General features: G+C 37.5%; 5 protein-coding genes and 1 long non-coding RNA gene across 6 annotated transcripts; 1 reads left to right on the forward strand and 5 right to left on the reverse strand.

Annotated features, from left to right (window-relative positions):
• Positions 1-6,955: 6,955 nt before the first annotated feature.
• LOC130710080 (elongation factor G-2, chloroplastic) lies at positions 6,956-11,377 on the reverse strand. Its single transcript, XM_057559235.1, has 4 exons — positions 10,961-11,377; positions 9,017-10,431; positions 8,097-8,609; positions 6,956-7,446 (listed from the first exon to the last, which is right to left on the reverse strand). Exons 1-4 carry the CDS (start codon positions 11,211-11,213, stop codon positions 7,279-7,281), a joined length of 2,349 nt encoding a protein of 782 aa, XP_057415218.1. The 5' UTR covers positions 11,214-11,377; the 3' UTR covers positions 6,956-7,278.
• A 4,645-nt stretch (positions 11,378-16,022) lies between these two features.
• On the reverse strand, positions 16,023-19,303 carry LOC130715018 (prolycopene isomerase, chloroplastic). The gene is made up of 8 exons (XM_057565013.1): positions 18,902-19,303; positions 18,643-18,753; positions 18,512-18,565; positions 17,965-18,252; positions 17,550-17,741; positions 17,275-17,433; positions 16,906-17,142; positions 16,023-16,522 (listed from the first exon to the last, which is right to left on the reverse strand). The coding sequence occupies exons 1-8, from the start codon at positions 19,241-19,243 to the stop codon at positions 16,208-16,210; spliced, it is 1,698 nt and encodes a 565-aa protein (XP_057420996.1). The 5' UTR covers positions 19,244-19,303; the 3' UTR covers positions 16,023-16,207.
• A 15,778-nt stretch (positions 19,304-35,081) lies between these two features.
• LOC130716045 (uncharacterized) lies at positions 35,082-37,141 on the reverse strand. The gene is made up of 2 exons (XR_009011849.1): positions 37,062-37,141; positions 35,082-35,365 (listed from the first exon to the last, which is right to left on the reverse strand). It is a non-coding gene; the product is annotated as an uncharacterized LOC130716045 (long non-coding RNA).
• Positions 37,142-39,096: 1,955 nt separating this feature from the next.
• LOC130712874 (leucine-rich repeat extensin-like protein 2) lies at positions 39,097-40,011 on the reverse strand. Its single transcript, XM_057562689.1, has one exon. It carries the CDS (start codon positions 40,009-40,011, stop codon positions 39,097-39,099), a length of 915 nt encoding a protein of 304 aa, XP_057418672.1.
• Positions 40,012-51,088: 11,077 nt separating this feature from the next.
• On the reverse strand, positions 51,089-52,079 carry LOC130711953 (21 kDa protein-like). The gene has a single exon (XM_057561757.1). It carries the CDS (start codon positions 52,009-52,011, stop codon positions 51,412-51,414), a length of 600 nt encoding a protein of 199 aa, XP_057417740.1. The 5' UTR covers positions 52,012-52,079; the 3' UTR covers positions 51,089-51,411.
• Positions 52,080-70,143: 18,064 nt separating this feature from the next.
• Positions 70,144-71,076, forward strand: LOC130712875 (glucan 1,3-beta-glucosidase-like). The gene is made up of 4 exons (XM_057562690.1): positions 70,144-70,397; positions 70,487-70,656; positions 70,742-70,961; positions 71,071-71,076. Exons 1-4 carry the CDS (start codon positions 70,209-70,211, stop codon positions 71,074-71,076), a joined length of 585 nt encoding a protein of 194 aa, XP_057418673.1. The 5' UTR covers positions 70,144-70,208.
• Positions 71,077-72,089: the final 1,013 nt, after the last annotated feature.

Here is a 72,089-nt window from a genome sequence, read left to right on the forward strand (position 1 = left end):
TTGAAAGGATCCAATTCTTTCATAATCTATTGCACTTGAGGTTTACATTTTGTTTGATCATTTCTTCACCTGTCTCACATATGCATAATACACACACATAATTTCTCTTGTTAGAACATGAAAGTGTGCATAGTTTGACAAACGTTTATTTAATTCATAAGGTAGATGTTAGACATTTTAATCTCATCTACATGGTAAGATAAATTTGAGCACCATGTATCACATTTTAATCATTATAACAAATTCAAATTTTATAAAATATATATGTGGGACGGGTCGGGTGACCCGAGTGTCAACCCGAACCCGGCCCTACCCGAAGTCGGGTAACTCAAAGATCAACCCGAACCCGGTCTCTTTTAATGATCGGACCGGGTTCAACCCGGCCCTAAAGGCTTAGGCCGGGACGGGTTGACGGGTAGGGTCGGGTCTTGTACACCCCTAGTCCCCGTAGGATAACTCAAGTGGTAGGAGCTGCGGACATATGGGTTGAGTAGGGGAGGTCTAGATCAATTTCTGACAGGTGTAATTTATCTTTTCGATGTATTAAAAAAAATTTAAACAAGTATTTTATATTTTAATAAACTAATTATTATCTTTGTAAATTTAAGTGCACTTCTGATTCCTCTTTTCTCTTCCTCTTTTTCTATACATTGTTTATTTTTACATACTCGATAATGATAAACACTCATTACACCCACGTTTATAATGATTTTAGACCACCACAAAAACATGTTTTTGTTTTTTCTTCTTAATTTTTCACTATATGGAGTTTAAAAGCACATGAAAGTGAGTGTCTAGACACATGCAATAAATAATGTATGATGCTCTCGTTTAATATGAATATTTATAGTTTAAATATGTTTTTGATGATCTTTAAATTATTAAAAAATATTGATTTTAGTCACGCAAATATTTTTATTTAACTTCAAACAAAATATTTTCAAAATAGTCATACTTGAGTCTTTGATCGAGGACCAATACTGAAATAAAATTAAATTTGGACAACTATTTTTTTAGTAACTTTCACTATTTTTTGTTTTCTTCTGATAAGCCAAATTACCCAATACAAGAGAAAGAAACTAAAAGAAGGTTAAAAGGAAAAAATCAATACAAGATCCCACAGAATGCAAGTCTTTATAAAAAGTGCCTCATTAAAACCTTGACATTTTGAGTTGTTTTAGTTCTTTCGGAGTTGGTCTTTTTAGTGTTAAGAATATCATTCCTCTTTGGTGTTTTATTTTTGCGGGGACAGAGTTGTCATCGGCTTTACAGGTTTTTTTCACTTTAAAGAGGGTTTTGTAGCCAAAGCATTTCCCTCATCATTTTACTTTCCAAAAAAAATTGTATTTGAAATTATAGAAAACAAGTCCTAAACAAAACGAAAAAATTTAAGAAATTTTTTTTTGAAAAATAATGAATTGTATTATTATCCACAAAAAGACCTTGAGGACAGAACCCCCAAGGCCGGAAGATGAGCAAGGAAAAACACCATAAACAGGGTAAGCACGAACCGCTCGAAGGAAAAACCCAAAAAAAGAATGACCAACCCCCAAAGGGAACCCAAAAACAACCCCACGAGCTACCAGCAGAGCTATACAAACAATAACCAAAGCCAAAAACGAGAAACATCAAAGAGGCACAAAACCAGCCTAAGAGAACAGATCAAGGCATGAAATGTTCCTCAAGACCTTGTATAGCATCAATGTCGCTCCCTTCATACACCAAACCCACAACCTTGCCGAGAAGCCACACCTTCTTCGCTCGCGTGAAGAAACGCCCCCTGCTAACAGTTCCCAAATCCGGCACTGACGAAGAAGCCAAAGAATTGACCAAGGCAAAGGATAAATGAAGAAGACCCCCCAACTCAGTCGTTCCTGGGATAAATGAAGAAGACCCCCCAACCTCCAAAACTGTGTCTCTTGCTTTAATTTTCCTAGGCCTCCCACAGGAACGAGAGGAAGAACCACTAAGGCCGCAACCCCTGGCCTTCTTAGGACGACCCCGCCGCTTAGGAGCGCTAGAGCCCCCACCCTCATCAGCATCAGGTTCCACTTCTGGAAAATCATGAATTAAGACCCCAGAATGGCATCCTCCAGCAACAAGGGGGAGGGTCCAAACAACACTCATTCAACCCCTCTGAAGAACAAATAACACCACCATCCAAAACAGAACCAGTAAACACCTGAAATTGATCTTCCAGAGCAAAGGCCTCCAGCGTCCAAGCACTCCTCACGGCTCCTGAATTGAAATCGACCTTGGCTGAACGCAGCTGCTCAAGGCACACCACAAACGAACCTGTCCTATACACTACATCCACCCACAAAGGAGACAAGAAAGAGCCAGCAACAACCAAAAATATTATCAACCTACAAGAATAAAAAGGAAAATATTATTTGTGTTTACTTATAGTTTATCTTCCAATTAAATATTTAATGAAGGCACTTTGGAGACTCTTGTTTTACGCTTTAAAAGTGTAATCCGATGATGAATGAAAAGAGGGCGTCAAAAACACGTGAAGTTATATTATGTTTAATTACTAGTTATCATCCAACAATGCAACCAAGGTTTGGAAACTCCTACATATTTCACGTGTTAAAAGTTTTCACACCTTAAAAATGTGATTTGGTACGGGAAAAAAAAACTCACATGGAATGGAATGTGTCCACTATTATTTAAGGGAACAAAGAATACAAACATTACATGTATGCTTAATTACAAGTTATCTTTCAGTTCAATGCAACAAATGTTTGATAACTCTTGCACGTTTCACCCATCAAAAATGTGATTTGGCAACGAAAAAATACAAAAATCACGTGTGTGTTTAATTACAAGTTATTCTCCATTTGAAGGCATGTAATGAAGGTTTGAGACTCCTTCAAGTTTCACACTTTGAAAATGTGATTTGACTTAATTGAATAAAAACATAACTCACAAGGAATTTGTGAAATAAGCAAATAATACAAACATTATGGGTATGCTTAATTACAATGAATGTTTGGAAACTCCTTGACGTTTCACCCATTAAAAGTGAGATTTGGCGATAAAAAGTTACAAACATTACGTGTTTGTTTAGCTATCTTCTAGTTGAACGCATGTAATGAAGGTTTGGAGTCTCCTTCACGTTTCACGCCTTAATGTAATTTGACATGAATAAAACTAATTTCAAGAAATGCATGAAATATTATTGAAGAAAATACAATCAAGGGAGAAAAAAAGAATACAAACATTATATGTATGATCAATTACAAGATATTTTTACTAGTTACTTTTTCAGATGAATGCAATGAAAGTCACAAGATCATGTTTCACTCCTTAAAAAGTGTGATTTGAATTTTTCACAAAGCATTACTTGTGTGATTTGAATTTTTCACAAAGCATAACGACATACATCGAGTGACAAGTGAAGTACTATTTAAAAAAAAATGATTGTTCGAAATTCACTTTTTTTGAGACAGAATCAACACTTGCGATTTATGATAATTTTTACTGCCACAAATTAAAAATACAAACATGACTCTCGACATGTTCCTCTTTTATTTTAGGAATTTACTTGTTTAGTAATCAAGTGAAAAACGTGAGAATCCAGCGGAAACGTGACTTCTTCCTTCACCAACATGCATGATGACGGAAACTTTATATGACGGAAATGTTTAAATCTGTTACTTGAGTATTTTATTATTTTGGTGACATAAAATTAAGCACTTAAGTGGCTGATTTTGATTGGAAAACTAGATGTAATGGATTTAAGCAAGTTTAACCCAAACTATTTCTACTGTTATATTCTTTATGTTTGTCATCCACAGACCACAAACAAGTAAGTAAACGATTAATTTTTGGGACAAAGTTATAATTATTTATTAAATCAGTTGTTCATTTATACCAATCACTCGATATATCCTATTTGGCACAATTTTTTTATCAACGACATTGCACAACTCATTATGTGTCGTTGATTTCCACATTTTTTATTGTCTTCTCAATTAGAACCCTCCATGATTTCCGCCAAAAGTCTCACATTATGATTTATTCCAGTCGTGCACCAAAATTATCATGTTATATAGCATCGCTCATCTTTCATATCCCAGAGTTTAAATTATTTAAATGAGAATATAAAATCTAATTGTAGTTAAGGTTGTAGTTATGTAAATTAAACTAATATACCATGATAAATAATTTATGGGAATCTTTACATAACTGTTATTTTTAATTGTCTTCAGCCATTTATTAATACGAGGAAAATATTTTCCTCCTCATAATGAAACTCTTAACATACAAGCTTCCAAATCAATAAACTGACAGATAGAACATCTGATCTTGGTACCTTAATTTCAAAAAAAAAAAAAAAGATCATGGTACCTTTCTCGTGATCTTAAATTCTTAATAATCTTTTCCGGTGGAATTATTTTGCGGCCTGGCAATTTCGATTATATTTTCTTAAAAATTAATTAGGACCAATTTTTTTTTTAACGGAGGTTACAACCAAAATTTTATTCAACAATGCAAAACTTTTTTAAATCAAGATATTTTCATAAGTACACTCATTTGAATATTGATAGAATCTAAGAACAGTATTCCTATGCGGTTTTGTCCTAGGACTGAATTAAAATAAAATATCGCGTCTTGTCTTTCATGTTTGAACTAATGTCTTAGGGTGTGTTTGGATGCACGTTGGATCAGGCCTGATCCACGTTTAAAGACCTCAAACGTGATTTTCCCATCTCCATTGATGTTTGGATGCTAAATGCTGATCCAATTCTGGCCCCAGAATTGGATCCATCCTAACACAACAATTTGTTGCTTCAGCATCAATGCTGATCCAATTGTCCCCTCACCCTTTTACAGATCCAATTCAAGTCTATCAGATCCAATTCCTGATAAATGTATCCAAACATAAATCACGTCACTCAAACTCACGTTTACCAGATCCAATTCTTCCAGATTCAATTCTGGCCAGATCCAATTCTGCTAACGCTAATCCAAACACACACTTACACGCCACAATATTTGTTGCGTAAATCATGATTTGTTGTTCCAATTTGAGGCTGAATATGCGGTGTTGATTTATTTTCTACATGTGTGGCTCAAATTAATGTTAGGGACCCTTAATGTTATGTGGTTCTTGTGAATCTTACTTCTCATCCCTTGATAGATGTCAAAGGGACTAATTTTCTCTGAACTTAGTTGTTTTAGATGTTTTGTGTTTTTTTTTTTTTATCCTCTTGTAAAAAAATATTGTAGGCCCGATGACCAAATAAAAAATATAAGTTAGCTCTAGTCATAACTCATAACAAATGACATAGGATGGCCATAAAAAAAAATATTCCTAGGTCAAGTTTTTTTTTATTTTTAAAAAAACTAAATTTATTCAATGACAAATGAAGTTGAGGGCAACTCTGAAAAAGCAAAGCTTGATCAATAGTTGAAACAAGGCCCCAACACCAACAAAAAACAAACAAAAGAAACACTCTACAAAACCCAAAAAACAAAGAGTAGCACCAAAAGCACCAAGACAAAAACCGGAAAGCCCCAACAGTGCACAAACCACTAACCCCAAAAACAAAAATGAAAAGAACAAGAGCATCAACAGATCTCAAGAAGAATATGACTCCTTCGTCTCCTCCTCAAGTTTGAATAGCTTCCCCATAAGTATGGTCATATTCTAGGCCCAAAACTTTCTAAGTGGTTACTTCGCCCTCATAAAGTAACCACTTGTTGAGGAACATTCGGGAAAAGGAATAGAGTTAACCACCTCAGGTGGAATTGGTCCTCCTTCAACCACAACTGCCACCGCTCCTTCAACCATATCTGCAACCGGCGTGACATACCCTACACGTAGAACAATAGACGTCTCCCGAGATTTATGACCTCTTTTGATTTTCCTTAGATGGCCACGACCTCGGGAATTAGGGACCTAACCTTTAGATTTAAGAATATCCTGATTCCATTTGGCTTCCTTATCCATAAAAACATCTTGAACAACAACTTCCACTCCCCGTGAAGAGGAAGGTGAACACCCTTCCTCTACCTTAGAATCATGGATGGTCAAAAGGAGCGATGTCTGAGTCACCAGACAACACCAAAGAAGAGGAAACAATAAAAGAATACAAAGTTGAACACCCGTCTGAGTAACTTGCCCCATGCCTTGCTTCAAACGGTTGAGAAGGCCGGCCACAGGAAGCACATTGCAGAACCCAGAACGATGCACTTTGAGGTCCCCCTCTCTAACCTAGTTAGTGAACTAGACACCGGGCGGAATACTTGAACAGCTTGGTAATTAAAACACCATTGATACAAACCTTCAACATCTTCCCCTCCCATAAATCCAGTTGCAAATTCTGAGAAGCCAATCCAGCACCAGAAATAAAACCCCGAAAGTGATTATTAAATACCCCCTATTTCAGAAAGAATGAAAGAACCAACACCTTCTCCCCATCCATTTGCACCCCACCACCTTCCAACACCTGTTCTACATCAACATTTAACCCGCTAGCAACTCAGCAACGGGAACAATTTCTGGAGAAAAGAGCCTCGTCCAACAACCTTGAAGCCAATACACAGATCCTTGAAAACAGAGATCATTTGAAAACAGAGAGCATCATCTCAGTAAAGAATTGTTGATTAAGTCTTCAGTAATAAATTGTAACTAGTATGAAGTCAAATTACTGACGACGTACCATCAATTAGGTTGGTTGACTACTACTAGTAAAATGATACTACGAATTATATCATTATTTTAACCACGTCGTGATGATTTTCTTTCTTTGCATGTAAAATTACTCTTAGAAGATTTCCATTAAACAATGGAACATGCATTTAGCAAATGAGAGGCGCACAGAGTACAGAACTATAACAATCAGTAAGAACGCAAGTGATTGAATTTTTAATATCATTTCCCTTGTCTATTATAGTACACTCCGCACTAGAGGAACCAAATGGATGAATAAGCTCGGCAAAATCATTCAGAATGGACAGCACTCAACTTAAAGACATCAATATTACAAACTAAATTGGTTCTCTATGATTCTGCTAATCCAAGTGTTCACCTTGTTTTCCCAAAAATTAAATGCATTACAGCATTAATATTTGCCCAGTAACAGTTCATGTAAGAAAAATCGTTTTGATTCCTTTTTCCTCGGTGAAAATTTCTTGGCTAACCTTGTATTGGTGGTACAAGGAAATATACATTGAAGTATAAATAAAAAATTAGAACCAGCTATATTGGACAATGAACATAGTACAACTAACAAAGGGAACCTCATTAGGAGACAAGGAAACACATTAAGCAGCAACTTCTTGCTCTTTTGAGGCAAGTTGGTTCTGAATGTGCTGAGGCACCACATCAAACATGGCTAATTGCATTGTGTAGGATGCACGACCCTTTGTCATCCCTCTGAGTGTACTCACGTACTGAAACATCTCAGCGAGTGGTACTAGAGAATCAACCACCTGTGTTCACCAACACCAAAATGAAGAAACACTAAAATCAATATCCATGGGAAAAAAAAGAATAAAAGCCTTCATTCAGATTTCAACCCAGTCATTCATATACAAGTTCAAGACATTTGTGTCACAAGCCTCAATCAATATAGATGACCTACATCGAGCTCAAGGCCTTTGGTTTGGAAACTCGGAAGCTACTCGCAGAAGTTTCTCTCCGTAATTGATTCTTCCTTCGGAATATATTGTGGAAGGGGGTTTCCAAACATGCACTAAATCCATACTTTTTGAGCCAAACACGATTTACAAAAGTTATAAGTAAATGAACCTACATGATTAACAAGGGAACAGCCCCCTAAGTGGCATGCCCTTATGATTCCATTCGTTATATAATGCTTTTTCTGGACTTATCTTCAGAGAAGGTTCCGAGGGCCTATGCGAGATTATGTGGAATGGCATCGAGATTTATTTTTCATGTTTCATTTCCCCTTTCTTACATTTTCAGGTGTTGCCTCAAAAATTAGAATTGTGTCTAAAACATATCAGCGTGAAGCATTGTGCATTTTCAGACAAACAACACATCACAAGCACTATCAAGCCATTCCTTCAAAGTTCAAATTTAATAAAATAATCACAGAGAACCAAGTTATTTGACGTACCTTAAGGCCACCCGGCTTGTCACCAAAACTGTTGATTTGGCCTCTTCTTGAGTTGAGATCACCAATTACATCACCTAGATGTTCTTCAGGAGTAACAACCTCAACCTTCATTATAGGTTCAAGCATTCTTGGTCCAGCTTTTCTAACTCCTTCCCGAAAAGCTCCTCTAGCTGCCAACTGGAATGCCAGCACGCTTGAATCTACATCGTGGTAAGAACCATCCGTGAGTACAGCTCGTACATCAACAACTGGAAATCCCGCAAGGACACCATTGCTCATGCATTCTTCCAATCCTTTCATCACGCCAGGAATGTATTCCCTCGGTACAGCACCTCCTTTGATTTCACTCTTGAACTCATATCCACTACCTGGCTCCATGGGTTCAAACCGTACGGTGATATCTGCAAACTGACCCTGTCCACCTGATTGTTTCTTGTGCACATACTTCACTTCCGAGACTTTGGAAATGCTTTCCCTGTAGTTTACTTGGGGAGCGCCAACATTAGCTTCCACCTGCATTGACAAATATTGATAATGAGATCTTCACAGGGGGACAGTCATACAACTAGGAAAAAAAAATAGTACGAATTATCCAATAATAATGCTTAATCAGACGATAGACACAGATTTCCAAAAGCATCGCAACTTTTTAATGGTACATCACTCCTTCACTCTCCTTATCTTAACAATTTAAGGGTAACAAGTGATAATTAATAGTGCAAACAGGTTCCACCATTATAAAATGTGCTAAAGTCCAAGTCAATGTGCAATTCTGATTATTTGTAATTGCAACTACTCTATCCACAGCATCAGTGGTGGATACTGGATAGCCACATATTTGAAAGACAGGATAGACTAAACACACATAAACATGCAGACTGATAACTGAATATTCTCAAAAGTGGAATAAAAGATATCACCTTAAATTCTCTTTTCAATCTATCAACAATGATTTCAAGATGTAATTCTCCCATTCCTTCAATCACAGTCTGGTTTATCTCTTCATCACGGGAGAAGTGGAAAGAAGGATCTTCCTGTGCAAGCTTGACCAAACCAGCTGCCATCCTGTCAATATCAGCTTTAGTTTTGGGTTCAATTGCAACTTTAATCACAGGATCAGGGAAGTCCATCCGCTCAAGCACGATCGGACTATCAGGGTCACATAATGTTTCACCGGTAATAGTATCTTTTAAACCTGCAAGAGCAACAATATCCCCAGCTAAAGCAATTTTAACATCTTCTCTGCTGTTTGCATGCATTTCTAGAAGTCTACCAATTCTTTCCTTTTTCCCTTTGTTAGCATTGAGCACATAGGACCCTGCACTTAGCTTTCCAGCATACACCCTGACAAATGTAAGGGTGCCTACAAATGGATCACTCATGATCTTAAAAGCTAGTCCAGAAAATGGTTCATCATCACTTGCTGACCTCTCCATCGTCACTTCTGGGTTTTCAGGGTCAGTGCCCTTCATTGGTGGTAAGTCAAGTGGTGATGGCAGATAATCCACAACAGCATCAAGCAGTGGTTGGACCCCCTTGTTTTTGAAAGCTGAACCACACATCACTGGGACAAAACTTGCTGATATGGTTCCCTTCCTAATTAATTTTTTTATAGTTTCATCATCAGGTTCAATTCCTTCAAGATAGTTCTCCATAACCTGGTCATCGAACTCAACTATATTTTCCATCATCTGGGATCGATAATCCTGGGCCAGCTCTTGAAGATCTTCTGGAATATCTACATAATCAAACTTGGCACCCAGCTCTTCCCCAGACCAAACTATAGCTTTCATCCTAACAAGATCGATGACTCCCTTAAAGGTATCTTCTGCACCAATTGGCAACTGAAGTACGAGTGGTTTAGCACCTAAGTTTGTTACTATCATGTCTCTCGTTCGGAAAAAGTTTGCTCCAAGACGGTCCATTTTATTGACAAAACAAATTCGCGGCACCCCATACTTATCAGCTTGTCTCCACACAGTTTCTGATTGCGGTTCCACCCCAGCAACACTGTCAAACAAGCATATAGCTCCATCCAACACCCTAAGAGCACGCTCCACTTCTAAGGTAAAGTCGACATGACCAGGAGTATCAATGATGTTGATCCGGTGCTTATTCCAGAATGTGGTGGTTGCAGCAGAAGTAATGGTAATCCCTCTTTCTTGTTCCTGTTCCATCCAGTCCATTGTTGCTGTTCCCTCATGCACCTCTCCAATTTTGTAGTTCCTTCCGGTATAGAAGAGGATTCTTTCAGTTGTAGTTGTCTTTCCGGCATCTATGTGAGCCATGATGCCGATGTTGCGATAATCCTTCAAGGGAATAGCACGCTTCGTGTCTGGAAAGAAAGTAAAAAAGGGTCATCTCGCAAGTGTGAACGGATTGCACCCTCACGTGAGAACAAAATCATGTGAAAAAATTGTTGAAACTATCTCTATTTTCATAATTATTTACAAATTTTGATAAGGTTCTACCTATCTAATGCCTAAGAAGAGAGAGACACACAAAACTCAACTTCACATAGTCAAGTGAAAACCTCATAAAGTTGGACCAGAGGACAAACAGAGATAGAAAACCATTTCATTTTAAAGACCTCTCATTTCATAAGAGCCAATTGCTGATTTTAGAAGTTCAATAGAACTGAAAAACGATGTCTTTCCTCCTAATTCAATTCAAACACATTCTCCAAGACAAACATTTACTGAAATTCAATTATGCATGCAAATTCTAAGGAGTGATAAACAAATGGGCCGAACAAAAAACATGAAATTTGAAGAAGACTGTTACTTTTTTTCCATAAAAACATTCAAATTAACATTTTTAAGAAACCAACCAAACCAAACCAAGCCTATGTTCGTGAAAGTTACCATCAGTGGCCATGGCGAAAACAGAGAAGCTTCTTCTAGGACCATTTTTGGGTGAAGTGAAAGAATTGGAGTTGATTCGGGCACGGCCAAAGAACTGTGAAAGTGAAGATGAAGCGAAGGAGCGAGAGGGTCGAGGGCGAAAACCCTTTTCCATGCCGACGAAGCGAACTGGAGAGAGAGGGGTTGGCCTCCTCTGAGATCCATTGAGATTGCAAAGAGAAGAAGTAGCCACTCTCAGTGACTCTGCAGCCATAGTTTTGAGCTTTGTTGTTGTTGTTCTTCTTCTTCTCTTGCTCTCTGTTGTTGTTTGTTTTGTTTGAGATAAACAAAGCAACGCACACTCGACACTGGCCTCTAGTTTTCGGTAAGGACTTGGTTTCAGATTGTGTCACAACTCACAACTCAACCTGTTTCTGATATATCCAATATTGTATTGGATTGGATTTATATTATATTTTTATGTATGTATGTATTTGTATTGATTAATATGTGGATTTAGGCTTAGATGGGATTATATTTTTCTAATGCAAATAAAAAATAAAATGACTTAAGCTCCACAAGAATTTATACAACAAAATTCAATAATGGAAAAAAGGGAAATGATGTGTCATCATTGTGGCCTGCAGTTTTGAAATAAAATACATAATTCCCTCAAAAAATTTAAATTGAGTTTCGAGGTGCTCATTTTACATGGTTGGAAACAAAAGGCAACGTGGATAATAATTTCCCCTGTCCTTGGGGGCAGGATTGCTACTGCCTTCTGGGTTTTCAAGCCAAGTTGGATTTTATCAAAATGTCAGTTTTTTCATGGTTTTTCATTTCATGTGTTACTTAGTCTTAAACCACATTTACAAAATAAGATTAATGATTTTTAAAGGTATTTAAAGTGACTTGGGTTCTTTAAGGTTAGTAGCATGGTATCATCATTTTCAATCCAAACAAATTTATCAGGTACATCATACTTTCTGATATATTATATAACACACATTTGGGGCTCATTTGGTACACTGTATAGTATAAGGCCTGATAGTATAATACCTGATTGTATTAGGCCTGATAGGATAAGTCCTGATAAAATTTTAATACTATACAACGTTTGGTCATACACTGTATAATTTGGTGGAAACACTGGTGGTGTGGTAGTGGTGGTATTGGAAGGTGATGATGGTGGCAGTAGTGGTGGATGGTGGCGGCGGCGGCGGTAGTGGCAGTGACAGTGATATCGGTGGTGGATGGTGGTGTTGGTGGCGGTGGCGGCGGAGGGTGGGGCGGCGACAGTGGTGGTATGAAGGTATCAATGATGGTGGCAATGGTGGCGGCGGCGGCGACAGAGGTGGTGGTGGTGGATGGTGGTGTTGGTGTTGGTGGCGACGGTGGTGGTGGCGGAGGGTGGGGCGGCGACAGTGGTGGTATGAAGGTATCAATGATGGTGGCAATGGTGGAGCATGGTGGCAGCGGCGGCGACAGAGGTGGTGGTGGTGGCGGCAACAGTGATGATAGTGGTGGCAGTAGTGGCCGTGGTGATGGTGGAGGGTGGTGGTGATAGTGGCGATAACGATGACTAGAGCGTGGTGGAGGTGGTGGAGGGTGGTGTAGTGGCGGCGACGGTGGTGGTGGTGGTGGAGAGTGGTTGTGGTGGCAGCGACAGTGGTGGTGACGGTGGCGGCGACAGTGACGGTGGTGGTGGTGGTGCAGGCGATGGTGGTGGAGAGTTGTTGTGGTGGTGGAGGGTGGTTGTGGTGGCAGCGACGGTGGTGGTGGTGGTGGTGGTGGCGCCAGCGACGGTGATGGTGGTGGTGGTAGTGGTGGAGGCGGTGGTGGTAGAGGGTGATTGTGGTGGCAGTTGATTAAATATATTGAAGTAGTTTATACATTGCACTCAATGGCGGAACCAGAAATATTGGAAAGCCTGGGCAAATTTTAAAATCGCAAATCAATACACCACAATCTATAAAAAGTTATAAACCGAAAAAAAAATCGTCATTTTACCAACAAAAGTATACTGGTTTATGTTAAGTCTAAGTATGAGGTTTTTTACTTTCACCATTCTTTTAATTTTACCATGAAGCTTGAATTTTCTAAGTAGCACTAGTTAATGAAGAACAAAAGTTTGGTTACACTAGTACAATATGAAGTATTAACTTACCTAATTCTGCTAATTATGAAGATTGCTTTGATATTGTTACCTCTTTCATTGTTGTATCAAGAAAAAACCTTGGTAGCTAGATGCAATAAGTTAGTTGATAAAACTTTCTTCTAATGTTCGACACTTGGTATAACTTCTTATTACTAGAAGGATAAGATTTGGTTTTGTTGTTGTGCCTGTTCTAGTGTAACTACTTTCTTTTTATAATACAGTAGTTTGAGATTTGTCAAAAAACCATAGTTAGCTAATGCAAATGCTAAGAAAAAAACCTCATACTTTTAGAGTTAAATAAAAAAACACTAAAAGCCAACACTAATAAACAAATACAATAAGATCAATAATGCACATATGTTTTTAATGGGAAAAGAACCACATCCAGTCCTCCACCCACCCACTCACAATAAAGAGTAATTAAAGATAATCAAATTCCAATTTTCATAACTAATAGCCACATTTCCATAAAAATAAAAATAAAAACTAGTAGCCACATTCCAATTCAAGTTCAAGTCTCGAGCCTTTCCCCCATAAAGGCTATCCCCAATCCAATAAGCAATAGTTTAATTTCCATAGCCAGATAAGTGATACTGTGATAGCCACACATATTCCCATCTTAACCAATTTTTAAACCACATGTTACCAATTCCCTTCTCACTGTTCCCCTTTCCCAATTTCTCATCTCAATTTCACTTATGACTTACCAAACTGCCACCATCTTCTCGAGCAGCAATTCTGCAAGCCTCACTCTTTGTCTCACCCACTCTCTTCACTCACCCACGACCGCCCCCCTCACTCACTCAGCCATGAGCCACCGCCTCACTTCCTCACCTCACCCACAAGCCACAGTGACCTGTACAGCGGCGGAACCACTCGCATGTCTTCACTCACACATGACCCACCCACCACCGCTTCACCCACTGCCTCACCCACCGCCTCACACACTCACCCACCCACCGCTTCACACAACACAACCAATCAACAGAGTTGCAGTCTTACAGAGCCACAGAGGTGAACACTGAACAGCGATCAACAGAGTCAAATAGGTTTTACCTCAGAGAGAAGGGAGCAGAGCAGCAATCATCGATGGATCCTTTTTCCCCCTTTCTTTTTCTGAAGAGTATTGTATTTATGATTAAGTCCCTAAATGTTGACCTACCTTTTAAATTTTGCATCTTCTTCTTTTTTTGGCCCAAAAGCTGCCTGGTCCAAAGAAAATTTTTTATTTTTTTATTAGAGTCTGGGCATAGGCCCAGACACGCTAGGCGGTGGATCCGCCTCTGATTGCACTCTTATCATGCCGTATCCATCATATATAGGGGGATTAAATAATTCATCATTTTGATGTATAAGAGGAGATTGATGTATAAGCTTATACAATAAAATCTGAGCACCAAACAATGGATAAACTCATAATGTATTGTATAAGCTTATACTATTATGCCTAATACGGTGTACCAAATGAGCCCTTGTAGTATGATTTACCTTATTACAATAGAAGCACTTGAATTTATTCTTAGAAGTAGCTTTAGGAGGCAAGAAGAAAGATTTAGATTAGTCCTAGGTTGATTATCATGCAAATGACATAGTTCACTTCTATTTAGATCATGTGCATTTCTTTCCCTACTTAATATATCATTCAACTAATTGCTATCTTTTACAAAATCATCAACGATCTTATTCAACCCTTCTATTTTCAATTCATGAGTTTAACATTTATCATATATCAAACAACCATCTTAAAGAAATGAAGTTGTTGCTTGAGGTTGGAGCTTCATTCTTTTTCGTGAACATCTTGAATTAAGAAGACTTCTTAAAATGGTTCCTCTTATGAAACTTGGCAAATTTCCTCACTAGCAAGGTTAAATTCTCATCATCCAAATCAACTTGGGAGGAGTCATCACTTTGAGAGTTATCACAATCTTCCGCTTTAGCCTTGAGTGAAATTGCTCTTTTTTTTTTCTCAAGTTCCTCAAGCTCTTCCAATCGGCCCTATTTTTATTCATGCTCTTGCAACTTTCCAAATAGTGTGACCAATGTCATCTTTGATAAGCTTTTCTTTTCGAATATAACCATCAAATTTGGATGCCATGCTCTATTCAATGATCTAAGCACTGTTAGAGAAAAGTTTACTAAGAGCAATTAAATGATTTCATGAATATGTGAACCTCGTTTGAGCTCTCGGATACTCTTACTCGAATTCATTCTAAACTAGACTTATACCCGCGCGATGCGCGGAGGATACTATCACTTGACACTGTTGCAAATGTTGTTATTGGATAGGCCGGTGCAAACAGGTTGGTGAATATATGGTTCTTAAAATGTGAACGGTTTTACTGAAAAATGAGACAAGCTAGGATCCCTGTATCGCGAGACCCATTTGTCAGTGTTATAGTCGACTATGGTCCGATCGCATTCGAGGATCACCGTTGCTGCTACCATTTTTATCACTAACTACTCATCTACAACTCAGCCACCGGGTGGGTTTCAAGAGTTTTGAAATTTAGGTTGAAGAAGGAAAATATTTTCCAATTATTTAATTTAATAATTAATCTTTCACATTGTAGTATTAAATGATTCGTTTTTAAAATTGTTAATTGATACGTTTTTTTAATGTTATTAATTGATATGTTACTAATACAATATTGTGAGTAATATAGTTTAGTGTTGTGTGTTGTTACAAAAGTGTGAAAACAGAAATTGTTTCAGAAGATGCAAGGACATGGTTTAGATTGCCACCTAGGATTAAAAGCTGACATGGAAGATTTATATAAAAATAAAGAGATGATATGGCATCGCTAGAGCCCGCGCTTCAGAATTACTAGATTATAATAGATAGATAGATAGATGTTTCATATTCTTGGGATTGAGTGTTGAGTCTAGAGCTCTTAACCTAATTTGTTTAGTTACATAAAAAACGTGTTATATTAAATTTGTTAAATTCATTTAAATAATTTTATGAGAACAAGCTAATTAGGTTTCTAGTGTGAATAAACATACATGAATCTAGAATATAAAACATATACAGATACTTTAACTTCTTCTCTTCCTTCTTTCTGAATGAATGTCTTGTCCTTATCAAAACTTTCTTCATGTTTTTGTTGGTTTCATATTCCAATTGCTTCAAGCAGCTGAGAATGTTGAGAAACCGAAACTAATGAATTGGCAACAATTGCTCCACTGGCAGCAACTGCTGGGACTCCAATGCCAGGAAAGGTGGAATCTCCACAACAATACAGCTGAGGGATGGGAGTTGAATGTCCAGGAAATGTTTCTTTACCAGCTTGGACAGCAGGTCCATATGTTCCTCTGTTCCTCCGAAGAAACCTTTGATGTGTGAGTGGACTTCCAACTAACTTCACCTCACATTTCTCCCTGTTGAAACCCGGTCCTAGTGCTTTCTCCACAGCTCTCCACAATACCTGCTTTTACAAGGTCAGATTCTCTTTTTCCTCACAGGAATCAAATTCAAATAAAGATAAATAAATTGTCCTTAAATTGTGATCAGCTGTGAATGGCTTAGCTATCCACTAATTGTCACAATCAATTACTATCAGTGGTTGAGAAGTTTCGTTGATTGACCTGAAATATGCATAAATAATTCCTTATAAAGAGTAGTGCAATCCTCACCTCTAAGCTAGCTTTTGGGATAGAATTATGCCTAACTCAAATTCTAAGAAAGTTCACTATTTGCAAATTGCAACTAGCTTTGACAAAAGTTTTCAACTTACAAGTATGGTTTTCAGCATCAGCAGGATATAGGAAGCGCTTGAACAACACATGTTAATAATTATTATTCATGTACCTCTGATCTTTCCGCTTTGAGATTTCTGTATTCAGCACTCTTACGATCAAGTCCTTCCCACAACTCATATGGTTCAGTTCCTGGCAGATAAGCATGTAACACATGCTTCCCGGGAGGTGCTAAATTAGGACTGAGTACACTAGGTACAGATATCAACACAACATTCTGGTCGGCATCAACTCCTCTTTTCCAGTCATTTACAACTATGTGATGAATTCCTAAATCACTGGGAATATCCTGATCATTGAATTAATTGGGAAAATGTTATCAACTTCAGTTAAATACTTGAAACTTGAAGATGCAATGAGTAACATTGCTAGTGCCACTAAAACTTTGAGGACCTAAAAAGAAGTCACCAGAACAGCGAACCTCGGCATCGAATCCCAAATGGAGATGCATGAATGATTCACACTGAGGAGTTGTGTTAATCCTATCTGAGTAAGACTTGGGAACAGCTTCATTAGGTAGCAATTTTAAAGTGTCCCATGTTGATGCATTGCTGACAACAGCCTTTTTAGCACGAATGAACTGCAGACATAACACATAAACATTCAATTCTAGTCTAGAGAAGAAAAAAACTGATGTGAATCCAATTACATTTTGATTATCTGTGTGCCTTTTCTTATCAATCAACAAATACTCACCTGACCAGATCTCAGCTTGACTCCAATGGCTCTGTCATTTTCAACAACGATCTTCTCAGCGTGACTTTGAAGCGAAACCCGTCCGCCAAACTTCTCCAATCCTCGTACTAGAGCATCAACTATAGCTGCAGTTCCATCAAGAGGGTACTCAAGACAGCATCCAGGTTTGTACCATTCAGCAAACATGTAAATCTGAGAAGTTGGGGGAATATATTGTTTAGAGCTAGACATTATTGAGAACTCTCATATGCACTAGGGATATGACTAAATATTTATAAAACCCTCACCCCTGAGCTAGCTTTTGAGGTAGAATTAGGCCTAACCTGAATTCTAAGAGATGCGAATAGAAAAAACTACTAAGTAACACTAAATTTATATTCTAATGCTGCAATCAGCCAAAACTGTTTCATTTTACCATCTCTGCAGCGAGTATACCATCAGTTTTGACCCCGGCAAGCAAGAATGAGAGCAGGTCGATCCAATTTCGTAAAAAAGGGTCTTTGAGTTCCAAACCGTCAAGTATTTCCTTGAAAGGTCTGAGAAGTTTTGTAGCCCCAAGAGCACCCTGAGGCCCCATTTGAACAAAGGACTTAAAAAGAGAAGGGGCATATCTAGCTGCAGCAGTGTAAAGAACACCCAAATCTCCTCGAATAGATAGAGGGGGAAGAGCCATTGCAGCTGTAGACAATGGAAGCACAGCATCCTGCATACCAATTAACAAGTTACAATTTCCCATCCATGTTAGTGATCTATATGTTGGCAAGCAAACCAAGCAGAATATTGGGAGCACGGTTTGAAATTGCAGTATGCAACCGCAATTGGGTAGGCAATGTAACAGGTTTTGAAGTTCCTGCATAGCACAACCACAATTGCAGCTGCATCAATCTGCATTTGTCCACAATGCAGCAGCAAGCAGCAATCGTGACCGCAATTTAAAACCCTAATCAGGAGGGAGAACTGACTAAGAGTTTCCGCCATTCTTGGACTGCATTTGGACCCCCATACTTTTCAAGGTCCTGCAAAAGAAGAAGAAATTCAAATTAATCACATAAATAATGATTATGTAAGTTGAGTTGATTTTGATTCAACCAACCTTGGAAAATTCGGTAGGCCCTATGCGCGACAAGAATTCACCTTCAGGTAGATAAACCTTCCATGAATCATAAGTAGCGCATGGGAGTGACTCACCCAACGCATCCAGAACCTGAAATTAACAAATTAGTATCACTTTTAACTCACTCACTTCAAAACATCATTTCATAATTCTCAACTTTAATTCAATCTGTTTCAAAACATAAAACAAGTGCAGTAGCACTATAGCAGTATCTATCTCATTTCTAAATTCTTAGAACCTGTGCAAGAGGATTAGCCTGAGGACCCCTTGACTGCAACCCAGAGAACAAAGAGGGACCAGAATCAAACTTGTATCCTTTGATATCAAAAGAATGAGCAGCACCACCAGGCAGGTCGTGGCTTTCAAGAACTAGCACGTTTTGCTCGTATCTTGCCAACAATGCTGCACAACATAGTCCACCTAAACCACTACCAATAACAACTACATCAGCTTCTTCTCCGTTTTGCTTCAGATTGAGGTTGTTGGACTTTGAGTTTCGTGCCACCACGGATTTCCTGTTACTGTTATGGTGATATCGCAAAAGATTTGCATTTGTAAACACACCTACTACACTCGTCATGAGTGGAAATTGGATGGAATAATGAATGAATAGTTAGTTTGTTTTTGGTTTCTGCTTCAAACTTGAAACTCCTTTATCAGTTTCACTTCAGTTTGTTTGTTGATGTTAAATTAGCCACGTCACTCCCTGGTTACCTTTTTCAGAATATCTTTTCATTCACAAAATAGAGATAAAGCCCTTTGTTTTTTTTATAAGCATTAAAAAAAAAAATTCACATAGTTTAAGAAATGTAGTTAAACTAGATAAAATGCATTAAATTTGTCTTAAATCAAAATAAACTTCCAAAATTACCCTTTATTATTAGTGTTGGAAAGTGGGAAAGAGAGAATAATTAATGAGACACATTTTACAAGTTAGAATTAATAAGGGCATCATTGGAAAAAATTAATTAATATAGCTCAAACTTTCATTTGGTTCTTATAAAAAGGACCAAGATTTTTCTTCTCTTTCATACTTATAAATAGGACCGGAGGGAGTACTAATTTTAATAATAAGTAATTTTCATTTGAAATATGAAGTTGTGGATATTTTTCTATTCAATATTACCTTATATATTTAAAAATAATATTGTTAAATTCATAGCATTAATACTGATTGGACCACAATTAAATTACAGTAGAACCAATGAACCTTGAACCGGTACCCTCACCGAACCTTGAACCGGTACCCTCACCGATTTTATCACCAGTACGCCTCTGATAACCTTGCTAATAATAGAGCAAGAGATTAATTCATGACTATCGTCTGATGATATGTTTGATTAAACAATGTAAGGGAGCTACCCAGTTTTTATCAATAGCTAATAATTCCATTACATTGTTCAAAATATTTCATTGAATTTTTTCTTGAAATCTGACAAGGCTAGTTGGACAGTTATATTCCTTTTGATTTTCTTACTTTTTTTGGTCATTAATGAATAGTAATAGAAGTTGTTTTTAATATTTTTTTACTCAGTGTGCGGAAACCGAGGGACAAGTACTGTACATATTACGCAGAAAGTTTTTTTTGATTGGCAAAATAATACTACCTGGTTAAACCGCACAGTCACCGGTTTTACCGGTTCTGACCAGTTTTTGACCGATTTAACGGGTTTTGACCGGTTTTCTAGTAATCCGGTTTTAGCAGTGTACCGGACCGGTGAGGAGTCCGGTTCCCGATCAGACCGGTCAAACCGACCCGTCCGTCTAGTTTTAAGAACCATGATTATTAGCGTGCAGTAAGCGGTACCAAGACGGTTTTTTTTCTATTTCAAAGAGTTTGATATTTTGAATATTTTAACTTTAACTTTTTTCCGCATAATAATGTGTTTATGAATAAAGTTTTTTTTTTCATTTAAACTTTAAATTTTAAAACTATTTGATTTCTAAATTGCATGCACTTGGAACTAAGTTCATGAATACTCTATTGGACTGCGATTATAACCAAAGCATTATAAATACTCTTTTATCAATTATACTAGTGTTTTTTTACCAGTGCAATGCACGGAGAATATGTTTATTGTATTTGATACATCAATTAATACATTAATTATTAAAAATATATTAAACAACATATGAAATAGAAGAGTTTGAAATGCTAAGCAAAGTGGACAAAAAAACTTCTCTTCTAAGCCTGATTGAGATCAACAGGAACTCGTTTCACATTCTTACTTGTGTGTTGCACGGAGAATATGTATATTGTATTTGATACGTTAATCAAGACTGTGATTATTAAAAATATATTAAACAATAGCACAAATCATAGATATAAGGAATTACGAACATATTTATCGTAAAAAAAATGAATGTGATAGTAGCACAAATCAGGATTGTAAAAGATAAATCATAAAATATGACATCATTGTGTTTATATCAAGTCATCCAAGTCCGAGTCAATATTTGTATAGAAAATCTTGAATGAGCAGTTCTCCCTCCCGGTAACAGTAAAGAAGCTATTCCATTGGAGGCAATATTTAAAACAATTAAACCTTTAGATTGCACCGCAACAGACAATGTGTTCCATACTAAAGTTTTACCCGTTCCTCCAAAACCGTAAAGGAAAAAGAACTCTCCCTTATTAGACATGACTACATCCAACACCTGCTTATATACACCCTTTTGTTCTCTAGTAAATGAACCAACCAACTTTTCATGAGTTTTGTTCATCTATTCCTTATTGTAATTGAGCTCATCCGCAACAAACTTATTTTCAAAATTCATTATTTCAGAAAAATTAGGATATGGAGCTTCACATGCATAATGGAATGTGAGATAAACAATCCCTTTAATGGACCTTATGCTTTCAAAGCTATCACAACCTCTTTGAAGCGTCAACAGAACTCTCATGTAATACACCCCCTCCCCCCCGTGTCAGGAGCAATATATTGCACTCGTCCAAGCGAGAGAGCCCTTTTCTAGAAACCCGTTCATGTGCGTCTTCCTTGTATACAAATTTAGATGAGAATTATGCATAAGTGAGATTACTCCCCTCTTGGTAGGTTCATTTCCTCTAGCCCTAAAAAGACGGATATGTTTTGATTATTTCAAGTTGAATTTGATGAAGACAGGGAGCTTCGCATAGCGAATAACTTTTCTAAAGCCATGCCATGAAAATTATGTAGCAATGATTAAGAGATCCTACTTGAGGTTAGTTGGTTTTTAAACTAATTAAAGTTATGGCAAAACCAGGTTAATTAACAGGGGTGATGATCTTAATTTAGGCATAGATTTACTACCAATGAAAATATGTACCAAACACCCTGCATGGGGGCATCTTTCGTTGAAATAGATCCATGAATGGACCACAATTGTTGAATTTGTTCTTGAATAAGGCTATGATTTTATATGATTCCAGCTTTTCGTTTTAGGAAGAAATAAAAAAGTAAAATCAATAGCATGTTTGGTGTTCCATATGCTTCAGCAGGTGAATTTCATAGAACACAAAAACATGACTGAACTTTGTAACTGCATCAAAATCCCAAAAAAAAAAGTAACAAAAACATTAAACAATTATCTATCATGATAGGTGGTATTGAAGTATTGGAGAAAATAATTACCAAACCATAACAAATGAGGGAATGGCAAGCCTAAAGAACGTGGGGATGTTGTGCGGTGCCAAATGTACTCTTGGGTTCATAGCTACCGAGTAGGAATCCAAGAATTGCCATTAACACCTGAACAGAGCATTCAGTTGACGGAAGATGAAATCAAGTAGAATGATGGGGAAGAAGAGGAAATCAAGGCTTAAGGACAGTGGCGAGAGTGAGTAGGTCAAAGATGGAGGAGGAATAGAAGCTTTGACATAGGTTTAGCTGTAAGGAGAAATCATGGAACTGTTAATAGACAGCTATCTAATTCAGGGTTTTATGAGTTTTTATTGTAATTTGCTAGATTATAATTTTTTTACATACTTTAGGATAATTTGATTTTAAATCAAAATAGGTCAAGATTCATTTGATTATGAAATAAAATATGTCAAGATTTTATTTAGTAATTAAGGTGTGACATGTGTCAACAGAAGAAAAGCTCAAATGAGAATTAATCTGAGAATGACACTTCATCAAATTGGTCTGATAATTAATCTGGAAGTAACATCTCATCAAATTGGCCTGATAGAAGTTTTTATTTTCTAATATATATATTAATATTAATTGATTGATTTGGGTACAATGTAAATTATTTATTTTAAAAAACAACAACATTTTCTAACACGTGCACGAACTGGTTCACAGCGACCCCCATAGTACCCTATATTAGCACATTGAAAGCTACAATATTCGTCTCCATTGTTGCAAGGAGCAACACAAGGGCCCAACGGTGGATCAGCTCTTATTGTGGGACCTGCAACAAGAAGGAAATTCACAACTTTATGTATAAGATTCATTCTTTTCTAATGTGAAATATCTTTTATATTAATTACCTAAGTTACTACAATAATAAAAAATATTGATATGCTTAATATAAAAATTATCTCTTCAGAAGTAAAAAAAAAATTGCGTTGAAAACTTATAAATTAAAAAATGGGTACAAATCTTACTCGTGTAACACTATAGATTGACTATGAAATAAGAACACAAATTTTATTTTTCAATTTTCTTATTTCTTATATATATTCAAAATATAACATTTTTTGAAAATTCAAATATATATATATATATATATATATATATATATATATTTGATAAAAAGGGCCAAAACCCTGAGTAGCAATCCAGAACCATAAAACAGAATAACATAAAAAAACATAAAAGAAAACAACAAGATTACAGAAAACAACCGAAAGGAAGAAGCAATAGTAAAAAGATTAAAAATAGAACATAAAATGAAATTACTTCATTCTTCTTACATGGAGATAGAACCAAAGCAATCAAGAAAATTCCAAGAGCAAAGGGTTGATAGACGCAAAAAGCCATTTTACGAGTATTTCACTCTTACACTATTTTTCCTATGTAATAAAAAGGTCTAACAATGTTGCATTATATACTATTTATTTGAGAAAATGTCTAAAAAAACAAAATTATAAAAAAGGAAAAAAAATAAGGTGAGTGCATTCAATCTCTTATTTTTATACTCCCCACTATATTTCAGGTCAAACCATCATTGGTTTGACTAATATTTAATGGTATGGTTGAAATTGTGGGAGGTTTTGATATATTAATGAGACTTGATTTTTGTATTAAATACATATTGCATCACTAAATGATTTTTATTAATATTGCTATTTTCATATTTTTTTTTATAAAATAATGATATTATTGATGGCTAAAATTATCATAAAGTAATTAACTATTTAAAAATTATATTATTAAATTCTTATTAATGTTGTTATTTTCATATTTTTATTAAGTAATGATGTTATTGATGGTCAAAATTATCATGAAGTAATTTCCTATTTTAAAATTATATTGTTTAATATGATAATAAATAAATTAAATAAATTAAAAATTAAATTAAATAATTTTGGTGATAGTAATATTATATTATGTGTTTCATGTTAATTATAAAAAATCAATGAAATAATTTTACTTAATTTATAGTCAAAATAGTTTAATTTTGAAATTTTTGGTTGATTATAATTATAATTTAAATTATTATTTTTTGTAATAATACTTAATATGAGTTTTATATAAATATTACAGCGAATGGCACTGACCTCCCCTAAGTTTTATTGTTTTTTCACTAACTTACAATAGATTACAAATGTAATATACAATGAAGTGTTTAATGAACTTCTTAAATGCAATTACATTTGATATAGCTATAATTTTTCTTAATTGATAAAGAAAATTACAATTACCCATAACCAAATTTCACTTTTACACATTTTTACCACTTTAGTAAAATAGACGAGCTTATGTATTTTTTAACTAAATCTTTATTATTGTGTTAGTTTCTGTTTTTGTTTTAACCACATGGAGATCTATTAAGGGAACCGTGTTCTCTTGGAATGTAGTCAAAGTCAAATGTCTTTCAAAGAGTGCACCCTTAGGATTCTTACGGGTTCGAAAAATTAATTTTAACCATTATAATTGACATCTATCAAGTAGAACGATTTGTGTTGGTAGATTGCGCATTGTACTTATAATTTCACAATATTTTTATTACTGCCTACAAAAATATAGAGTTAATATTGACATATATCGTTTGAATGGAATATGGTGATCATTAATATAGATACATTAATAATCAACTATTTTAAAATATTGACTTAAATACTAGGTTTTTTTAAGTAGAAATATATTTATTTAATATAAAGCACAACATTAAAAAAGATTGTAAAGTACAACCAACAAGTCACAATTTACAACAGAGATTAAACAACAACAACAACAATACTGATGAAAGTCAAAACGCCCAAAAAACCACGCAAATACGAAACTCTCATGGATCCAACAAACCAAAAAATCTCAACCACTAAATTAATTTTTTATTAAATTAATCATTATAAGATTGCAATATAACCTTTCCATTATGTTCTGTAGTGTAACCTTTCCATTATGTTTTTACTGTTACTTTTGTTTGAGATTTAATTGTAATGTGCAACTATGTACTTTAGGCATCTCTGCCCACTATCCTTATGATATATATTTGGTTTTTTCCAAAAAAAAAAAAAAGATTGCAAAATTATTTTTATTTATTTGATATAATTTATGGAATTCAAAATTATTTATGAAGGTGTTTTTATTTTAGAAAAGTATCATGTTTATTGGAAAAATAAATTTAATGAAGCATTATCAAAGAATTAACTAAAGTGCTTCTCTCTTTAAAAAAATTCCCTCATCAACACTCTCTCGACCTAGATCATTGGTGCGGTTGGGTGGTCGCTATGCCGCCCCACTGTGAGGCGGCAACCCATTTCTCCCTTCTTCTCCATCTTCCTTGGGTCTCTTCTCCTTTTTCCTGTTCTTTTTCAAGACGTGGCAACCAGGCTTCGTTGCTCTCTAACCTCTCTTGTTGCAACGTTCGTCGGCGTATCACATTGTCTTCCCTCCGATGTCCGCGCACCGATGGGTCGCCGTCATCTGCAACTCTCCTTACCCCCAGATCTACTCGCTCTTCCCCTGCTTTAACCATCATTGTCAGTTTTGTCGTTCCTCTTTCTCGGTGTAGCTCTTCATCACGTTGGTGGCTTCTAGTCGTGGTAGGTGAGGACTTTGGCATAGCGTTTTATGAGCTTTTTCGGGTTGGGTATGCTCCGCTTCTCTTGCTTTGGCAAGATCTGCTCATATCTTTAGTTCTCTCTTGCCGTGGTAGGTGAGGAGGTTGGGGCCACGTTTGTTGAGCACCTTGGGTTTGGGGATGGTGCTTTGGGTTGATAGTGTTGTTGGGCACTCCTTCTAAGTCCGGCACAATGATTTCGGGTGTTATGGGTGTGGCTGTTCGGTTCTTGCAAGGTTGATCCTAGCGCTTCTTGAGTGTTTGTGGAGGTTGTTGAGGTAACAGTTGCCTTCCGGCTTCAGTGGCTTGCTCCCTACAAGTTTTTTGGTTATTGATCTCCTTGTGGATTGCGGCAGTGGGTTTTAACGTGTTTTGGAGGCTTCGATTGACGAAATTTGTTGTTGTCTGGGTGCTGATTGTCCATTTTTTTGTAGTTTTTTTTATAGTTTTTTCTATATCCTTTGCTTTTTTTTTTGGTTCTTTGTACCAGCTCTATGGCGGTACGCTTGGGGTGGGTGTTTGTTGCGGTACTTTTCGTGCGGTTGATAGGTATCTTGTTTCCTTCACTGTTCTTCGATTACAAATGAAGAACGTCCCAAGGTGGCGTTGACGATTGCTTGTTGGGTTTAAGAGCGTGTTGGTGGGGTTTGTGTTTGAGGTTTTGGTTGGGCTTTACTTTTTGGGGTTCTTTGCGAGGTTTTGGGTGGTTTACGCCGTAGTGGTTGGTTTTTTTACCGGCTTTTATTGGCTTGGTCATTGTACACATTATTGAGAATGGATATTTCTCAACTTCTTACTATATATATTTCGTTTTAAAAAATGAAAGATTTGACTATGAAAATAAATTGAGAAGAAGTCAGAAACAAAAATATAAAAAAGGAAAAAAAAAGTGAATTCACTAAAAATAATATAAAGTTTAATATTTTTAATATCTTATTTTTATCCTCCCAACTCTATTTTTGGTCAAATCATCATTGGTTTGACTGATGTTTTATGCCACATTTGAAATGGTGAGAGGATTAAATATATTGATGATAATTATGAATTTAATGTATATAGTTTGAAATGAATATAATTTTTTTTGGTACATCAGAAAGATAAATTGCACCCGCCAGGAATCGATCACTGGACCTCCCCCTACCCAACCCATATGTCCCTCAGCTCCCACGACTTGAGCTATCTTACGGGGACTGAAATGAATATAATAATCATCGATATAATGCATCATTGTTTATTTTAAAATATTGACTAAAATAATAGTTAAAAATTAAAATTATCAATAAGCAATTTAGGACATGAAAAATGTAGTTTTAGGCCCTGGGCATGTCACTTTCGAATTAAACTAAGTAATGAACATGCATGATAAATTTGTTGAGTTCTAGGCTATCTTGTGCATCAAAATTGATCTCTGAGATTTTCTGGAATATTTATAAGCCTTTCACGTTGCCTAAAGGTTCTCAGGGAAGGAGGAAAAGGATGGGGAGAAGAGAAACCAAGTTTCTTCTTCTCGTCCTCCATGGCCACCACCTCCATAATGGGAATCCTCTGTTACTCTGGCTCTGTATGTGCTGTGTAGGTACCGCATGCGACCTTAGTGCAATTATGGACCAGAAAGGAGGGAAGAGAACTAATGTTTTGAGTTGTTGTTGTAGTTAAGTGCTTGCTTGGAGCTTAACACCTTAATTCTGAACTCACGTGCTTCCCTCTCTCCTCATACCTCATTTCTCTCTCCAACTAGACGTCCACGTAAACCTCCTCCGTGAAGAAATAAAAGGTAGGACTAAGGTTGCACACGACCTACGACGTCGGGAACCATCCATGTAATTAAATTAGGTGGGGGACCAAAATCATGACATTGGTAAATGTTGGGGACAAAAGTTGCAATTAAGCCTATATTGAATTTAAATGGAGTCGAGATATAAGTTATTTCTTGATGGACTAAGTATAATTCAAACAATAAAAGCAAAGAATGATAAACAACTTACGCCAGGATATTAGTGGTCCTACCAAAGGAAACAACAAATGCAAAAAAAAAGCGAAAACACACCTAAAAATAAAGATCAAAACTTTCCAAAAACCCAAACGAAAAAACAAACAAGATCCAAAGATATAATATGTGAAGGTATGAAAAACGATAGAAAGGGGGGGGGGGTTTGAATAACGATTTCAGATAAATTCTTTCCCACTTGAGATTTTAACAAATCTCTCAAACAAAGAATGCAAAGTGCTAAGATAAGAGTTGAGGAAAGCACACAAGGATTTTATCCTGGTTCACTTGATAAATCCCTCAAGCCAATCCAGTCCACCCGTTAAGGTGATTTCTTCCTTCTTAGAATGAAGGCAATCCACTATTAAGAGTTTGTTACAACTGCACTAGCAACCTGCTCAGTGACTAACAATACAATGAACTAGTAAACACTAAGATTCATTATCTTAGTCTTCTCAAGGATCTGACCAACCTTGGTCCCTTAAGGAAAAACAAACTAACTGTTTGAATGTTTGGATTTACAATGAAATGCTTCTCAGAAAGCTAAGGTAAAATCAATAAGATCGGTTTGAAGAAAGATTGCTAAGAGAATATAAATATTGCTTGAGCTTGAACAAAGTTTCTTAGGCGACATCTTTCATCTTCAGCCTCTTTATATACTCCAGGGATTAGGGTTGTATCCGTTGCATGGATTGCTACCGTTGGAGGGCAAATCTGTAACTTCCAGATTCTGCTATGGCTGAATATCTTAGGTAAGGTCGTCAGGATAATACAATTGCTTTTGTACTTGGACAGCGACGTGACCTTTATCCCAGTTGACTTCTGATCAGAGCGATGCTTCATGTTGGAACTTGTGAAGCTTGGTGATCAGAGTCAGAGGGAAGCTTGGATCCTTTGACCTTCGTAACTTCTGCTTCTGGACCTCAGAGTAGAAAGTATTTGGTCTTCAGAGCCAGCTTACTCTTGGACTTCAGAGTCTTCACTTCTCAGCTTTTGGACCTTCAGAACTTCTGATCCTTCAGAGCTTCTGACCTTCAAAGCTTCTGACCTTCAGAACTTCTGGTCTGCAGAACTTCAAGTGATCTGAATCCATATCAGAGCTTGTAAACTTCAGAACTTCTGAAGCATATACTTCTGTTCAAAAGAACATAGTGAGTGCGAAAGCGTTGTATAGGTTACTCTTTGAGCATAGTGCTTCTGATAAGTGTGAGTATTGACCAGAGTTAGTGTGTGTCACATTAAGACTCAGAAAACAACGTTAGAGTACCATAATTGTTCATACATAATAGTTAACATGTAATCATCAAAACATAGAGTTGTACTACATGATCAAATCTTGATCTTACAATCTCCCCCTTTTTGATGATGACAATACCAAGTATTTTGATGAACAATTCTTAAACAATAAACTGAATTCACTCAGAGTTTAGAGAGTAGAGATAAACTTATCCTGAGATGAATGGTTTATGTTGCTCATTCTGAATCCAAGTCACAGCTTGATTCTGAGCTTAGCTCCCCCTGAGTCTAAGACTTAATGAAGGCATTAGTAATATCTACATTCTGAGCTAAATAATAAAAGATATCAGAGTGAGAGTTTATGACATAGATAATATGTGAATATCAGAGCGCATAAATATTCAGAGTCATGAGCAAGGTAAAGGTAACATAGTCAACCGATTGAGCATGCAATCACTTCAGAAGAAGTGAAAATGTATTCCTTGTATGTGCCCAGTGACAAATCTATGGTCATAAAGGTGGAACTCTTGAATTCTCCAAAAGAGAAAGAAATCACACTAACACAACTTACACATCAAAAATTGGGTTGTACTCCCCTTTTTTGTCATAAGCAAAAAGAATGGGGTGTGAAAAACTTAGCTTGAAGTACAAGGTACTCCCCCTTAGAGAAGGTCTAAGTTAAAAAGATGGAGAAAATAAAAAGATTAAAGAAAAAGTAGTTAATTAATGCATATGCAGAAAATTAAATGAGGGAGTGGAACGTTTACCACCGGCCAAGGAGTTAAAGGTAAGCATCGGTTTCCAATGAACAATCCTTGAGAAACTGCTTCAGCAATAACTTCTGAAGACTGAACTGAGCTTATAAATAGCTGTTAAAGCATAACAGTCTTCACATCTCATCTGCTTCTGAAATCAACAAAGCAATGACATCCTACATAGCTGTCATCGAAGAACTAAGGAAGAAGGCTTTTGATGAAGATCTCTTCATCAATGTGCGGCATCCAGAGGATCCGAGTGTCTATAGTCTGACAAACCAACTATTAGGCATGGGCCTAAGTCCAGAAATGGACAACATCCTCAGAGGTTACCTTGTGTTTGTTGAGGAGCTTCAAGATCTTTACCAGCGGGAGCTGGATAACTCTGCTAAGATAGAAGCGGTGGAGACTGCACTGGAGACTATGGAGGAGGGTCCTGAGAGGCAGGAAGTGCGCCAGAGCTTGGTCCAATTAGAGTATAGGCAGCATTGTATGGAGCTTGAGAAAGCAGCGATGCGTAGGCAGTGTAGATCTTTGAGGAAAAATCCTCCGTTTTGAATGTATGAATGCAAATGTATGACTGATTTTAATAAAAGAAGCTTATTTGTGGATTAATGCATATGTGTAAAAGCTACTCCCTCCGTTCCTTATTATAAGGCCATTTTTGAGTGTTTTTCTTGTTCCTAAATATAAGTCCATTTACAATATCAATGGAGCATTAATTATTTTTTCCCAAAACTATCCTCATATTTAATATGAAAGAGACAATGAGATTTTAAAATAATAACTTGGAGAGAGAAATTTATATGAAATTAAATAAGGGTAATCTAGGAAAGTGAATAAATTCTTTTATAAATTTATTGCTTGTAACTACTTTTCTTAATCTAAGAGAATTGGGTAAAATAGACTTATAAATAGGAACGGAGGGAGTAAGTAACAAAGAACAAGTAATTAGGCAAGCACATAAGAAAGAAAAGAAAATAGTCTGATAAAAGGTGTAAGACCTGGATTTACAGAACAAGTTAATTTCCGACTCACGCGTAGAATCAGTGTAAGCGTGACAGGAGTTTGCTGTTCGAGAAAGATTAATGAAGAAGAAAGTTCAGGAATGGCTTGAGGAATGTTTCATAGTTGTTTTAGGAGTTAGTGCGAGTCGTCAGCACACCTGCCTTATGGCGAGAGTGTCCAGAATAGGCTAATTTCGCTTTTGAAGCAACGTTTAAGTGAGATTTCAAATCCTTGGAAAAATTTAAAGGTTCTCTTTATTTTTCCTTCGACCAGTGTTTCATTTCGAAACCCTGGACTGTATGCACGATAGTATTCACTTCTCGGAAGTCCGACGACGCTAATTTCTTAGCTTCGAAACCCTAAATTCAATCACTGGATGAAGACTTTTTCTATTCAGGACTTTTAACGAAGTTTCCGTCCGCGTTGCCAGATTTGTTTCTTTGTTTCCAATCTTTCTCCAGAATAAAGTTTTGTCGTCTGACCATCACAGCAAAAAGTAGTTTTTCGGGACAGATTAACTTACACCGCTTTTGGGATTTTAGAGATCATTTTTCCCAAATGTTAGAGATTTGTTTTGAGTTCTGGAATTCTGTCGCCAGAATCTCTCTTAGAATTCATCGGTGAATGTGCTGCAAAAATCGGAATCGCGAAATTTTCATTTTCCCGCGATTTCACCTTCCTATAAATAGTAAAAAAAATCAAAATATCTCCATTTTCTTCCATTGTTGGCCGCGAGTTCAAGGAGAGGAGAGGAGAGAAAAATTTTCGCCGAAACTTGACCGATCTTCGCGCAGTTCGTTCCTACTTCAAGGTATCGAGGTAACTAGCTTGATTCTTACCTCTGATCACTGTTTCTACTGCGTTTCTTTAGCTGTTTCTGTGCTCAAAGTTTCGAGCTTTTTGTAAAACTGTCAATTTTTCCTTATTTCTCTGTTGGGGTATCTTCTTTACGTGCCCAAGAGCCTAGAACCTTCGTCGATATTCGCCGATATGGTTCGAGTTGTCAAGGATCTGAAAAACTGATTCAAAACCCTTTTTGGCGCACATTTCGAAACTTTAATGTCGAAAAGTCGTAATCTGACTTCGTGTCTTTAAGATTAGTTGTTACGAATGTCGTTAGGATCATTTCTGTCAAATTTGTTTTCCGAAGTGATGACTTTGAGGTTTTGAGCTTTTATTTTGGACCAAAACTCCCCTGAACAGCCGTATTTCGATCCGAACGTCCAAAAATTTTTCCGACAGTTTCTATGCCTTAGTTTTACCCTAAAAATACCTTGTAAACACATTAGATCGAAGAAAAAGAGCCGGAGCTCTTTTCTCTTTATGGCCGAGAGCGATTTCAAGGGGGTGGGGAGTTTTTCGTTTTCGAAAACTTGTCTTTTCGTACCTGATTGTTGTATTCTGAAGCTTCGATGCTTTGTCTATCGTTAATGTGTTGTATTGTGATCGAGCTAATAGATTTTGTTTGGATTCTGCTTTGTTTTCTCCGAGGTTCAGTTGAAGGAACTTTGGGTTTCTCAGAGCAATTGTGTGAAGGGAACTTAGACCACGAGGCTGGAGCAACTCGAGGTTAGGGCAACTTACTATTAGCTATGACTGCATGATAGGCGTCGATAAATTCGACTTATGTATGATTTTGATATTGTTTATGATGATGATTTATTGTTATGATTGTTTTCATAACTTATGATATTGATGTTGTATTGAATTGTGCGTTTTGACGCGACTTCAGAGCGAAGAATCACTGAACTGATTCCTTTTGATCTTTCGGATTGAATGAACAACCCTAGGCAAGTCCAAACTCAAGGTTTGAGACTTAGCTATCGTTTATATACTTAGACTTTCCCCGGGAAATTTCTTTTGGTGGGTTTTTGGAAAACTTAGAATGAATAGAATTTCGAAAACTAGAGACTTTAGAGAATTTAGTATTCGGGAAATAAATTCATAACCTGACTAATTAAATTCGAAACGTTTTCATTAACGAATGAACCATAGGGAACCTAAGGGGGAAAATGATTACGAAAGACGGGGAAAAGTCGACAAGTCTTGAAGTTACTGGGAATTGGGGAAAGCCACTGAGGTGAGCTACGGTGATGATTGAAAGTCACCGAGTACTCTAGTACTCTTGTTATTGGAGTTGTGTTGTATTGACCGACACTAACTCTTGGGTTTTGGGTTTGGGTTTTAAGCTAAACGCTTGTGTTGTGAGGACGATTCGATGTTTGGCTAACCATATTGCATCATGCATCATTTGGTGAAGAACGGGAATGCTTCACCAATGCATAATTCGATGAAGAACGGGAATGCTTCATCGATGGTGAAGAACGGGAATGCTTCACCAATGCATAATTCGATGAAGAACGGGAATGCTTCATCAAGGATGAAGAACGGGAATGCTTCATCTATAGTGAAGAACGGGAATGCTTCACTAGTGAAGAACGGGAATGCTTCACAATTATCCGGATCATATTGAATTGCATTTCACGCATACATTCATCCTGACTGGAATTGTGTGCTGTTTGCATTACTGAATTATTGTTAGAGCCGATAACATGCTAGGAATGTATATATATAATTCTATAAACATATATATATATACCCCCTTATCACATGTTGTTTGTATATCTACTCTATTCCGTGAGTTGACCCTAGCGCCTTGGCTTTGGTTTCATGTTTGTGTTTGGGCGGTCGGCCTGCTGCCAGACGTCGACGGTGGATTGGGTTTCGACGGTCTCTCCCTCGGGGGGGATCAGGTTTAAGCTGGTTGATCGACATTCCCCCACCGCTTGGGTGATCTATCTTGTGGGTCATCGAGCGACGTACTGGGAAGGGTCATGGAGGACCGGACTGACGAGCGTGGATGTCTGACGAAAGGAGTTTTACGACGCATGGAGCTGAGCTTCAACTTGCCAACTTCAGTTCACTGTGGACTCGGTACTGGGAGGGTAGGTTTAGGCAGGCGTCATATTTTGTGTAGAGCTCTGATTCGTTTTGCTTTTGGGACAGGGTAGGTTCCCGACGGATGGCTTTTTGTGTGGTTCTCTTACTGAGGAATCACAGTGAGTCAGTCGGACCATAGGGGTCTTTGCTTAGGCCATTTTGAGGCCGACTTTCTCCTAGTGGATTGTACTTATAATTTTCTCACTCACACTTCTGGATCTGCATATATTTGCCTACGGGCACACTACTTTGAAGTCACTGCGAGTGCGCGTGACGCGGGAGTGCAGCTGAGGCTGTTCATGTTTATATATGTTGTACATCGGTTAGTTTAGTTTGCTGGGTTATGTCTTTATCTTTTATCGCTTTAATTAAGAGGAATCAAACGAAAAAAAAATTACCTGTTTTCCGCGTAAAGTTTATTTTTAGTTACTAAAGTGACACCTGGAAATCGGGGTGTTACAAAAGGAACAGGGTTAAAGATAAGAAACGATAATAATAATAAAATAAAATCAGAAGAAAAGAGAGATCCTAAACTAAGGTTTAGTTGTCCTCTTCAGAATTTCTGCGCACATCTCTTGAAGACTCTGGAGAAGAGCTTCTTGAGAATCAAGTCTTCTTTCAATGAGGTCAAGTCTGGAGTCTGACTGAACTGGAGCAGACGGAGCAGCTTGATTAGAGTGAGGAGCTTGTGCAGAGGATGATGCGATGTTTGTAACCTGAACAGGAGCGAGCACTTGAGCTTTAAGGGCTGCGGCCTCAGCTTCTAGTCTTGCAGCTTGTTCTAGAGCATCAAGCCTAGCAGACTCACGTAGAGCTGCTTCAAGCCTTGCAGCAACTTCTGCTTCCTCTTGCTTCTTTCTTGTTTCTTCTATTTTAGTGTAGAGCTTTTCCCTTAAGCGTCTTTCATGTAGAGCTTGTCTTCTCCTGGTTCTGGCTTCAAATCTCTGTGTAGCAGCATTAATTCTGGCCTCTCTTTCTTCATTGTAGAGTAACATCATCTCATCAATCTGGTTATGCATCCAATTGCACAGACGACTCCAGTCTTCAGCAACCAAGTTGGGTTTCTCACTGTGGTCAGTCTGACCATACAGGTTGCGAATGCGTGTTGCTGCTTGATCATGAAATAGATTGAGGCAATCAAGCAGAGTGTGTAACACCCCGATTTCGGTGGTGTCACTTTAGTGACTTTAAATCAATAGTGCGGAAAATGCGTAAATATTTTTTTTCGTTTTCTTTTCAAATAGAAGACTTAACATAATGAAGACTCAACCCAAAGATAATAAACATAAAGTAATTGGGGATAGTGCCCGCAGGCGAATAAGTGCATCCCATGGTCAGAGCCATGAGTTTTATGAATACAGTTTTCAAGGAGATAAGTCAGCCCCAAAACGGGAAATGACAATCAGAGCTGTGAAAACAATCCCCCCATATAATACACTCCTAACATCGACCCTCATCCGATCATGCATGAAGTCCGGGTCCACGTCAAAGGCTCAGTAATAGTCATTGCGCTCCGGATCCTCCCCGAACGACGATCCATCTTGAATCAGCTGTTGGACGTCTGGCAGCAGGCCGACCGCCCAAACACAACCATACACACAAAGCCAAGGCGCTAGGGTCAACTCACAGAATATAATAGATAATACAAGCAACATGTGATGAATAAAGGGGTATATATATATATATATATATATATAGGTTGTATATATCCATATAAGTTCTGTATCGTCTACCCTAAGGTATATACATAACATGTTATCAGATTTCTAAATTCAATATTCAATATCTCAACAGTTCAATAAGTTATATCTCGAAAACTCGATAAGCAATATATCAACGAATATAGTTAAATGCATGGTATGCCAATGCAATGTCATGCTCAAAATATGATCCGGATAAAATGTCACCCTCACGATGACCCGAAGCATCTCGCTCCGCTAAAGCATCTCGCTTTTATGAAGCATCTCGCTCCTGTGAAGCAGCACACTCCTGTGAAGCATCTCGCTCCTATGAAGCTGCACGCTCCTGTGAAGCATCTCACTCCAATGAAGTCCGATCTGAGATCGTCCTTCGGAAAGCAGCACACTTTCCAAGAAATGTATGCATGAATGCAATATGGTTAGCCAAACAACGAATCGTCCTCACCAAGGTACGCGTGTCTAGCTAGAATACATTGTTTCTACCACACCCTAAGGTACACAAAGAAGTGCTAATCGCATTTGGTAACTTTCCTAGTTACTTGGGCTCACCGTCTCGATGGCCAACCAAACTGCTCAACGAGCAAAAGAATGCAGCTCGCACTCAGTGACCTTTCAACTTACCATGGCTCACCATCTCGATGGCCAAACAAACTGCTCAACGAGCAAAAGAGTATCAACATACTCATAACTGACTAGTTCCCCGGCTTATCCCTTGGATTGGCCAACCAATAAAATTTGCTCATCGAGCAAAGTGCCAACGCACAATGGTTTCCCCAGAAACCTGGATCCGACGACACTTCTCATTTTCAAAACTTAATGTTCAAGCCCTAAACTTTCGTCTGAGTCTTTTATCATTATATTAAGGGTTTGAGGTTGTTTAATACATTATGGAGGTTCATTATGAAATTGTTTAAGTTTCGTCTCTAATCCTATTAGTTTCAAAGATCCCATAATTCCAATGATTCCCTGGAGAAGGTCTCAAAACAAAAGGTCCATCATCACCCAAGTAATGGCCCGAGAAGTTCCCAGGTAAGCTGGCCGGGCACAATGCCTCATTAAAAGCCCTTCTTGCCTTAGACAGAACAACCCAAGTTCTTACGTGACTTCAAATGGGGTTTTTCCAATATCATTTTCAAACTCAATTTTCCTTTGAGGGTACGAACCTCAGTCCGTCCCATCAAACTTTATCCAAAAACTCGTCAGGAGTCTGGCATAGCTACCCGTTATCCACTATCTTGACGTTCCTCACTCATTCGCACAATTGCACGGTATATTCAATATAGTCAGCAATTCAAGTGCGTAATAAAAAGACACAATATAATCAATATAATCCAAATATCATGTGAACAAATAATCACATAGCCTATAGTTAACCATTTAACAATTAAGCATGCGAGTCAATTATCAACATATCAATGCGATAAATCCTAATCTCCCATGTCGGCCGAAGCCTTCAGAAAACATTTTCAATCCAGACAATTCATATGCATAAACAATAATTCAAGTCGAATTTATCGACGCCTACAAAGCATTAGCTAGCAAGTAAGTTGCCCTAACCTCGAACTCGTCCAGTGTGTTCAAGCAAGGCTCCTTCACAATCCTCTTTTCCTGCTCCAAGTGTTCCTCCAAACGAATCTTTGAGCAAACGAAGCGAAGGTCAATCAAAACAAGTCAATTTGGTCAATATAACACTAACTAGCGTTAGACAAAGCTTAAGAAGCTTCAGAGTACAATTTTTAAGCATGAATAGACGACATAACCTCGTTCGCTAAAACGAGCATAACTCGAGCTACAGAACTCGGAATGACACGAAACCAGCGCCAAAATTTCGACAATCGGAAGAGCTACGCAATGGCTCAGGTCATAGAGACCCAAAAATTATTTTTGGACACGGTACTCTAAGCAATAGGTTTCGGCCACTATGTAAAATAGGGTTTTCGAACTTTTTCTTCGATCTAAATCGATTCCTAGGTATTCTTAGGCGATATCTAGGCCAAGGAAACTCTCAGAAAAAATATCGAATCGAAAACTGTCGCAGGGGTATTTTGGTCATTATTTTCAGCTCAGAATTTCAAAATCAGAGTTTCGAAAAACAAATTAGATGGGGTTGATACTAACGACGATTATGACGACTAATCCTACTAGCACTAAGCTAAGGCGATAGTTTTCAGCCCAAAGGTTGAGACTTTGCTTAAAAATGGGTATTTTAAGCAGAAATTGATTCCGGCGGAGTTCCGGCGACATAACGGAAAAACTAATCCGACAGAAGTGCTCTTGGGCACGTAAGGAAGATGTTTAGAATCAAAAATGAAGTATTCAAGATAGTTTTGCAAAAACCTCAAAACTATGAGCACAGAAGGACATAGAGAAAAGCTATGGAAAAAGACGATCAGAGGTAAGGAAAAGCGACTATACCTCGAAACCTTGAAGTAGCAACTGTTTAATCGACGATCCAGCAAGAAATGAACAAAATCTCTTCTCCTCCTCCTCCTAGCAAACTCGCGGCTTCAAGAGAGAAAATGGGTGAGTTTTTGTGTTTTGTGAGGTTTTTGTTTCAAGCTTCAACATATATATATAGGGAATGAAATGGAAGATATTTTGTAAAGATTGGATAAGGATGGATAGATATTTATCAAAGATATTTTGAGAAGATATTTTGTGAAGATATTTTTGAGAAGATATTTTGTAAACCGGTACAGATTTGTTTAGATATCGGAGGATTTAGCTCATAGAGTTAAGATAAAAATATGAGAGTGATTTCCGATTCTTCCTACTGATTCCAAGGTATTCTAGACACGATATTCTCCCCGCTGAATCTTCTAATTCTTCAAAGAAATATCGGTATGATTTTTGGTTTTCGAGGCTTGTTTTTAATGCTATATATTGAGGTTGGCAAAACGCGGGAAAATGAAAGTTTCGCGAATCTGATTTTTCCGGCTTCATTCTCCATGAATTCTAAGATAGGTTTTGGCGACATAAATCCAAAACTAAGAAAAGGTTTCCTTGTATTTTTGGTAACTAATGCAAAGTCGGTGTAAAACTATTTTACCCGATAAGTTGCTTTTTGCATCGGATGTCGGAATAGAAAACTTCCTTCTGAAGAAAGATTGAAATCATCGAGAGAAATGGGTGTACGCGTGTAGAATCTTCATTTGAAGCTCTGAATAGAAAAAGTCTTCATCGTCGGGTGATTCTAGGGTTTTGAAATACCAGGGTTTTGGTTTCGGCAAACTTCCGATGATTGGAATCGGACGTTCGTAGATTCTAGAGTTTCGCCTCGAAACGATTGTGATATATGGAAAAAGAGAAGTTCTAACATTTCTCTGAAGATTTTTGGACTAAATTCCTACAGTGTTCCAAGGGTGGAACACAGTTTGATTTCCTAAGGTTCTTGTCCTAGGTTTTAAAACGAATATTAGTCGTGCTATAACTTAAATCGACTTCGATACAATCCTTTGACTTTTCCTGAACTTTCTCCTTCATAAATTTATTCCATTCGATAAACTCTTGTTCAGGTTTTCCGTTCACGATACGTCAAACCTAATCGTAAATGGAAATCTCTTCCACTTATTCTAAGCTTAAAACTTGGGTCTTACAGAGTGTCTGGTTTAGGGTAAGTGTATGGGATGATGGACATATTGGTTTCAGGTGAGGGAGGATGATTACTGCTAGTGGCTTCAGAGGTACCTTGAGGAGAGCCAATATTCAGAGTCTTAGGAGCAGTGGTATTGGTCTCAGGGTTTTGGTTTGAAGTGCCAGTGTCAACATTTGGAAACTCAAAATCAGCAGATTTGACTGAAGAGAGATTTGAAAGGGACCCTTTGGGGATATCCTTTTCCTTCTGAGGAGGAGGAGAAGAAGGAGGAGAGGGAGGAGGAGGTGATGCTGAGTTTAGAGGGACCGCATTGATTGTGAAATTAGGAGCAACCAGAGGTTCTGGTCTAGGTCCAGGATAGCGGTTTGGACTTGGAACTTGGATGAAATGCTCAGGAATCTCTGAGATCCTTTCACTTGCAATTTGAACGAATTGGCGATTGGATTCAGATTTGTTGGATGGTGAGGAAAATTGAGTGTTGGTAGGAAAGGAAACAGATGGAGCGGGAGAGAGATTTTCTCGATCAGAGTGATCAGGTGATTTTGGTTCGGAGTCTGGCTTTTCAGAGGTTTGTTTTTCAAAAGCTTGTGTTTCAGAGGTTTGTGGATTATATGAAAGTATAATAGGTGAGGTTGGTTCAGAGGGTTTGGGATTTTGAAGCATTTGCCAGAGGGGTTCTTCCTCAATGGAAGGTTGAAAGAATGAAGGCCTAGGTGGTGAGATGTGAGTGGTTGTTTGAACAACAGGTGTGGATTCAGGAATAGGAGAAGGTAAAGCTAAGGTTGGAGTGGGGTTAGACACAACATCAACAGCATCAGATTCATCTTCATCAGTAAGAATAATGAACTTACTTGAATTCCTGACTGAAGATTTGGTAACTCTGGAAGTAATTGCTGCTCGAGTAGGTTCCATCTGAATAACCTTTGGAGCAATTCTGACCTTCTTTTTCTTCTTCTGAGGTGGTTGCTCATCATCATCACCATTAGAGTCATCCTTTGTTTCAGCAGTATCCTCTTGCTTCCTCTTGGTCTTCTTCTTCTTGGAAGATTCAAAATCAGGAGCTTCTGGCAGAACACATCCACATCAATTTCAAAGCCTTGCCTCTTCAGATCATCAAGATAGAACATGATTGCCTCTGGATCATCAGCCTTTGACCAGAGTGGGTAGTCTGTGAGAGGGACTCTTCTTTTCCTGACTTCATCTATTGTGGCAGCTGATTCAGCTTCAACTTTCATATCTATCAGACCCATCTTCTTCATTGATGTAGGAGCGAAGGCATCTCCAACAGTAGTTGAAAGATCTTCAGAGCATCCTGCTTTGGTCAGAGCTTCTATCAACTTGCTCTCAATGAAGATATCAGATAGTAGCCTTCCAAAAGGAATATACTTGATTGTAGGCTTGGTTGAGGCTGCAGTTGTTCTCGACTTTCTAATGCAATCCTTGAGATAGGTGAACAAGAAAAAAGGAAGACAGATTTTCTTGTGAGCCTTAATGAAGTACAACATCACCTTCTGATTGAAGTTGATATAGTCTGGAGAACTTCCCTTTGGTCTGGGATTGAAACACTTCAGTATAATCTTGTGCCAAATTCTCAAATCAGGAGGAAGATCCTTTGTCTTGCAATCACCTTTGCCCGGTTTCCAGGTAGAGTACAACGCCTTGTTGATTTTGTCTTTGGTTCCCTTTGTCTTGGGTTCGCTTGTCTGAAACCTGAAGCCATTGATGGTTTATGCACCCAGAAGCAGAGCAATAGATCTCTCAGTGATGATGATCTTTTTTCCCAGCACGTAGGAAACCACTTGAAGATCATCACAATCAGCATGTTTCCAGAATTCCTTCACCAATTTGTAATAGGCTGGACCGGTAAGTCTAGAGAAGTACCCTTCCCAGCCTTGAGCTTGCACTGCAGGACGAAGATCAAACCCATTTGCAGCGATGTTGTTGAGGTCAAAACGCATCTCTGAAAGAACTTGAAGTTCTTCTGGAGGAGAATTGCAGGTAACTGCACAACCTCTCTGAGCAATTGGAATAACATTCCCAGTTTCTTAATTTGCGGCTTGAGTAGACTCAGTGGATCTTGAAGGAGGAGCAGGACCAACTTGACCCGTTGGAAGACCCACTACCAAATTTGGAAACACTCTTCCATTAGCAGAATCAGCCATTTCTAATCTATCCATGGTGATGAAGGTTTGGGTAGAAAGAAGGATGAGCGAAAGAGAGACGAGAGAATGAGAAAAGGAGGTTTAGGTTTTTGCAAATAAGAGAGAGACGCGAAAATAGAGAGCGGTGGAGAACGTGTGTGCGTAGTTGAAAGTAACTGTTGGTGGTTGTAAAACAAAAGTAAAATCAACGGCTAGAAATTAAAGACATGATTATGAGCAGTTAATACACAAAAACACACGGTGGAGAATAAGCACATCTACACTCATTACAACAGATTGTCCGGAGGGGCTCAAGGAACGAGGCATCAGAAAAGACTGACACACGTTTGCTGTCTTGTCTCAGAGTAAGCACCAATGGGTACTCAGCATCTGACAAAGTTACCTTATGAACTAGACATCTTCTGATAACATAGTCAGAGGTTCTGATCCATCCTCATACTGGACAAAAGTCCATATTCAGATTTTTCAGTATGAAATTAAATCTATCTTCTTCTAAGGGCTTTGTAAAGATATCTGCCCATTGATGGTCAGTATCAACAAACTTCAGAAGAAGTACGCCCTTCTGAACATAATCTCTAATAAAATGATACTTTACCTCAATGTGCTTTGCCCTTGAATGTAAGATTGGATTCTTACTGAGTGAGATAACAGCAATATTGTCGCAGTAAATTGGAATATTTCTCTCAAGGATTTGATAATCCTCTAGCTGATGTTTCATCCAGAGCATCTAAGTGCTGTAAATAGCTGTTGAGATATATTCTGCCTCTGCAGTGGATAGTGCAATAGTTGACTGCCTCTTGCTTGCCCATGAGACTAAATTACTTCCCAGAAATTGACAATTTCCATAAGTACTTTTCCTTTCAGTCCTATCTCCAGCATAATCAGCATCACAGTAACCCGAAAGCTTATACTCTGATGTTTTCTTATACATCAAGCCAAGGTTAGTGGTACCTTTCAGATATCTGAGAATTCTCTTAACAGCAGTTAAGTGAGTTTCTCTCGGATCTGATTGGAATCGAGCACATAAGTGTACACTAAACATAATATCTGGTCTAGATGCAGTTAAGTATAGAAGTGAACCTGTCATACCACGATAGAGCTTCTGGCACACTTTGCTACTAGCATCTTCTTTCTCCAGAATACATGTAGGATGCATTGGAGTCTTAACAATTATAGATTCTGTCATATTGAACTTCTTCAGAAGTTCCTTTGTGTACTTGCTCTGATGGATGTAAGTTGCTTCTGGTTTTTTATGAACTTGTATTCCCAAAAAATACTTAAGTTCTCCCATCATACTCATTTCAAATTCAGCCTGCATCATCTCAGAAAATTCCTTGCAAAGAGATAGATTAGCAGATCCAAATATAATATCATCAACATAAATTTGCACAATTAAGATATCATCTTTGTAAGTTTTGCAAAAGAGAGTTGTATCTACTTTACCCCTTACAAACTTATTTTCCAGAAGGAATGAGCTTAGTCTCTCATACCATGCTCTGGGAGCTTGCTTCAGACCATAGAGAGATTTCTTCAACTTGAAGACATGGTTAGGGTTCTTCTCATCTTCAAAACCAGGAGGTTGGTGCACATATACTTCTTCTAAGATGTATCCATTCAGAAAAGCACTTTTAACATCCATCTGATGAAGAATTATGTAGTGATTCACAGAGAATGAGATCAGCAGTCTGATAGCTTCCAATCTTGCTACTGGAGCAAACGTTTATGTGTAATCTATCCCTTCTTGCTGACTGTAGCCTTGAGCAACTAGCCTTGCTTTGTTTCTGACTACTTCTCCTTTCTCATTGAGCTTGTTTTTGTAGACCCATTTGGTTCAAATGATGTGAACATCTTTGGGTTTCTGAACAAGATTCCAGACATCGTTCTTAGAGAATTGATTCAGCTCTTCTTGCATAGCCAGAATCCAGTCCTTGTCTTGAAGAGCATCATCAACAGACTTTGGCTCAATCAGAGACACCAATCCTTTCAGACTAAGTAGAGTCTCTTCAGAGGGTCTGAATGCAGATCTGGTTCTGACTGGTTCATCTTTGTTCCCCAGAATCAACTCTTTAGGATGTGAGGCAATGATTTTGCTCTTCTTCTGAAGCTGTGGATCAGAGGGACCAGCTTCCTCTAGATCATCTGCCTCTGGCTCAGCTTGCTCTGGAGCTTTGCCTTTATCGGAAACAGTTATGCTCATATCTGCAAACTTATCAGCTAGCTTTGACTTGTCAGAGTCAAGCTTATCATCAAATCTAACATGAATAGATTCCTCCATAGTTTTAGCATCAGTATTATAAATTCTAAAACCTTTAGAACGATAAGAGTAACCAAGTAATAGACATTTAGAAAATTTAGATTCAAATTTATGCAATCTATCCTTAGTATTCAAAGCATAGCAAACACAACCAAAAGGATGGAAATAAGAAATGTTGGGCTTTATATTCTTCCACAATTCATAAGGAGTCTTATTCAGAATTGGTCTGATAGAGATTCTGTTCTGAATGTAACATGCTGTGTTTACTTCCTCGGCCCAGAAGTGCTTTGCCATGTCAGTTTCTTGAAGCATGGTTCTAGCCATCTCTTGAAGAGTTCTATTCTTCCTCTCAACAACACCATTTTGTTGAGGAGTTCTAGGACAAGAGAAATCATGTGATATCCCGTAGGAATCAAACTGACTCTCAAACTTGCCATTCTCAAACTCTTCACCATGATCACTTCTGACACGAACAATCCGGCAACCCTTCTCATTTTGCACTTGGGCAACAAAGGTAGAGAACACATAATGAGACTCATCCTTGCGGGATAAGAATTTTACCCATGTCCAACGGCTATAGTCGTCAACAATGACCATCTCATATCTCTTGCCACCTATAGACTCAGTTTTCACTAGTCCAAACAGGTCAATATACAGAAGTTCCAACGACTTTGAGGTGGAAACAACATTCTTTGCCTTAAAAAAGACTTTTGTAAATTTGCCTTTCTGACATTCTTCACAAAGAGCGTCTGAAGAAAACTTCAGAGTGGGTAAGCCTCTGACAAGGTCAAGCTTACTCAGCTGAGAAATCTTTCTCATACTGGCATGCCCTAACCGTCTATGCCATACCCATTGCTCCTCATTAACAGAAAGAAGACACTTTACTTTCTGAGTTTCCAACTCAGATAATCTGATCTTATAAGTGTTGTTCCGCCTCTTGCTGTTAAACAGAACAGAGCCATCGATCTGACTTACAGCCCTGCAAGACTTTTGATTAAAAATAATATCATAACCCTTGTCAGCTAATTGACTTATTGATAATAAGTTATGATTTAAACCATCTACCAACAAAAGATTATCAATGCATGGACTATTATCAATACCAATAGTACCAGAACCAACAATTTTACCCTTCTCGTTGCCACCAAAGCCAACTTCGCCTCCAGGCTTAAGTTTTAGCTCTTGGAACATACGCCTTTTTCCCGTCATGTGTCGCGAGCATCCACTGTCTATATACCATGATTGGTGTTTTAGTGGAGTTATCAAGGATATCTGCAACATAGATAATCTTATCATTAGGTACCCACTTTCTGGGTCCTTTCTTGTTAGTTACCTCAGAGGTTCTGACAACCTTGGGTTTCTCAACATGATAACGTAAAGGAATTTGAGCATGATATTTAGACATGGAGAAGGTTCCCCTTTTGAGAGGGGGGTCAGCAACTTTATCAGGCAATGGTTCAGGCAATATAGTACCAGAGGGTACAAAATGTTCATACAAGGATTTTGCCTTAGGCATATGAGGCTCATTTCTACTTGGTCTAGAATAGCCAATGCCATACATTCCATTTCTGCTTACGCCATAGATCATTGAAGCCATTAAGATTATGTCTACGCTTTTAGCCAGGAATCTTTGAAAGGATTTTTCATATTTAGATTCATTCTTACTATCAGAGGCATCACAAGCAATAACTTCTTCTAACTTAACAATCTGATTTTTGAGCACAGAGTTAGAGTTTACTAAAGCACGATTACTTACTTTTAATTCAGAAATACTTTTCTCATGTTCAGTAGAAGTGTTAGAAACAACAGAGAAATCCTTTTTCAACTTTTTATGCTTAGTCAAGAGAGAGTTATATTTATCCATAATTTCAAACAAAGCATCTTTAAGTTCAGAGGTTGAGAAAGAAGCGAATACCTCATTTTCATCATCAGAGTTTAGATCTTCCTATGATGCAGGTTCAGAGTTAGTTGCATCTTTTGACTCTGCTTCTTTGTTCTTGACAATTGTCATGAGTCCTTCAACAACTTCTCCATCAGAGCCAACTTCTTCTGACTCTGAGTCATCAAAGGTTACCATCAGACCTTTCTTAGCTTTGAGATGCTTCTTGGGCTTCTTGTCCTTTTTCAGTTTTGGAAAATCACTTTTGTAGTGCCCTGACTCTTTGCATTCGAAGCAAGTGACTTCCTTTGATGAAGACTTCTTCTGACCAGATGAAGATTCATGCTTTCCTTTGGCCTTTGATGAGCCTCTGTACTTGCTCTACCTGTGCTTCCAGAGGCGGCTGAGCCTTCTGGAGATCAAGGTTAGCTCCTCTTCATCAGAATCTTCAGAGGTTTCTTCAGACTCTTCTGCAGCTGCTTGGAGAGCTTTAGCCTTTTCAGATTTGGATTTGAAGGCTATGGACTTCTTTCTGTGCTTCTGATGTTCAACACGATCTAACTCATGACACTTCAGCATGCTTATGAGTTCTTCCAGACTCAACTGCTCAATGTCTCTTGAAAACGTCAAAGAAGTTATCAAGGGCACCCAGCTTTCAGGAAGACCTCTAAGGATCCTCATAACATGATCAGCAGTGGTGTAGCTTTTGTTGAGGGGTCTTATTCCAGCAATAATCAACTGGAATCTGGAAAACATATCCTCAATGGATTCATCAGGTTCCATTTGGAAGGATTCATACTGCCTGATTAGAGACAACGCCTTTGTCTCTTTCACCTTTTTGTTTCCTTCATATGTCATCTTCAAGGAATCAAAGATAGACTTAGCATACTCACGATCTGTTATCTTCTGGTATTCTTCATAAGAGATAGCGTTGAGAAGAATAGTTCTTGCTTTGTGATGTAACGAGTACAGCTTCTTCTGCTCAGCTGTCATGTTTTCTCTAGAAATCTTCTTGCCATCATTATCAACTAGACGCGTGTAGCCGTCCACTATGATACCCCAGAGATCTGCATCGATGCCCAGAAAGAAGCTTTCGATTCTATCTTTCCAGTACTCAAACCTTTGTCCATCAAAGACATGAGGCTTTGCACTGTAAACATCCTTTTGCACATCAGTGGTGGTAGCCATCTTAGTTTTTCACACCGGCCCGGATCACTGAACACTCTTAGGTGTGGTAATCAGAACTTGCGCTCTGATACCAATTGAAGGTATGGAAAACGATAGAAGGGGGGGGGTTTGAATAACGTTTTCAGATAAAACTTTTCCCACTTGAGATTTTAACAAATCTCTCAAACAAAGAATGCGAAGTGCTAAGATAAGAGTTAAGGAAAGCACACAAGGATTTTATCCTGGTTCACTTGATAAATCCCTCAAGCTAATCCAGTCCACCCGCTAAGGTGATTTCTTCCTTCTTAGAATGAAGGCAATCAACTATACAGAGTTTGTTACAACTGCACTAGCAACCTGCTCAGTGACTAACAATACAATGAACTAGTAAACACTAAGATTCACTCTCTTAGTCTTCTCAAGGATCTGACCAACCTTGGTCCCTAAAGGAAAAACAAACTAACTGTTTGAATGTTTGGGTTTACAATGAAATGCTTCTCAGAAAGCTAAGGTAAACACAATAAGATCGGTTTGAAGATAGATTGCTAAGTGAATATAAATATTGCTTGAGCTTGAACAAAGTTTCTTAGGCGGCATCTTTCAACTTCAGCCTCTTTATATACTCCAAGGATTAGGGTTGTATCCGTTGCATGGATTGCTACTGTTGGAGGGAAAATCTGTAACTTCCAGATTCTGCTGTGGCTGAATATCTTAGGTAAGGTCGTCAGGATAGTACAATTGCTTTTGAACTTGGACAGCGACGTGACCTTTATCCTAGTTGACTTCTGATCAGAGCGATGTTTCATGTTGGAACTTGTGAAGCTTGGTGATCAGAGTCAGAGGGAAGCTTGGATCCTCTGGCCTTCGTAACTTCTGCTTCTGGACCTTAGAGTAGAAAGTACTTGGTCTTCAGAGCCAGCTTACTCTTGGACTTTAGAGTCTTCACTTCTCAGCTTCTGGACCTTCAGAACTTCTGATCCTTCAGAGCCTCTGGACCTTCAGAGCTTCTGGACCTTCAGAACTTCTGGTCTTCAGAACTTCAAGTGATCTGAATCCATATCAGAGCTTGTAAACTTCAGAACTTCTGAAGCATATACTACTGTTCAAAAGAACATAGTGAGTGCGAAAACGTTGTATAGGTTACTCTTTGAGCATAGTGCTTATGATAAGTGTGAGTATTGACCAGAGTCAGAGCCTGTCACTTAAACACTCAGAAAACAACGTTAGAGTACCATAATTGTTCATACATAATAGTTAACATGTAATCATCAAAACATAGAGTTGTACTACATGATGAAATCTTGATCTTACAATATGAATAACATTGAGGCCGAAGAATAGCAAAACCCAAGCTTCTGAGATGTAATGAAATAACACAAGAAGGGAGGGATTGAATTGTGTTGTTCTAAAACTGGTTTTTCAAACAAATATGAGTTTTAGAAACTTTTTCGCCAACATTGAGTGGAGGGGGTAAAAGAGCAGAGTAGCAAACGATAAACACACAGGCTTTTATCCCGGCACCCCTAAATGATGTGGTTACGTCCAGTCCTTGGTTATACCAAGATTTCACTATTCACCAAGTATCAAGGACTTCTCCTACAAGTATTCTTCAGGACTTCTCCTACAAGTATTATCAAGGAATTCTCCTAAACAAATTTTTTCAAGATGATTTTCATCTACGAGATTTTCTTCTTACAAGAGTGATCGTAAAGACTTTCAGGCTCAGAAACTATAAAGTATTTGATATGAGATTTGACTATAAGGATATACTTTAACTTCTAATTCTAGAGAAAGTAGGATGATGAGATTTGACTCTTGGGTAAGGTTATCTCTTCTTGAAGTAGACAATGTCAAAAGATTGACGCTTCAGCTTGTGTGTATATCTTTCTTTTTCTCTTGTTGAGTTTGATTGTTGAAAATTAGTTCTATGGAGATCAGATCGTTGAGAGCAGAAATCTTCAAGTCTTGCTTTTAAAACTTCTGGATCTTCTGTGTGAGAGATAATAGCCGTTGGAGCTTGCACTTCACATAGATTCTAGTCGTTGGATCAAACACAGTACCATTAAATGCATGACACTGTTTGATGAAGACTTTTTGCCAAAACGATGTAGTCTGTCAGCTATTAGGTAGCATTGCTCTTTGCTTCTATCCGTTGGTGAGCTGATATGGAAACTTGATTGTGACAACGTTGTACTTCAGTTTTGGTCATTGTGCTTTGTCAGATCATATGATCTTCTCTTTAGACTTCTTCTCCAAGTTTGTCTGAGATCTTTTCTTATTTGAAGATGACGCTCATTCTTCAGACACTACAACTTTCTTCGTTGGAAAGTCTTTTATCCTTCAAACGATCTTCTTTCCTTCTTTCTTTTGGTCACTTTGAGCTTGGCGAAAAGCCTTGACCAATCAATTGTAGCTTCTTCTCAGCAATTGAACTGTCTTCTTCATATATTATTTTGCTTGGACAGAACAAAGTTGACATAGATGATGAGTCGTAGTGTTCCTGAAATATGAAACTTTTAGTGTTCCACTTAAGCCCTTAAAATTGTTATCGTTCAAATCATGATAAGCGATATAGAAAAACGTTTAAACTTAACAGCTTCAGGCGCCACGAAAACAACTTGATGGCCAACTCCAAGAGTATCTTTTCAGAATATCTTTCCCATCAAAAGGCCTAATATGAAAAACGTTGAGGCTGAAGAAAAGTAAAAGCCAAGCTTCAGGGGCAACAATGACAACTTCATGGCCAACTCCATCTGCATCTTTTTAAAATATATTTCCCATCAAAAGACTTAATTTGAAAAACGTTGAGGCCGAAGAATAGTAAAAGTCAAGCTTTAGGCACAACAACAATAATTTCATGGTCAACTCCAACCGTATGTTTTCGTTTTTAAGATTTTCTTAATCAAAGTTCAAACCATCAACTCTTCTTTCATTCACATAATAGAGATTAATCCCGACTTTTAGGGCATTAAATCTAGACCATTTTTTACCTATTGAAAATGGGGTGATTATGTGCATGGTTGTCAATCTCTAGAGATTACCTAATCTCGTGGAGGGGAGGTAATCTCGTAATGTAATCTCGTAACGTAATCTCGTAAGAGATTACCTCATGCAAAAATAATACTTTTAAAACTATAATAATGATTAAGTTACACTAATAGTACTAAAAATTATCCAACAATGACAATTAAAATCATGCATAAAATTACCAAATATCCAAACCTAAGGTACATAAGTCATAACAAGTAAACACATCAATACAAGTTAGGATAAACTTAAAACAAGAACACATAAGTCACTAGTCATCCAAATTTAAAATCCTACAACACCGTCGAATTTAGAACAACTAGAATCATCATCTCCATCATCACCATCATGTTTTTCCTCATATGAGATAGACTTAGACCCTCCAACATTAGGATCAAGAACCAAATTCTCAATGTTGTCTTGAACTAATTCAATGATGTCCACAATATCATCATGACCATCAATATCATTCTCCTCTACATCTACCTCTTTAGTTATCCATTCATCATCAGATTGGATTTCATCCAAAGGAGGAGGAAGCCGCGTCGAAGGAGGAGGAAGTTGCGTTGGTGGTCATGCGAGAGGATGAGTGAAGGTTGCGTACGCAGAGATGAGTGAAGAAGTGGAAAGAACGGCAAAGTTGAGTGGCAAGAACGACAGAGATGAGTGAAAACCCTAAAATTTGTGGGTTAAATGACTGAAATAGTCTTAGACAAAACATTTTTTTGACATTTTTAACAAAACAAGCTAATCTCGTAATCTCGCGGTAATCTCGCGATATTAGACGAGATTAGGAGATATCTCGAGATATCAGCCGAGATTTGAAAAAATAGTTATTACCCCCGCTAGTCTCGTTTTTGGTACGTGATGTCGTAATCTCGTAAGAGATTAAGAGATATCTCTAGAGATTGACAACAATGATTATGTGCTTATTTCTTCGATTTATCATGTTACCTTCTTTAATAAGTTTATAAATATAATTTGGAACCTAGTCTTTAATATTTTAAATAATAAAATGAAATGTACAAAACTGTAAACTCTCATATTTTGATATGGTATCGGAACAACGCCTTAAATCTATTCTATTAGAGGAAGTTTTTGCATGTTCCCCTATTAATATGTTCATCTTCAGAGTCATTATATTTGAGCCTAAACGCATTTCAATATGTCAATATTATCTTTCCCTTTGGTAATCCTTCTTTCTTGATCATGTTCCATCCAATCCATTGTTGATGTTGCCTCATGTACCTCTCCCATTTTGTAGCCTATTCCAGTATAGTACAGAACTCTTTCAGTTGTAGTTGTCTTTCCGGCATCTATGTGATTTGATATCAATGTTCTGATCCATCTCAGACTATATAGTAACATGATGTGGGAAGTATTGCTCAGCCAACATGGTACTAGTGGCTGTCAATTAAAATACCTCAGTCAAGAAAAAAAAACCTCTCCTAACTTTAGCCAAAACAAGACACAAATCAATTCATTCTAAAAGGAACCGGCTAATATAATTCTTTTTTCATTAATTTTCAAGCACTTGTAAACAGAGATCTTCACTAAAAATCTGCTTCTTTTTGAAGAGAGAATATTACACAACTCACATAACACTATCCATATAACAAATCCTTGAAAAACACCTTACAGAAGCACACAAAACACATATAATTAGTAATTACACTTGAACAAAACCACATGAAACCAAATAAAGACTTGTTTAGAACACATGCATGCCACTTCTGGGGGAGAGGAGAAGGAGTTGCATGTTAACAAAGAGGAAATGCCAAAAAACTATTAGAACACAATTGAACCAAACCCAAAGACCACGCTTATGGTGTCTCAATCTTTGAGGCAAAGCGATTAACCAAAGCAAGGGCATTACTAGTGACTTGAGAAGCATCAACAACCCTGGCCCTTATAGAAGCCTTCAAGTTTCTATCCATTTGAGGATGAGCAAACCCATCAAGACAAGTGTTCTGATCAGTGAGAGCAGCACTAACCCAAGTTTGCACATTGCTCATTCGCCACATCACGTTACCGGCTGCGGTAAGCCCCATCTCCTTCACCGATTGGTTAAGACGATCCACACTGTTGTCCATGTTCTCCTTGCAATCTTGCACAGCACCGTGTTCCCTTGGCTTGATTCCCTTCACCTTTGTCATCTTCTTCATGAATGATGCACTTGACTTGGTCATGGACATGCTCACTGTCAAGGCAGTGATGGCTAGTTGCTGCTCGTTCTGGCGAATCACGTGCGCGTATCGAGTGAGAGTTTGGACGCACACAGCAGGGTAGCGTGTGGCTCTGCACGAGAACTTTATGAACTCTATTGGGTTCGGGTTTGGTCCTCTTGCAACTGCGGATTCAGCAGTGAAAAGGACAAGGCTCAGAACCAGCAGAGAAAGCAGAAGTAGAACTCTTCCTGTCATGTGACTTTGGTTTTGTGAGAGATGAAGTTTTGGTTGATTTCTATTGTTATGCAAAGCAGAGGAATGTGTAGCTCTGTTATATAGGAAACTAGAGGAATGAAAATTGTTTTTATTTATGTTTTTCCAGTCAAAGCAAAATCAAAAGTGGTAACCACATTCACATAGCTTTCATTGCTAATGTGTTTTTAAAAATTTCCTTTCCTTATCTCTATTCCTACTGTAAAAAAAGTTTTAAGTGATGGTCATATATGAACATACATTTTTTGCCATACATAAAATTAACACACATCTTTCTAGCAGCTTTTAACCTTTACAAACATTAGTTTAGTTATATGTAGAAAAAATGTTGGTTAAAAGTGAATGTGGACATTATTTTTGAAAGTTTGATTGTCTTACTCTTGCAATCACTTGTAGTGTTTTCTCCCATGATTTGAATCCAAATGTTAATTTATACCTCTAATGGTGACCTTACATGCATAGTCTGAACGAGATGGTGCTTGGTGGGGAGCAAGGTGATGAATGCAGTGTGTCGTGAATGTCTACGGAGGGAAATCTACCTGCAATATACAGTATGCACTCAAGCAATTCAAGATCAGAGAGAGAAATTCAAAGTAAAATAAAATAAAATAAGAAAGCCGATGAAAGTTTGCACTGTTTATAGTACAATCAAACTTATTATAATGGTATTTTGATCGTGTAGGTCATTTACGGTTTTCTGGCCTATCATCTAGGTGACATTGAAGCTTTAACATTGCTTCGACTAACTTGACCATACATCTAACAACTTAACTTTATGTTGAGTTTAGTTGGTCAGATGAATGGAAGTCTTGTGCTTGGTCGTCTTGACCGACCAATTTGAGGGATCCTCGTTGTGTAGTCATTTGGGCTGACCAAAATTGTGGTGAGCAAAAGTGGTCATTTAGGCCAACAATCAGAACAAGAGCCCTCGGCTTTGCATGTAATGTAGATGGAGTGTCAAGATGAAAAGATAATGTCAAGTTCAATATCAGAGTGCCAAATGAATGAATTCCGATATAATAATTTCAAAATTGATATCCAAATTTATATTTAAGGCCGAGACGAAGTGTTTGACCTATCTTATATGATGACTGAGATGTCGTGCTCGGATTTTTGTTTGATCAGTGTTTGAGTTTTAAAATAGTCTCAATTTTATGAAATAATAGTGTTTTTCATTCTTCTTTTTAAATTTTTGTGTAAATCAATATATATATATATATATATAATTGTAAATGAATAATTCTTGTACTATAAAAATTGTTTGCTATTAATATTTTTATAATTTAATTTACTGTTTTATAAGTATCAAGGTCTAATATGAAAATATTTCAGAAAATAAGAAAAGTATGTAAAAAATAATAACACTATAACTCAGTTTTAATAATTTGATATCAGTTTTCCCTAAAAAAAAAAAACTTTGATATCAGTTGAAAAATCACTTCGTCCACTATTTTTAGTATTTTATGTCTGTCCACGCCACCAAGACATTGACTGACTGTGTTTGTATTGGAAGAGCACCAAAGAAAGGAAGAAAATGATGAGATTTGGTATATAGGCATAGAGTGCTGATGAGGACTATAATTTCTAGGTGCGGATTCATCCGAATTGCAGGTATGCGAATTGTGATTGGTTACCTTTTATTCTTTTTTATTTCTTTTTTTAGGCATGAGGCCATTCACCGTACATAATAACTATGGCTCAGCAGGTTTTAATTTTGGAGCTTTTCAAAATTGTTTCGAGCTTCTTTGTTTAGGCCAATTGTCATTATCGGGCTTAAGTACAAGTTTTCATGTTTCACTTTAAAAAAATTTATAAATTTTGGGAATTGATTTAAATGTCATCACGGAAGCTCAGCGGATATCATATATGGGGACGCCTTTGAAAAGTTAGGTCTCCAGGAGGCGAATTCAAACACAATGGGTCTTTGGCGGGATTTACAGGTGAAAGAGTTTGTGCTTGAGCGTATGTTGAGCTTCAAACAGAGTTTGGAGAGGACGAGCGGGTGAAGATCGTGATGGTTAAGTTGTTAAGAAGAACCATTGTCTCAGATTGATCGAAACCCAAACCTAGTCGAAAGAATGAGACTCTAATCATTCAAAGAAGATGATACTGAGCTTTTAGAGGGGAAATACAGTCTTAATAAATCAGCATCTGACCCAAATAGTGTAGCATAGTACAATTTTTGTCCTGACCTGAAGACATAATAAAATAATCGACCAACCGGTGCGAGGCGACACTATTCACCCATGATGACAAGGTTACTATTCAACCATGCTGGCTTCCATTTCCCATAAACCCTTCCTACATGCAGCCTGGACGTGGGAGAGCCCACTTGATGCCTAGGATCAGAATATTTAAGCTTCATGCATGAAAAGTCATTGGTGGTGCTACTAAGCTTAAGCCTAATCTTGATTTTCAACCTTAATGACCTTTCAGCCTATAAAAAGACCCACAATGAACATTCTGAGTCCTCTACAACTCATTCTATGTCCTAGAAGCAAGATAGGTCGAGAAGAGGGCTTGGAAAGAGAGAAAAACCGAGATGAGGTTTTGAGCTTCTAGAGGGAAGAGGAAGTGATCTGGGTTGGTTTGACAAAGCTTTGGACGAAGAAAGCTTGAAAACGAAGAAGTTCGTCATCTCCAGCGAGTTGCACGACCTGCAACTCCACATTCCAAGCAGCTCCGTTCGTCCCAGAACCACCCACCATCACCGTTCTTCTTCCTATCACCTGTAAAACAATACCCTGTACTCAGAATAGCTCTGTCACGACGATCTTCAATATCTCCGGCGGTCAGGTCGTCTTCTTCGGTGAGATGTAACAGTGAGTTCTCTACAACTTGCTAATTCTTCACGTTTTTCGATCCAAAACTTACCCTTAAGCATATTAGAACAATTTTTGGAAGCTTTAGATTGGTTTTAAGTCCTAAAACCTTAAGAATTGAAGCAGCCAATTCGAAGAGCTTCAACCTCAGTTCTCTCTTCGAATTGAGTTTGTGAAAGTAAATTGGAGCACCATGATGATTGGGTTATGCTTTTGGAAGATGTTAGGACGTGTTAGGATAGCTAGAACTAAGAATTAAGCTATGAGGTGAAAAATCCCAATTTCACCTCTCGGCCAGTTTTTACAATGGATAATTGAGTAGGATTCATTGATCTTTAGCCTCTGAAACTAGTCTAGTTAGTCTCAGAAGGTAGGAATTTGTAGGAATAGTGTTACAAGTAAGTTTTAGGCTTAGTATACAAGTTTCTTAATTTGCATGTAAGCTTTGAATTTTGTGGAACTTTAGGATAAATAGCAAGCTTAGATAGTTGATTATGATCTTAATTATGTGCTAAGAAAACTGATTTAAGATTATAAAAGACCTGAGGTCAGTAGGATAGGATGTGAAATGAAAAGTTAGATTAATAGCTTAAAGAACAAGTTTAAATTGCATAATATGACTTAAGTAATGCACTAAGATTATGTATTTGGATTAAGCGAAGTTAAGAAGTTAGTAATTTTGGAACATGGTTAAGAATGAAGAATATAGGAAGATAAGAGGAAGAATTAAGATGAAATGATCAATTAAGAACATAAGACACCTAAAGGAAATGAAATAATTCATAAGTTAACTTAGTAGTTTGACTAATGAACTTATAATAACCCTAGCATAATCAATGATGCAGAGAGTGAAGATTCAGGCTCTCAAGACCCAAAGTCATTAGGAGTCAAAGGTAAGTGGGGTTAGACAAGACCTTGTTTTGGTACATAGCTTATGAGCTAACCGTTATTACGATAGAAAGCATGTTGTTACTTACTTATGTTTTATTGGATGCATGATTGAATGATATGCTTATGCTATGATGAAATACTATGATGCTGAATTGCTATGGTTGTGATTCATGATTGCTAGTGCATGATTGAAATGTTGCACTGTTAGAAAGGGGTAATAGTACGCCATGGGATATGGCATTACTTAGGATTAATGGACTTATGGCATGGCATCAGGATTGTCCCTGGTACTTAAGCATCCGAGGTAGGAGGAAGAGGGAAATTAATCCCCGACTTAATGTGTTATTGGTACTTGCTTTTCACAGCTAAGCCTACCCATAACTAGTTACGGTATTGCCCTAAGGAGAGGTAGACTAAATAAATGAAATATTATAAAGAAATAGACAAGTGAACCCTTTTTAATTGAGAAACCAAAAGTACATAACCATTACTTGAGGAATAAGGTTTCCTGCTTGAATTCCTGACTACCTGATCTCATAAAAGGTCCGCCTTCATAATGTATGAAGTACACTTACTCTAAAAAGTAAGAATGCGGATGCTTGTTTCTAGTTCGCTATAAATCTAAAGGATGAATAAGGGGGCGACAATTGATACTTGAAAACACACCCTTGAAGCGACAAGGAGTAGGAAAGTACTGTCACTACTACTAAGGAGAGTGGGAATACATGAATTGACTCGAGATCTACACGATGGTTCCACCTCTCTATCATCTACCGGCAGGGTCCCAGGAAAGGCCGACCTGATATGAGCATTAAGAACCAGATAGTCGTGTGTTTCTGTCTGTGAGCTACTGAGCGATCATTGTCCGGTAAAGAGTGGAACGTACATATTCTCGAGATGACTTTCCGAAGATAATGGAGCTACGACTTCGGGCCCTAAAAACATACTCATCACATGATAAAGGAATAAAATAAAAAGGTTGGTGAGGGACTCTATGCTTCTAAGAAGTCATAGGGAGAAGTCTAACCGAAAGCTATAAGGTGGACATCACCATATTGCATTATATTCCTTGTGTTTGCTAACATGTATGTATTTAATGATATGCTGGCTTGAGTTCTAACCCTTATCTTATATGATGTGTATTATGTAAAATGTTACGTTTGACTCACCCTTGCACTTATTTTTCATAAAAGAAGATAACATGTGCTTAGATGAGCTTCCCTCTGGTCATCGCAGTCCATGCTGCCCAGCACGCGCCGGCTGGCATATGGATCCTAGCACTGGCTACTGTTCATATCATGGCCTCACTGTTTTGTGGTGTAGGGAACCAGGTTCAGAACACATTGGCTTCCCACTGACTCTTCCGATGATGTTCTCGTTCTTCCTACCCACTCATGCCCAGAGAGTCAGTCCACTCACATCAGGCCGTCGTCAGTTGCCGACTCCACTAGAGGATGCGCCTATGGAGCCAAGAGAGCCTTTACCAACAGTGCCCATCAGAGCGGCGAGTCCACACCGATCTCCCCATTTCTTGTGTTATATTATTGTATTTCAGAGTATGTCCTAGAGGCAGAATAGAAGGGCAGATGCCTTGATGAAGTTTGCAAGCACATAAAAGAAGGGAAGTCCTCAGACAATCATTCAGGTGATGATGTCGCAACCAAGTGTTTATAGTATGGAGGTATTTATGGATTCCATAGGTATTCATGGATGCGTCCCATCATGGGTATTCTGACGTAAGACCAAGGAGATGGCTCTATGCATTCAAAGTAGTTGAGGAGAAATGATGACCCGTAAATTAAGACTATTTTTCTATATATTTTTCATATAGTTTTATTTGTTATTTAGGTTATTTTGGTAATTTTATGACACTTTTATTATAATTCATACATTTTACTATTTTACATATATTTTTATATCTTTTATTGTTTTTGTATTAATTTTCTAGATTTAATTATGATTTATTTACTTTAGTTGAGAGGTGATAAGTTTATTTTAAGTTGTATTATTTATTATCTTTTATTTACTTTCTTTTATCATCTCTTGAATACTTTATGCTATTTTAATTTTATTTTAGCAAGAGATAATGGAAAAAGACAGAGAAATTCACAGTTGGTGTCTATTCCAACACTATGAACTTCCGCGAAAAGCGCAACAAAAATTGCCGCAATTGCACCAATATTTCGTTTATGGAATTTTCTGCACGGTTTTATAAGCGATCGCGCGAAATGCAGCGGTTCTGGATTCCGTCGCGATATGTTTTCTGCTGTCGCACGAGCTTTCACTGCTATAAGAGGTCTTCTCACATTTTTCGACCTAACTTTCTCATTTGGAGTCGGTTTTGCGAGCATTTTTCATCGGTGTTTATAGGAGAACCAGGGGAACATGTCTAGAGCCATTTCTGAAGTATATAGGTTTCTATTTTTCCTTTGTAATCCTGCTTATGGCCATGCTTGGCTAGTTTCACTTTTGACTTGGGGATTTGATGTAGTTTTCTCTAGCCTATGCTTTCTTATGTTTAAGTTATATATGAATGGTTATTTTAGTTCATGAATTTATTTATTTTTATTGAATCCAATAGCGAGTGGGTTTCATGCTATCGTTTGCACAATTGAGAAATTCGTAGATGATAGTGATATTAAGGGATGGGTAAATCCGAAACCCAATGGGTTTGGGCATGAATTTCATTTTATCGCCCATAAGGGTTTGTGTTTGGGTTTGGGTTTGGGTTTGATAATTGTAAAACCCGTGCCCGATCCTACCCGTTGCCATCCCTACTGATATAGGAAGAAATTGAATAAGGGTTTCTATACATTAGGATAAGGGAAGCAATTTATTTGTGTAGAAACATATCAAGGGTAGACAAAATCAATTTCCTAGTGCGTTTTTCTCTAATTAATTTCAAATCAATAATTATCATTTTCTGCGCTTTTTTTGTTACTTTGTACTATCAACCAATTGACACCCCCTTCTATTTTCACTTTCTATCCTTACAACGTGAAATTTGTAACGATAGAAGTAAACTATCACGATCGTTGAGGTTCGATAAATTACAACTCCAGGCGAAACTGTAACATTTGCAGTTTGGCAGATCAAGAGAGGCGAGCATCTTACAAGGGTGGCAACTGTCGGTCTTCTCACAAGGTCAGTAGTCCTATACGTTGAGGTCATCCAAAAAAGAGGACACGGGGTCGTAAAATTTTAGGGGGGCATTTATTATTGTGCTTGTGGTCCGCAATAGGTTAATTTTCTGACGGTTTCGGAGAAGATTTTGATCGGTGCAACGAAGCAAGGGAAAGAATGAACGTCCAAAGGGGAGTCGTGCTATTAAAGAGAATCCACCGGTAGGTTTTCTAGAACCAGCTCCAGAGGAGCATGGTGTGACTACTATAACAAAAAGAACTTGACTTTTGGGTAAGGAATTAGGTTTTACTTATAATGCAGGGACCAACGTAAGGGCCCAACAACGGTTCTCCTATTACAAGACCTGCAACAAGAAGAAAATTCACAATTTTATGTAAAAAATTCATTCTTTTCTATCTCTATCATAAAATATCTATCACAATTTTATGGCAAAGATTCATTCTTTTATATTGTATGAAAACTTGTAAACAATAAGATTGCAACAAAAGAAAACTTAATAGCAAGAGGGGTAGACTTAACAGGTCAAGATCAGTGCGTGCTTTGCAATCAGGTTGGTGAATCTGTTTCTCATTTGTTCCTTCATTGCAAATTATCTTGGTCCATTTAGGCTGCTATATGTTTACGTGAAAGCTTTCTATGGGTGGTTCCACGGTTCCACCATCCATTAAACACTTGTTGCTAAACTGAGATTATTTGCCTAAACAGTCTGATGCTCTTCTTTGGAAAATGATTCCATACTCCTTAATTTGGTCGTGCTGGGTTGAAAGAAATGGAGTATGCTTCAACGACAACAAACCTGTCAATATGTCACAGATTTAGGAGATGCATTTACTAAGGATTGGCTGGTGGTCTAAGGCTCTTAGTCACCGCTGTTCCTATAATTTGGATGAATTTATGAGAAATTTTGGCAACATTAAGGTGAGTCCTAGGGAGAAAATTTAGCGACGTGTTGCATGGGTGCCGCCAATCCCTGGCATCATGAAGATCAATCTTGATGGTGCTGCGAAAGGAAGTCCTGGGATGTGTGGAATTGGGGGAATACTAATTCTAAAAATGAGATCAAAGGTTTTTTCTCAAGGAATATTGGGCTTGATTTCTCCTTTGAATATGAGGTAATCACTATTTTTGAGGCTCTCAAATTATGCCACCAATACTTGATTCACAATATCATCATTGAGAGTGACTCCACCTTAGCTGTTAAATGGGTTAACCATAGCAATGACAGGCCCGGGAAATTGTGGAATGTTTTGAATCAAATAGATATTCTTATTCCTTTTGGTGAACTGTCTAGAAGTACGCCATATTTATAGAGAAGAAATGGTTCAGCAGACACTTTAGTTAAGCGTGGCTCTATCAAAACAAGTGATTTGTTCTACCTAAATAATAATGTAGGTATCTGAGACTTTGTGAGGGTGCTGCTCCCATCTCCTTAAATTATAAATAAGCAGGGGATCAGATGGTAGTAGTGGATGAGGACACCAAACATGCTCAAATCTGATGAGAGGTTTTATTTATTATATGATCAGGGAGTGATCAAGCTACCCGTTGATGAGAGGGGTAGGAGAGGGGGGATCTGGACGCGCGGAAGGGCTCCTGAGCTGGTTAAGTCTCAGGAGGGGCTCCTGCAAGGTACTCCGATGCCAAAGTCAGTAAGGGAAGTGGTGAGAATGGTGAGTATGGAGAGAATACGTTACCGTTCAATAGAAGAGGGGCTCCCCTCATATAGGGGAGGTGGAATTAGGGTTAGAGCCATGCAACGTCATGCATGGCTCGTACGCAGGGCACAACCCGCCGTTGGATTACCTGCGGTACCTGCAGAGGAACAGTGATCCAACGGTCCGGGGTCCCTACGGATCTGCACCTGCCAACCTACTCCCTAGGGTGGTTGGCCTAGGTCAACCCCTATTCGGTGGGCCCTAGGTCTTGTCCTTACCCTAGGTGGTAGGACCCATAAGCAGGATCTTCCTAGGCTCCCTAAACCGTCCCTTGACAGGGACGTTCTGTGGGGTTCGTGGTCGTCCTGGGTGCACTACACCAAAAAATAGCTTTTACAACGGTTTTTTTTGGCCTTTTACAGCGGTTTTCAGCGGTCCAGTACCGCTGTAGATCTCGCCGCTGTAAAAGCCTTAACAGCGGTTATAACCGCTGTAAAAGATGCATTATTTACAGCGGTTGTTCTACAACAGCTGTTCTCTAGAATAACCGCTGTACTTGAGTCTTCTTTTACAGCGGTTTCAGCCTGTAACCGCTGTATTTGGTCATATATATTACAACGGTTCCACCACGGAACCGCTGTAATTTGTTTTTTTTTTTCTGTATTTGATAATATATATTACAGCGGTTTGGAACCGCTGTAATTTGTTTTTTTTTGTTGAATTAATTACCACACCTGTTCAGCCAAAAGATCAACATTTCTTTTTTTTTTTTTTCTGAAAAGAAGATATATTGATCATAATTTAACCGAAAGGGTACACATTTCAAAAGCTATGAAAGCTGACTGCAAAATCAATACACATCACCCAACTAAAACAAGGTATAACACAGTAACATAAGCTAAAACAAGGTATAGCATATAAGCACAGTAACATCTCATGTAAACAGAACCTTTGTTCTTAAAGCAAGCATATGGACAGTAATTTCATGACAGCAAAAAAAAAACTCCCATAAATGAGTTTCTGCAATAGAAATGTGCCTTGAGTCTCCAAATCATAAGGACCCTCTCCCCATTTGAGTCTTCCAAACAAAAAAGGTCAACATTTTCTAAACACAGGATATCAACTCAGCCATAAAATAAACATTTTCTGAACTTCAGCATATCAAAACCAATATATCTAAATATCAAAAGCTTCATAAATTCGAAGCAATTTATAAAGTGCATAATATCTCAACCACGTCCTTAACTTCATCTACCACCATCTCATAGATAACTATCCAATAGATTAAATACTAAAAAACAATTGTAAAAAACATAAGCAGCCCACTCATCTTTAACTTCACGCAATTGCTCTTCATTGTAGGAAACGAACTGACAATCTTCAAAATACTACAAAACAGCATAAAAATAGAGTTAAGTTACAATTAGAGCTTTTAAAATCCAATGCGAACGCAAATCAAAGTTTCTTACTTTCGTTGGAATCACAAGTTGTTGGTGAGTGATGATATCTTTCAAGAACTTCATCACATAATATCCGCAATCAACATTATTAGTCTGACGAGGGTACTACAAAAGCCAAAGAATAAACACTAAATGAATGTTGTAAGCTCAGATATCTTTGTTCTATATAGAAAACTTCATGTAAATAAATAGACAAGTTTATAAACAGACACTACTCCATTTTACATTAACTTAGCTACAAGTTTTAGGTTGCCAGCTATATCACGAGGCAAAGGATACTTAGCAGCTACTATATCACAAAAATTACAAGTACTTACAGATTAGTGCGACAGTTCTGCAAACAATGTCTTGTTACAACAAAAGCACTACAAACTTATGACAAATTAGGACAGGTAGCATTCAATCCTAAATACTACAAAATTTCTCCAAATTGTTAGCACTTAGCATTATTACCGCTGTATATAAACGTACTAAACGGTAATAACGAGTTAATATTATACCTCAATGATATCCCACGAAATATAATTTTGCTTTGCTTTGGGTACACTCATACCAGAAGTTGACCGATGAACCTTCAGAGCCCTAATAAATCCAAGAACAAAACCCTTATCATTTCGTATGTCAAAAAAAAACAAAATCTTATACTTACGTATCAAACATAAGCTTCATTTGTTTGCGTTCTGTCAGCTCTTGACGTAAAGGATCCAAATAGTATATTCTTTCTTTAAACACATCAATCACTATCAACACCCAATGTTCCCTATAGATAAAGCAATACATGAAAAAAATCCACAACACATGACAATATAACCAATTAATTCAAACTTTTCAGCCAAACACATATGATCAGTTCAATATACACAAATTACTCCTCAACAATTACATAGGTTAATAAAAAAATTGACTTACCCAACATTGAATGGTGCGAGAAACAATTTATCTCTTCGCGCCTGTGCCGTGAAGGCCTCATGTATATAGTTAACTTGTTCAGAAGAGAATTTGGTGGTTTGTGCTGGAGACAAAAAGCTGAATCTCTCTCTCAAACCATGTTCGAGCAAGACGATGTCATATAAAAACCTTAAATGAGAATACACAAATGAATAACTGAAAAAATTATTATTTCAATAAAAAATAGTAAAAAGACACTGTTTGAATGATAGTTTAAGTAATACACTACCTCATGTATAGACAAATCACAGATGCAGATAATTGCTCATGATTCACAACATGCATGATTTCAGGTAACCCAATGTGGTCAGTACATTCATAATTGAATATTGCTGGCTCATAAAGTATAGGCTTCTGTTCATTTTTTTTTCAGTGATGCTTGAGCAACAATTTGGAGACACTTGATATGATCCACACGATTAAAGTACACTTTATCTCGTCCATTTTCTTCATTCATTGGTTGCTTTTGTGTTGATGTTATGGACTCCTTAGTGTTGCCCGTTGATTTCGTTATCTCATTGGATTGTTTGGGAGTCTAAAAATTAATATTTATGGTTCATATGTAATTACAAAAAAATAATTATATGCGAGTAAAAGATAGCATGATATGTATACCTCCGAGTTGAATTGTTTTTTTGTTGATGCTATGAGCTCATTAGTGCTTCCGGTTGGTTTCTTTTTCTCCTTCGAGTGTTTGGGAGACTACAAATTAAATTTACATTGATGAAACATAGTTTAATTACAAACAAATAATATATATATATAGGTAAAAAGTTAATGACATATATACCTTAGAATTGACTTGAATCAAGTAGATTGGCCATGCCACAAAAGTACCAAGAGCATCACCAACAATGTGCAAATCAAAATCTTCAAGAGGTACGGGCAATGCTGCCACATCTTCATCTACAACGTCAATGCTAACCCTGAGATGGTTGGGAGGTAGTGGCTTATTATGCAAAGTATCACCTGGTAGGTTATAGACCGTTCCCTTAGCAACAATGCGAAAACACGGGTTGTCTAAACATAAATTACAAGTGGTGGGAGCCTACAACAATAGTAAAAAATATATATGTTAATGTTCTTAACTACGATACAAATGAAATTTCAAAGCAAAAATCATATTAACCATAACAAATAATTACCGCAGGTATATTGGTCATGTTTACTTCAAGCGGAGTGCAACTATCCCTACCACTGGTGTATGCTAAGTTTTCAAGCTCTTGGTCCTCACTCATCTGTCCTTGAGCATGCATTAACAGCTCCAACTTCTTCTCTAAAGCATCAAACTTTCTTTGTAATTGATTAAACTTATTGTCTTCCTTCTTTGACTGTTTTTTACCTTTGAAGTATTTCCTTTGAGAGACTCCAGATCCAATACCCCTAACACGACCAGGGTGCTCTGGCACTTTCATTGCTTTAGCAAGAATGTCATCATGACCTTGATCATCTGCCTCTGATTGTGATTGTGCTAATGTTTCCTGACACAAACACATGTAAATATTATTCAGTATACATATGTAAGAAAATAACAAACCCACAAATGTTTAATACAATGTTATTACACTTACACATTGTTCCCAAATATGCTGAACCTTTTCATTATCAATCACACCTCTTGCGTCCACTCGGCAAGCCTTCCATATACAAGAACGAGGCAAATATGTCTCATTTGATCCTGATTCTGCTATCTATATTATTACCATGGTTAATCAAAATAAGTCACTTAAATAGGGAACAAAAATGGAGACTTGAAGCATATTATATACACATACCAAATTTTGTTCAACAATTGCAGCTCCAATGTGTGATCTTCTGTATGGAAATTCGGGATTCAATGCTCTTTCTCTGTTTGATGCACTAATTTTCTGTTTGAAAACACAGTAGTTAACATAATGTATTTGTTGGGCAAGTTGCAAAAATTGCGTCACTTAACATTGATTTTACCTTGAATTCATCGGTTTGACGATGCTTAACAAATCCCATCCATGCACTTTCAGTTATGACGCGTGAATACGTTGCCGGAGGATGCGCAACAATATTACCATAAGGATCTGTCATATAGTCTCCTAATGATGACCTGAAATTTCTGCATATAGTACCGGCTTTTTGAAGGACAAATTTCTTTCGATTTTCAGCAACAACAAAAGCAGACTATAGAACAAAATGAGTGTTAGTACTTAATAGAAACAGAATAATAAAAACCAGAATCTGAACTAAGTATCAAGGTAAGTTAAGTTAACTCAATCTCTTCCCAAATCTTGTCTTTGTATAGTTTTGGTGTGGTCGGCCAATGATTGAACGTTATTGGAACATGTGTACGAGATAAATATCCAATATATTCAACAAAGATATTTTTGTTGGGGTTTATTGGTTGACCCCAAATATTCCATCCAATCTAATTGACATAACAAAACATATTATTTTGAGAACATATAGTACAACACTTTCCCAATAGAAAAACAAAATATATTACCTCCAATTTTTCTTCTTTTTCTTTTGCGCTCATGACCTTCTTTGCACAAGCCATTCCACGCTTAAAATCTCTACTCAAATTCTTCTCATTGGAAGGCACACTTTCATTAGGCGAAGAAGTCATTCTCTGTAAAAATAATTAGAACACACAAGTAAAACACCAATGCATAGTAGGATATGATGATACACAAATAATAAATAAAAATGAAATAAACATGCATGAAATGTTTTGCAAAAAATTATCCATACATTTTCTAGTTTTTCTCCTTTTCTTATTCAGTTGGACAGTTGTTTGTCCCACATTGAAACGAAGTGGTTTCTTAATGAAAATTCCCTCTTGATGATCATCTCTCATGAAGTAACCATCATCACCTATTGAATCATTGTTGAGTGATTGTGACATCCCCACAAAAGGATCATCCACAGTAGGAATTTCTTCTTCATATTGATCATCAATGTTGTTGTTTATTTTGTTTGTAAAAAGGACAATAGACAATTTCTTGTCAGCTGGATCACTAACAAAGAACACTTGTTGGGCTTGAGATGCTAAATTAAAAGGTTCATCTTTGTACCCCACCCGATTAAGATCCACTTGTATGAACCCCATTTCGTCGGTTCTAACACCGTTTTGGTTGTCAACCCATTTACAACCGAACACCGGCACCCGAAACTTAGTGTAATCCAACTCCCATATGTGATCAATCACCTCATAGTATGACATGTTTGCATATATGGGGTTTTTGTCGTTAGAACTTGAGATATGCATAGACTGAGCAACAAGACTCACACCACTATTTTGCCTTACACTTCGATCATCTTGGGTTTTTGTGTAGAACGTGCACCCGTTAATTAGATAACCAGTGTAGGAAAATACTTGTATACCCGGACCATAAGATAAGCATCTTAACCTTTCTGAAACTGAGGATGGATCTTCATCAACTTTGTTAGAAATATGATGTTTTAACCATTGTATAAAGGTTCGATTATGCTCTTTTGATATCCAACTGTCACTTCTATTTGAGTACAAACTCATGAGCTCATTCTTGTGTTCAAGAACATATGGCTCAACCTCGGTGGTGTTGTGTAAGACATACAAGTGTGCTTGCTCCCATTCTTTGGTTGGTACGACAAATATTTTAGATCCCATGATTCCTTCTCCTTCTATTCTTCCTGAATGACGAGACTTCGGAAGCCCTATGGAATTGACATTAGATAAGTAATCAGTGCAAAATTCAACAGCTTCTTCTACCATGTATCGTTCAACAATACAACCCTCCGGTCGGCTTCGATTTTTCACATATCCTTTTAATATCTTCATGTAACGTTCCATCGGATACATCCATCTCATATAACATGGTCCGCATGATAACGTCTCTTTCACCAAATGAACAATTAGATGAATCATTATGTCAAAGAACGAAGGCGGAAAATACATCTCAAGCTCACACAAAGTCAAAACAATTTCTTGTTGTAACCTCGGTAACTTTTGAGGGTCAATCACCTTCCTACATATGGCTTTGAAGAAGATACACAATCTCATTAAGGCATGCCGCACCTTTTTTGGCAAAATAGAACGTATAGCCACCGGTAACAAATACTCCATGAGAATATGAAGGTCATGAGACTTCAAACCTTTTAACTTGAGATCTTTCATTGATACGAGGTTCTTGATGTTTGATGAGAACCCCTCCGGAACTTTCACTCCTTCAAGGAACTCACAAAGAATAATTTTCTCCTTTCTAGATAGAGTATAGGCCGCCGGAGGTAGGTACGTACGATTCCCCTTCTTCACCGGCCCCAATTCTGTTCTCATGCCCATACTAACCAAGTCTTTCCTCGCTTTGATGTTATCTTTAGTCTTACCCGGCATATTTAGTAATGTACCAATAACACTCTCACAAACATTCTTCTCAATATGCATGACATCTAGAAAATGTCTCACATATAGATCCTTCCAATATGGCAAATCAAAGAAAATAGACCTTTTCTTCCATCCGCTTTTGGGAAGCAGCTTCTGAAACTTCTTGCCAAATGTACAACTCAAGCCACGCACCTTAGCAAATAAATCAGCACCACTGAACCCCTTAGGAGCTAATCGTTGTTCAGCACTCCCATTGAAAGCTTTTCTCCACGTCCTATAACGATGTCCTACAGGAAAAAATCTACGATGCCCAAGGAAAACATTTTTCTGACCATGTTCCAATCGCATGGTAGTTGTATCATCCTCACATATAGGGCAAGCACACTGTCCTTTAACGCTATATCCTGATAGATTACCGTATGCCGGGAAATCATTAATCGTACCAAACAACATAGCTCTCAATGTGAAGTTTTCTTCCCTATACCCATCATACACCTCCACACCTATGTCCCACAAATGCTTTAAATCTTCAATCAGAGGAGCCAAGTAAATGTCTATGTCATTTCCTGGTTGTTTGGGCCCTGAAATTAGCATCGACAACATCATATATTTGCGCTTCATGCATAACCATGGAGGTAGGTTGTAGATAGCTAAAATCACCGGCCATGTACTGTGACTGTTACTTTGAAGGCTATGCGGATTAAACCCATCGGTACACAATGCAAGTCGTAGGTTCCTTGTCTCTCGGGAAAACTCCCCATTTTTATAATCAAATATTTTCCACTGAGGAGAATCTGCTGGATGTCTGAGCAAGCCATCTTGTTCCCTTGTAGCATGCCATGTAAAGTGTTTTGCATCTGCGCTCCGGAACATGCGCCTAAACCTCGGGATTATGGGAAAATACCACAACACCTTTGCCGGAGTTGACCCTTCTTTCTTGTATCGCAAGGAGTAACATTTAGGACATGCCCTCAGTGATGCATATTCATTTCGAAATAAAATGCAATCACGCGGACACGCGTGTATCCTCTCGTAGCCCATGCCAATAGAAGACATCATTTGTTTAGCCTCATATGTTTTACTTGGAAGCACATTGTCCTCTGGAAGCATGTCTTTCAAAAGAATAAGTAATTCAGTGAAACTCTTATCTGTCCATCCATTGCTCGCTTTCAAGTTAAACAACTTCAAGACAGCTGACAATCTTGTGAATTTAGAACATCCATTATACAATGGTTTCTCCGCATCACTTTTCAATGTTTCAAACATTTTAGGGAAATCTCTAAAATCATCCTCAAACATATTTGTAAGCTCTTCAACACGATCACATTCATCTGCGTCAGTCTCCATGTCATCATCACGTGAAGCATATCTCACATTAGACTTAGAACTTGTCTCACCATGATTCGTCCAACATGTGTACCTTGGATCAATTCCATTAATTATTAGATGATCTTTCAGCTCAGATTGATTGACTCGTCTTATATGGTAACAACGTAAGCAAGGGCATATGATATTATCAATGGACTCGGCATGTTGAACCGCAAAACTGACAAACTCGTTGACTCCACCCTCGTACTCATTCGACAAACGGTTCGCAAACATCCATTTTCGATCCATATTATCCCAATCTACCAAACTAATTATGAACAACAATTAACAAAAAAAGTTAGACGAAAGCATGAAAGATAAGGCATCAAATAATAAAAGGAGAGTAGCAAAACCACGGACTTGACAATCAACATTCAGCTATTCAATTATGGTCTCATAGATTGCTCAGGCAATACCTTGGATTAGTGCTCCAATCATAAAAATAGTACTGTGCGTATGTAAACATAGTCTAAGGCTACTATTGTTTTCAATCCCCTGTTAATTTCCAATGACTACAAGTACACCAAGCTTAGCAGATTAACATAAAACCAATTAGTTTTCAAAAAATCCTAAATTGTATTTACTCATGACCAAGCAGGAACAAAACTAGGAAACTTAATGAGGGGGCAAAAATTTACAAAATGCTAAATAAAATTTACAATAAAACAGCTATAAAAATCAATTAAAGTACAATTAACTTTAAATGTATGAAAGGTTAAATATCAAAGCAGGTAAATAATATCATATCCCCTTGCTTTCCTAGAATTTCCTAGAAGATGGTAAATAATTATTTATCTAGAGTCTTAGCCTTTAAGTGTTTGAATTGTCAAAGCTTATCAAGTAAAAGTTTGATAAGCATGAGTTGTCAAGTTTGATTAGGCCTTTGAATGAATTCTTACCTTGTGTACTTTGGTTTGTCTTTTCTCTTGTAGAGTAAATTAGGTAAATGGTATTACAAGAGCAAACGCCAACCCACAGTTCATGAGGGGTACATGTTCCCTTTGCTTGTTAGCAACGAGTTGGATAACTGGCCTGAGATAAACACAAGAAGAAGAAAATTGGTAAGTTAAAGAGCCTCCTACACTTGAATAAGATCAGTCAAGTTAGGAGCATAGATTTCAAATGACAATAAAAGCCCTTGTGCCAAAAAAATCATGAACAAAACATGAAAAAAACAGTAGTCCAATGACAATAAAAGCCCTTATGTTGAACGCTAAAATTTAAACTTGATTTACAAACAGTTAGTGTATAGCCCTTAAATTTCCTAAAGTTACCAAAACAATACAACATTGAAAATTCAGTGTGCTAACAGCATCACATGGAGACCAACACAGTCAAAAAGGATGATGACATGTTTATGTTCTTAATGACATGGTGGATGATCAACTGGTCTGTTTTTACCGGTAAATTGACTTTAGTTATGCTATTGATCAAATGATGTTGCTGAAGATTTAAACCCTCTCGAATCTAATGTTTTGGGACTGGTTGAAATGTAGTAAACTCTCACTAACCATATTATGAGTTTTATCAGTGGTAATTGCTTCCAGATTTTGTAATGTTATGTTTTTATAATGTATATCAGGCCATATCAGAGACTCTAGTGACTGCAGATTATGAAGGATCCAGCTGGGAGGATAATGACCCTTCAGTCTTCAAAATGATAATTTTGAATCACACCATATTAAAAGGCGAATACCAACTTACAAATGGTTATGGCCAAGACAGAGCTCCAACAATCATGCAGGTACAATATCTGCTTTAAAGAGAACAAGCACCAGCAGTTAAATTTATAGCAGATTTTAATTGATTGATAGAGCTATGCTAGACATGCAGGATCACTGGAATACATATATCACTGAAGATGATTTCAGATTCATATCAACAAATGGCTTAAATGCTGTTAGAATTCCAGTTGGGTGGTGGATAGCACAAGACCCAACACCACCAAAGCCATTTGTAGGAGGATCCTTGGAAATACTTGACAATGCATTCACATGGGCACAGTAAGACTAATTATTTTATACCATGAAATAAAATAGACATTAATCTCTCAATCATCATGACTCATCATAATTAATGTGATTGCAGAAAGTATGGATTGAAGGTAATTGTGGACCTGCATGCTGTTCCAGGTTCACAAAATGGAACAAAAAGGATGATGAGACAAGAACATAGGAGGAACAAAAAGGATGATGACATGTTTATGTTCTTTTTTTTCACCGAACAAGAATCAATGTTTACAAGAGTTAAAAGGCAAAAGAGAGGAAAACAAGGAAGAAAAAACATGACAAGAGGGGACGAACAAAAGGTATGTAGGGGGAAAAGACATGTCAAGCTCCATACATACCATCCTCCTCTCCTTCTCAAGTCCCACATTACTTCAAATTTTTTTTCATTGAAAACTTCCTAAAATTCAGGGGTGACTAAGCAGGGGTAAGTCACCCCTGTGCCTACGCCACTGGATTTATCAAAAGCTAGGAAACTGAAACATGATCTTCAAGCTAATGCTGAAGAATTCAGGGAAATGGACATGGTGGAGAGATGTTTGTGTGATTAGTTGGCCTCCTTGGAAGAAAAAAAGAGGGAGCTTGAAGAGAAAATCAATGCAGTGAAATCTGAGATTGCAGATTTTACATCACAGAAAGACATGGTTGCTAAGAGAAAGATAGAACTGTTTAACAAAGGAATTGTGATGAAAGATGAAAGGGATGATTTGGGGAACCAAGTGCCAGGGTTGAAAGCTGAGCAGGAATGGGCAAAGACTAATCTCATCCTTAGTCATGTGTGACTCATATGGATTAATCATAGGAGCCAACATAGCTGCACCTGCAATCCCGAACAACATCAGAAATTACATTATATTCTGCATGTGTCTCTTTTCTTCAGGGGTTCCAGAGTAGAAATATTAGAAGAGGGAGCAAACAGAGGTAGGCATACAAGCTCCGAGTTGATTTTTTTATGAGAACATGAAAGGTATCTAGAAACCATAAAGGTGAACAACCTGCAATTCTCTCGGGAATATATTTGAGAGAAGCCCAAGCATAAATGCATCCACTAGAATGGCACAGTAACCAGAATTTATCACTAACATTGACAGCATTGACTAGATGCAGCATATCCATAGCTGATGAGTTAAGATTTCTATTGGGATGTGAGTCACTCTCCCCATCCAAGCTAATATTGAAGAAGAATGGTCTAAGCTTGGAGAAAAACTCATTGGAAGTGCTGGTTTTGAAGAGTGGATCAAATTAAGTACCTTTGCAATATTCCAGACTCATTTTAACCAAATATGCAATGGTTATCAGAAATTGTGACAACTATATTTTCTAATTCCAAACTGACATGAAATTTTCTGACATGATCAAGCTATCTGTACAGGAAGAAAATTTTCTAATTCCAAACACACTCAAACCCTAGGTTGCATTTACTAAATTGA

The sequence above is a fragment of the Lotus japonicus genome, chromosome 4 (assembly GCF_012489685.1).
Source record: "Lotus japonicus ecotype B-129 chromosome 4, LjGifu_v1.2".
Taxonomy (NCBI): Eukaryota; Viridiplantae; Streptophyta; class Magnoliopsida; order Fabales; family Fabaceae; genus Lotus; species Lotus japonicus.

Coding starts and splice junctions, on each gene's coding strand:
- LOC130710080 (XM_057559235.1), bottom strand. CDS start 11,213: ATGGCTGCAGAGTCACTGAGAGTGGCTACTTCTTCTCTTTGCAATCTC. Junction 10,432..10,960: donor TTTCGCCATGGCCACTGATG/GTAACTTTCACG, acceptor CTTTCTTTCCAG/ACACGAAGCGTGCTATTCCC. Junction 8,610..9,016: donor GATTGAAAAGAGAATTTAAG/GTGATATCTTTT, acceptor TTGTCAATGCAG/GTGGAAGCTAATGTTGGCGC.
- LOC130715018 (XM_057565013.1), bottom strand. CDS start 19,243: ATGACGAGTGTAGTAGGTGTGTTTACAAATGCAAATCTTTTGCGATAT. Junction 18,754..18,901: donor AGGCTAATCCTCTTGCACAG/GTTCTAAGAATT, acceptor TGTTAATTTCAG/GTTCTGGATGCGTTGGGTGA. Junction 18,566..18,642: donor GGCCTACCGAATTTTCCAAG/GTTGGTTGAATC, acceptor CTTCTTTTGCAG/GACCTTGAAAAGTATGGGGG.
- LOC130712874 (XM_057562689.1), bottom strand. CDS start 40,011: ATGGAACCTACTCGAGCAGCAATTACTTCCAGAGTTACCAAATCTTCA.
- LOC130711953 (XM_057561757.1), bottom strand. CDS start 52,011: ATGACAGGAAGAGTTCTACTTCTGCTTTCTCTGCTGGTTCTGAGCCTT.
- LOC130712875 (XM_057562690.1), top strand. CDS start 70,209: ATGTTATGTTTTTATAATGTATATCAGGCCATATCAGAGACTCTAGTG. Junction 70,398..70,486: donor GAGCTCCAACAATCATGCAG/GTACAATATCTG, acceptor CTAGACATGCAG/GATCACTGGAATACATATAT. Junction 70,657..70,741: donor AATGCATTCACATGGGCACA/GTAAGACTAATT, acceptor ATGTGATTGCAG/AAAGTATGGATTGAAGGTAA.